Below are 72,089 nucleotides of genomic sequence, written 5' to 3'. Positions count from 1 at the left end.
ACTAGCATCCAACCAGCAGAAAGAATATTAACATTTATCATCCATGTGCCTGTTTATTTTTTAAACAGCTTACCTCTTGCACTTCTTATCACTCAGGCCATTGTCCATTTATTTATTTTGAACTGTTGAACCATATTAAAGTGAGTTAAGTCATTATTACATTTGTTCATGCATGTATGTCAGTCCCCTTGGTAACACTAATTGTTAGTGGTAACACTAACAATGCTGATATTTCCCTCTTCCCCCATTCCAGGATCCTAATGCCGTTTGTGAAGACCTGCCTAATGGTCCTGCCTTCCGTGCAGACAATATGGAAAAGTGTGACAGATGTTGTCATTGGCCCATTGTGTGCAAGTGTAGGACGCTGTTTCTCATCTGTCAGCATGCAACTGAGCCACGACTGACAACTTAGACTCCAGGCCCAGATAATTGGATACTGTACTACTTGTTGATGTAACACTGAAGCACTACTGTTCTATTCATGCCCCAATTGTTATAATCAAGAAGACTGTTAAGATGGGACCCACGTTCATAAATGTTCACTGACAGATCTTAACAAATAATGATTTCTCCACTAAAAGACAAGGATTTCATATCTAATTTTATAACAAGTATTGGCAACATTCAATGTAGGAACAGACAGTTTTTGCTTTAGTAGAAAACATCCATTTGTAGTGATGACTTGGTAATGGTCGAGGGGCAATTTCCTCAAATACTTCAGTAATTCTGTGCATAACTGCTCATAAAAGTATGGGATTTCCTATTCCTTTTACTCTAGGAGTAATACTTTTAAAATTACTTTTACAGATATCGTCATGAGGCTAGCTAGAGATAATATATACAAACATTCTAGAAACTCCATGCAGTAACAAACGCATATACCTATGATAATAACTATCAAATACAAGACAAATAAATGTGAAAACGTGTTCCTCTGAGATATTATTAGTCTGCAAGCCTATTTAACAAGATGTTTCATTTTGCTGTATATTTTGTACCTAATGCAAGTGTTACTCTAACCCATTTGCTTTAGAATGTTTTTAATATATTTGCCATCTTATTGATCTCATATGTAAGGTAAGCAGAGCTACCACAGGGTGACTTTCTTTGTAAGATCGTCTGTCACATATGAGAATTTTTGTAGCTTCTTTGGATTGCAGTGTAAAATAGGCTGTCTAGATTTCCTCTCTGACTTTCCCAGCAAATGTTTTGTAACTGGGGTTCATCTGGCTGTGACCATAAGACATGGAGTTACTTTTGTCTACTAGACTGTTTTTCTCCCATGTAGTCAGAAGCTTAATCTGTATCCTACATTCCTGTGAATGCTTCGATTACTTTCCAGTAATTCTGCTGCTAGTTAATGTTATTTTTATCTATCTCTAACATCTAAGTACAATTTTTACTACCGTGGCTCATGTAGAGAAACTTACAGGAGAATTAACAATTGTGAGGGTTTATAATAATGAAGTACTTGTGTAAATTAAAAGCTTATAGTTACCATTTTCAAGATGTTTTCTGGTATGAATTTTGTGACCTATAAACATTATCCTATGCTTTTTCATTTCTAGAGCCCTAATTCAGCAGATGCTCACCATGGCCTTTAAAAAATTGGCGTGTAAAAATTTCTACATTATAATTACTATAATTTTTCAAATTCCAGAATTATTATCAAAACCTGAATTAGCATTTTCTTAAATATCCTTATGGGTGTCAAATCATCATTCAGTGAAAATTAATAAAACCTTTCCAATTTTCCAAGTCTGGTCAGTATTATGTATGGGTTACTAAATTGGAATTCTATTGCAAACCAGATCAAAAGATTATGTCAAGAAACTAAGTTGTAAAGCTCAAACTTTTTTTAATGTACTCACAAAAGAAACATTTCAAATCATGCTGAGAAGAGAGGCCATAGCCTGGTAATAGCCATAAAGCGTTGCCACTAACATGAATATAGAGACTGTATTATGTTAGTTTCTAAGGTCAGTCTCATGACTTTATATTATTTTTTTATAATTTAAGCTTTAAACACTTGGATATATTGATTAACCAAAAAATTTAATAACAAAATACCAACTGAATAAATTATAAGCTTCAACCTTTTAAAATAGTTTTGACAGATTTTTAAAGAGAATTATGTATAATTATATATATAAACCTTTAATTTCTAATATATATTATTTCCTTTTTCTGAATATTATTATTTTCAAATGATTTTTATTGAAACTTATCATGAATCATTTTGTACTAAAAAACTATAATTATGGATAAAGCAAATCAAAGTTAAATATGCAGATATATTGGTTCTTTTATCTGGGGCAGTTGGAATTCGGAGGCAAAGAAATTCCCTCATAATCTAAAATAAAATCTAAAAATCAGTAAATGAGTCCATTGATTTTTTGCTGCTTACTTCATACATCTGGAACTGAAGGATAAGAGCCTTTTCAAATTCACCAAGACCTCCAACAGCAAGCACATGAGTTATTGTTCCTTGCTGTGTCTCCTGGGAGGAGGAGATGGGTAAATGGCCAACGTGCTTGCTCTGCAAGCATAGGACTAGAGTTGGGATCCCCAGAACCCACATAAAAGCCAGGTAAGCTTGGCAGTCCTCTTTAGCTCCATCTCTACAAAGACAGAGATGGGAGCCTCGGGGCCGGCTGGCAGACTAGTCATATCCACAAGCTCTGAGGTCAATAGAGAAACCCTGCTTTGGTGAACGAGGTGGAAATAGAAAACTTCCAACATCACACCTTGGGCCTCTGTACATATGCATGCACACCCACACGTGCAAGTGTGTGCACACATGAGACAATGTGTACACACCCACCACAATGCATATAAGAAAAAAAGAACATTTTCCTTAAAAATTACGAGACTGCTCATTAGTTCTCAATTCTTCTAACACTTAAAGACATTCTACGAAACATTTCTGTCACTTGATGAATAATGAGCAGTGGCTCATAATCAACCACTCTTAATCTTTGTAAAATCTCATCTTACTAATCCTAAATAAACTCCTGCCTCTATTTCTAAGTCTTAAATACAAAAGTAATAGTAATATAAATCACATGTTAAAATACCTTGTATTCCAAAGCCAGATTTTTCCAAAATTATTTTTGGAAAGTAAGTATGTGAAGAACAATTGCTGTTATTGGCATAGACTTTCTTGTGGTCAATTAATCTGACAATAAATCAAATGTTTGGCTTTTTAAAATGTTCTTTAGAGATTGAAAGAACTTTAAAAGTCCCTCTTTAATGGTCATCTAAATCCCACTCACTTATTTCCAAGTCTTCCTTGGAAATCTGTTCCCTGTAGGAAAAAGATCCCTGCCCTAGATATCAGACATCTTGGTTCCACCCTCAGCACTACCATGACTCCTATGGTTCACATCCTGCAAACAGCTTAGCCTCTGTGTCTTGGATTTCTTATCTGTAATGAAAAGACTGAGTTAAATGGTCTCCCAAGAGCTCCACATTCCACTGTTTTCTATAATAGCAAAATTTGGGTATGTCTCTTCTTACAAATCTAACTGTTTAGGGACTATAATAATGATGATGATGACATAATATAGTTCCTGTCAGTTATTCAAATGGGATACTAAGTATACACCCACAGATATACTTTGACTCTCCCACTGATTATAGGACTCCTTTTGTAACTTTGACTCTTTAGGACAGAAATTCCTAGATTTGTATGAGCTTTAATATTATTATTCTATTCCTAAATTAACATATTACCATATATTTTCATCAATTAATTTTAAATTAATTTCTATTTTAGATTAATTTGAAGATTTACCAACAAAATCAATGTTTTACCAATGTTATGGTTTGTATTTTTAAATGGTCCCCAAAAGGTTCGTGTCCAAAAGGCTTGGTTATCTGCCTGTGGTACTATTGTAAGCCAATAGAACCTTTAGGAGTCTGGATCCAGACAAAACAAGCCATGTCCTTGGAAGTGTGGCATGGAAGAAGATACTGGGATCTGAGCCCCTTCCTGTCTCTTTCCTTTCACGTCCTGGTTACCATGAAGTAATCAGTTTACTCTACCACATGTGTTATCTCTCAATACAGCCCGAATGCAGCAGGGCCCAGCAACTGAAACACCTAAAAGAAAATACGAGTCCCAAATAACCCTCTCCGTCTCCAAGTTACCCCAGCTGTTTGCCACAGCAGTAGAAAGCTGACTGAGAACCACCCACCCCCATTGTCATTGCCACCATCAGCTCAGATGTCCCAACTGGCCTCACCCTCTGCCTTCAGTCGGTTCTCCGCACTGTGGAGATCCTGGAATGGTGGCAGCACCAAATGTATCCAGGCAGTGTTTTCTGAATGAATAACCAGATGAATAAATAAAAGCAAGGACAATCCGGGTGCTTGTAGAATTAGGAGAAAGAGTCCCATTTCAACCTCCTTTTTTGTTTACAAAAGGAGTATGAAACAGACTGATTTTGGTAAAAGTTTCCTGCTTGGATTTTCATGCTCATAAACCCCCAAGAGAAAACTAAACCTCACATAAGGCATGCGAGAGCTGCAGTCCTTCCTCTGGGGCAACACCAGTTTTGCTGGTCACTCTGCTCATTGCTGTGACTAGATCCTGGGCAAATACAACTTCAGGAAGGGTTTATTTTGACTTGTGCTTTAAGAAGGGAAACACTGGGTCATGGTAGGAAAGGCGTGGAAGAGGAGTACGAGGTACTTGGTCCTACTAGCAGTCAGGAAGCAGAGAGCACACAGGAAGGCCCAGAGAGACTCTCTAGACCCGCCCCCATAGACCCTACTTCCTCCAGCCAGACCCCACCCCCTACAGGTCTGTGGCTTCCTGCAGCTCTATCGACAGGGGACCAAATTTCGAATGTGTGGCGCGTCTCACTCAAGCCATGCCTGTCTTAGTCTTCATTGTCTTACCAGAAACCTATTTTCAAATCTTCAGAACAGGAGTCTCTACAGCTTGGAAACCTGCCTGTAGGCAAGCTTATGCACGCCTGAGATGGTAGTGTCTTTTGACACCCCATTTCCCACTGAAATAAACTGAAACATGGTTTCTGTAAACTTTGACGTGTCAGAAAAGACAGCCTATACATTGTGTCATTGGAGTTCTGTCCAAATTTAATGGCAGTGAAGAGCCCACACAAATGGCTCCATTTCTGTGGTTGCAACTGCACCCCTGCAGCGTGTCTGTGTAAGATAATAAGGGCTGCCAGCAGTTCCTTGGGCTTGCACAGAGCAGGCGGGAGAAGAAAAGTCGGTAGAGCGGCAATGAGAACTTACCACAGCTGATGCAATTCATCACAAATCAGGATATAGGACATTTCCTCTGAAAAGCGAAGAGGAGGAGGCGAAGGATGTCAGTGACTGGAAATTCAGGATACAGACTTAAGGAATAAGAATAATTTGGGTTTGATGCACCCAGTGTCTTGTCTCTTCACTTCGAAGTAGTAAAATGAGCCAAAGAAGTCTCCCCTCGTCATAGTTTAAAATCATTTTGTACCCTCTAGCCTTTCTCTGGCTAGCATCTGAAATGCTACCCCAGGGATCTTACCTCTGATGCTTTTTAAGTGGAAAATAGCCTTGAGTGGGGTCACATTTCAATTGATTGCAGCCTTGTATTTTAAACTCCAGTATGAATGGGTAGTCTAAAGGGGACATTGAACGCTGCAGAAGGGATCCCAGGAAGAGCCCTGAGTACCGCATGGAGCACATACACAGACCAAGAAGAAAGCCAGGTTAGACGCACAAAGGCAGGCGGCTGCAATGGCACTGACCTTAACCCTTCCCAGCTCTGTTTTGGGGACCTCGCCTTCACATTCCTAAGCATGGCTCAGTGGAAACTGAATAGGAGTGGAGAGAGTTCAGTCCACAAAAGGGACTTCTTTTTCTCCGTAAAGAAGAATTGCTTTTGTCTTATTGAATGAAAATGGGCCTGGGAGGGAGCCTGGGGTCTCTGCAGGAACCGCGTCCCCTAAAGACCATCCAGGGAGCACCCGCGAAGATGAAAATGGAAGTGTAGCTGTGACCACTTGTGTCTCTTTCACCTTGCCCTGCTCCACTGTTGATCCCAGCTATGGTGTCTGTGACAGAGAAAGGAGACCACAGAGCAGCCAGAGAAATCAGAGGACACCACTTCAACAATTACCCCAAAATAGGACAAGGACACCTATCTGCCTGCACTTGGACGTGTTATGTTACGCAGCTTGGCTGCACGGCTGGAGAAGTCATTCTGCCATTATAAGAAAAGGTAGAGGTGGAGAGGGATGAGAGACAGGAAGAGGCGAGACCCAGCGGGAAACAGCAGGTCGCCAAGGGCAAATGCTTCTCCCCGATATAAATGGAACAGGAAGAGATGAGAGCAACAGGTCACCTCTAGAGCGTTCTTTTCTTTCCCTGCCTCCCAGCCACTTGTCACTGAGCACCATCCAGTCACAAAAGGGGAGAAGGGGGCAGAAGGCAGGTCCCGCTTCCGCTGAATGGCAGATCAGTTCCAGGCAGCTGCTGTCTCGGCTATCTGGGACAGTGAAACAAGGACTTGTTTGGGAAGTTGCAGGGCAGAACCAGGCTGTTTTTCAGGGAGGAGAGTGGCAAGGATTAGCATGCTTACTGTAATCCTTCATGCATATAAACCTGAGAGCTGCGCTCTCAGTTCCAGCAACGGCAGGAAGGTGCACATTGGTTAAGTACTTCGGAGCTGGGAACCTCATCTGAACCTTATGAGGTGGAGTCTACTGTCCCCATCTTCTAGATGATGAAAATGATGCCGGGAGTTGAAGGATTTGCTCCCGATCACCCCTGAAATTAGGATTTGAGCCACGAAAATCTGACACGAAATTTTGCATGTGGTCTCCACGGAGACATCTGCTTTCCCTAGGATTCTGTCCATGGTTTCTCCTGTCCGATCTATTAGTATTCAATCATATAACCTTCTAGAAGCATGTGCTTTCATTCACCCATCTGAGTCAGTCCCATGACCTCAGAGGCAGGTCCTCTCCCAACCTGAAAGCTGTCCCCCAGCTCTGTCTCCTCCTAATATAGCTCGATGCCCTGCTTCACTAGGCACAGCCTTTCTTTCTTTTTAGTCTTACTTCTAGCTCGTACATTCTGTCCAATGTCAGAAAATTATTTTTCCAATGCTATTATTCAAGGTAGAAGTTCAAGTCCCCCACAAGTCTCTACAATGTGTCTCAGCACAGTGATTTATCTAAACACTAGGCACATTGGCACATATTAACAGTGACATCAATTTCTGCTTAGGCTAATCAGTTCTCTAAGCAGGACTTATTTGGTGTCTTTATTTGTTCAAAATTTCCTTTTCAGTGTGTCCAACCCTTCATTTTATTCAACTTTGTCTGTCATTCTATTTTTGAAACCCAAGGAAAACATATATACATTTGTTTATTTTCTTATCATTGAAGATTTTATGATAATTTTCAAAAGTGGGGCTTCATTGAAGTAGAAGATCATATTAACAGTTTAGTTCTATATTGCCATACAGATGTTCAATAGATGTATATAATGTGCAATTGCAACAGTAGTGTATCAGTAGTGTATCATGATTTTTTTTTTTTAAGACAGAGTCTTACTATGTAGTCCTGGCTGTCCTGGAACTCACTATGTAGACCAGGCTGGGTTTGAACTCACAGACACCTACTTGCCTTTCTCTCTCTCATGAGTGCTGGGATTAAAGATGTGTGCTGGGATTAAAGATGTGTGCCACTATCGTAGGCTGTGTATTATGATCTTGCTATCAGTGTTGGTATTATGAAAAATTTGTTTATTCTATCAAAAGTGATTAGCCCTCCAAAGACCAATAAATCTTATAAAAACTTTTATGCAAGTCTTTTAATCTCCTCTACCTTGTAAAACATTTATGTAGATGTGTTTAAATTACATTTTTAATATTTACTTATTTTTTACTTTTTATGTGCCTGAGTGGTTTTGCTTACATGTATGTATGTACACTGCAGGCACACTTGGTGCACAGAAAGACCTGAAGAGTGTGATAGACCCCCCAAACTGGAGAAATGGACAGCTGTAAGCCATCATATGGGTGCTGGAAACCAAGCCCAGGTCTTTCAGTAAGCCATCTCTATAGTCCCCTATGCAAATCTTTTCATCTCCATGCAAAAGCCCTGCTGAATGCCAGGAACTTAATGACCCTTAGGACCTTTCTTTCAGGCCACTTTTCCAATTAGCCAATCGGGAGTAGTCTGTGAGCTTGAACCTCAGCCAACAAGGAGGAACAACCAAGATTCCCGTTGAATTAAGAATAAAAGGCAGAGGCCATCTTGGCCCTGGGTGCTGCTTCCTAATTCAGTTTTATTACAGTGCACCTTTTTGCCATAGACGTTGTCTTCTCAAAGTACTTCCACCATTTTAGGTATTTCTCTGTGCAACACTGCAATTTTATATATATAATTTGTGTAATATATATATGTAAGTCAACATGACTTTTTAATTTTTCTTTTCCTTCTTTACTTGTGTGCGTTTGCATGAGTGTGGAGGGTAGATATGACGTGATGCACATGGGTATGGTGGCCTAAGGTTGATCTTGAGAATCTTCCTATACACTCTTTCTACCTTAGTCTTAGGCAAGGTCTCTCAAATAAACTCAGAGTTCATCATCATGGTTAGTCTTGCTAGCCAGGTTCTCCAGGGGCACACATCTACCTTCTGAAGCTGAAATTAGGGTGAGCCTCCACCTGCACCCAACATTTATGCTAGTTCTGGAGACATGAACTCTAGTCCTGTTGCTTGTGTGGCCATATGTAGGAAATAGATGAATTGAAATTAGTACTCCATGACATAGTTTCCATGAGGTCATCATCCATGATGGAGTGATGTAGCAAGCACACAATTAGAACATTTGCTGCCATTTGGGGTGGGGGGAAGGTACTAAAATGTAAAGGGGAACTAGAGGAGGGTAAGGCAATATTACAGGGTGCTCAGGGTTCAGCTTTTAGATGTGAATCCATTTAGCCTGTGGCAGCACAAATAAATGTACTTCTTGGCACAAAACCTTGGTGTCCTATCTCTCTGTTTGAGCATGTACCAACAGTGGAACTTTGAGGTGATGTAGCTCTTTTTGAGTATCCCATACTCGGCCAGAAAGCCCATTAAACTCATTGGTCTCGCCATGGTGTGATATTACTTTGGTCTGTCATTTTAGTGCTCATCTGGAGTGATTGGACATTCCTTCACATTTCCTCAAGAAAAGTTCAACATTGCCATTTTGCAAGTATAAAAAGCAAATGAGTATTTTCTAGTGGCCATGAGCATGGTGATTCCTATGTTCATCTTTTACTCTAATTTTTCAATGGCTGTAATAAAACAGTGCAGTACTTTGCAATAATGGTTATACCAGGGGCTGGGAAGGTAGTTCAATGGTTAAGAGAGCACACTGCTCTTGCAGAGAACCCTAGTTAGGTTCCCAGCAGTCACATTAAGCAGCTCAAAATTGCCTGTAACTCCAGCTCTGGTAGATCCAAAGTATAGGGCAAGACACGTGCATATGCATAGGGCAAGGAGACTGTGTTGCTCAGTCTTAGCTATGACTAGTTCATATCTGTTCGATCTTCTCTTCCTTTACTTCATCCCTCCCCACCTCCTTCTCATTCAGTCCTGTGAATATTTAAATGGCTCTAAAGGATGAAGAGTTTCATCATTTTGCCGTGAGACAAAAATTAATTGTACTACACAACATGGTTTTGGTTTATTTATAACTTTGTCTTAACTTGCCTAACAAAATTTAATGTTCTTTCTGATTCAACTGTATAAGATATAATACACCAAAATAAGTAAATCACCAAGTGAATGTGTTTCAAATACCAAGTAGTCCTACATACATATATGTTCCTACAAAGCAGTAGTTGTAGACCCAACAATATCAGAGATGGGAGTGACAGTGGACATAGGAAACTTTGACTCAGTGGTGTCTGAAGAGAAGCTGAAGACACAGCCACACTGTCTTCCTCGATGCCGATGCAGGCTTGCAGAGTATCACAAAAATAGCACACGTTTAGGACTCGATGACAGGAACAAGATGAAGGTTCTCCAGAGACCCAGAGCAAAGTGGATCGGTATCAACACTAATGCTCTGTAATTAGACTGTGCAGACGTGCATAGGATTCAGGAGTTAGGGCTGTGATCAAAGCATTAAAAATAATAATAAAAAAGAGAAAATCATTTGGATCAGCTAGAAGATACAAGTGAGCAACCAACTGAATCACCTATATACACTCTGTTTAGTCAAAGGTAAGATCCTGGGATGATCACATTTTTAAAAATTAGATCCTTAAAAAAGCATGGAAGTCTTTTGGTTTGATTTGCCCCAGAGGTTGATTGGAAGGTCACTAACAGCATGATAACTAAAAATAATAATGATAATAAAGTCATCTTTGTTTAAAAGGACACAAGACACATACATGTACATACTTGCATGCCCACCCACACTGAATACTATAGCTGTAAAGATATTCAAATAAGAGCAAAGACAAAAAGATTATGAAATAATTTGTCTGGAAGAACTTTGGCAATGATTAATGCCTTCTACCAGGGGCAGGTACAAAGGAGACAATGCTTTATGCTGCATGGTGAACCAGGGATTTCTTGAAAAACTTCCACAAGGAAACATTCAGAAAAGAAACTATCTCAGCCTAAAGTCTACAGTTGAAGTCTCCTAAACAGATACCCTCTGGCAAAATCACTAGGCTGGTGTGCCTCAATTGCAGCTCACTGGCACCAGGTGTATTTAATGCAATCCCGTCCCTTCTTAGAGGAAAACAAAATAAAACAAAGACAAAAAGAAAACAACAACTACAAAAAACAGTCATGCTGGTTACTGCCCAGTACATCATTTCTAATTTCACACCAATGAGACCAATTTCTAGGGGAAAAAAATGCCATTTCCCTGCAAGCAATTTAGCCGAGGTAACCTGTGGGATTCCCTTTAGATGATGCTCTCTGTCATTACTTACCAACATTTCTTTAACAGTACATTACTTCCTTTTGTTGAGTTGGGATTCCCTCTCAGTCACCCTGCTACATTTCCAAGAATCTTTTTTTATTGCAAAGTGTTTTAGTGTTTGTGTTTTCTGTTTGTTTGTTTCTTTCTTTCTTTGTGTTATCTATGGTTTCTGTACAGGTGAGTAGCATTTACTAACATGGATCCTGCTTTTTAAATGTCTTAAAGTCTAAAGTTTTCAAGTTTCCTCTCCATCAGTACTTCTTAAAGACACTACAGCTTGCATTGCCTGGGGATTTTGATAAAATGCAATTCTGAGTCAGTGTGTCTGTGACCCGACCTGGGACTCTGCATTTCTAGACATCGCTACTGTAATACTGAGTCTCTAAGTCACCCTCTAAGGGGCATGGCTCTAAAAAGCACTTTTAATAAAATGTGGAAAGAGAGATATATGAAAGAGCTACAGAGAAAACTGTGATGACATTCATGTATTTGGCCCTATGAAAATGTACACCAGGTAATTTAAATATTAGAATTTTCTCTATCCACTTTAAAACACATTCACATGCCCTCATCTTCTCTGAAGTAAGCAGAGTCAACTAAAGCTAAACTGTAAAATTTGCAATAAAATCTAAACCCAGTCACCAGCCATACAAAAGCAAGGTTGCAGTGTTATATTTTCTCTGGGAAAAAAAAGAAACTTTATAGGATTGTGGAAAAGTTAAGTTCTCTGTGGAAACCAAACCATTCAATAGCTAATGTAAAACTACACATATATACACACACATGTATACACCCCAACACTTTTGTTAAGACTTACATATTTATCATTGTATCATTGCCTTGAAGGAAGTGGTATGGAGACACATTTTCCCCAGGTAAAAGCAATTTCTGGTAAATAGTTTATTTACTAGGGAACTCACCAAAGGAAGGAGAGTTTCCTTTGTTAAATAATGACTTAAATCCAGATGTGTCTGTAAACAAAGGACTATTGTGGAAGACTCCTCCCAGAGACTTACATTTGCTCAAGGATAATACAAGAGTTTCATATCTCCACTCTATAAGTTGATATCAAAACTAATGCCATTTTTTATTCTTTATCATTTCATCATGATCAAAATATACATTTTGACCCAATATTATTAAAAATAAAAGAAGGTGTATAGTATTGCAATATAATACAAAAAAAAAAAACTCTGTGGATAGTCTTCAAAACAGTATATATCTTAGCTTTGTTTTATTACTTCAAAGTACACTAGGCTACATTATATTATGTATTACAGCATGATTTGTAGTCAGTTCTGGATAGTATTTATGAGACACTTATATGTCCAAGGAGTCACTATTTATTTAGCTTGGGTAGGAGGAAATGTAGTCATTATTGAGCTACTGAAAATCTCTCAACTAGATAAAATGCAGTAATTTGCTTCACCACTTGCCTTCATATTTTCTGAACACTTCTACACCTAAGACTTATTTATGGTAAATATTTTCAAGTTTATATTACATAAAAATGCATTTGTATTTTCATTATTAATACACATCTACTCAGATGAAAGAATAAACCAAATATTTATTTATTTTTAACTTTCTGCTTTCAGAATATATAATCCTTTGATCGTGTTACAATTGGCTATAAGTTTGGATTAAGATTTCTTGTCCTGAATAATGGTAACACAGTTATGATCCAGTTATGAACATAAAGTAAATAGATCACTCAATTTCATGGCAGCCGATTTGATTTGGTATATGTCATCATGATAAAATAATTACTTGAACCTACAATTTACATGGGCTTGAAGCACATCTCCCTACTTTGGAATATTGTTAATACACTGCATAATGCTTTCTAAGAATGAGATAAAGGATAGGAATAGAGTATATATCAAAACAGATAAAAACTTGGAAAATCAGTAAACAGTCCTAACACTACTCTGGCTTCCCTTTATTCACACCCTTACTATGGCTTTCTCATTGGTAACATTTAGTTTCTCCTCCCTTGACCTGAGTTTGGCCACATCATTTTCCTTAGGTCAGGGGACAAAGTAAAAGTCATAATTCGCCATTCCAGTTTTAGGCTTTGGAAGCACTATCCTCTTGGGCCTCAGCTACTTCTTGGAGCATGAGAAGAACATGACCCGTTCAGCTAGCTGGTACAAGGAAGGAGAGAAGCATCCAGACCAGCCTCTGCAGACCAAATCATCCAACTGCAATCAACTAGCCAGTGAATCGTACAGAAGAAATGGTGGCTGTTTAAAACCACTGGCGTTTATATAAAGTGGCTTATTTATATAGCCATTTATATGAAACAATAACTGTTTAGTACACCCTAAAGTGCAGTTTTTAGATATGTATCATAGTAAAATCATGCTGGCTCCCTCTAACTTTCACTTTCAGTTAGCTGTTGTACCATATAGACAGAGCCGTAAAGCCATGATTGACTGCCAGTCTGTCACAAGTCTTTCAGCAATTGTTGATGGGACTCAAAAATGAATTCCCTTTTTTTTGTTTGTCTGTTTGGTTGGTTGGTTGGTTGGCTGGTTTGGTTTGGTTTGGTTTGGTTTGGTTTGGTTTTGGAGACAGAGTTTCTCTGTGTGGTCCTGAATGTCCTGAAACTCTCTCTGTAGACCAGGCTGGCTTCACACTCAGCGAACTACCTGCCTCTGCCTCCGGAGTACTGAGATCTAAAGGTGTGCCCAACTAAAAACAAATTCACTTTCAATACAGGACTTGGTGCTCGAAAGTTTTCTGGAGATTTTATTCACAGTGAATAACCAGTCAGATTGACTTTGAATTGAGTAGTACAAGGTTTACTGATTCCAGAGTGAACTGATGTAGTGAAAGCTACATGGAGATAATATTGTTCCACTGTTACTATTTTCAGATTAGATAGAAGAAAAGCTTTACTACGATGCTGTCCATGAAATAGAAGTGTTGTTTGCAACTTGAGTCTGCTGGTTTGTCACAGTTCAGACATAGTAAATAGAGTCCAGAGATGTTACTGAGCATGATGATACTTCTTCCCAAAGTCTTCTGATGCCCTTTTCTGATGCCCCCAAAGTTTTCCTTCCCTTCCCAAAGCAAGACTATGATGGGGAAAAAAAAGCAGAGTAGAGGCTCTTCATCCCCAAAGTCTTGCTGCTTGTGGATTCAGAGCATAGAAACAGAAATATTACTGGGTGAGTCAGAGCTAGGCTGCCTGCTCAAGGCAAACAAAGTTAAGAGAATGAAACAGCAATATATTCTAGGTATGCATTCAATAAGCAGATCATTTAAGAGGTTCAGAGAGCAAAGATAATGCTTCTTGTTTCTGGACAGGGCTCGTGCTGGTAGCAACACCCTGGTGTTTCTCTGAGCCAAGGCAAGCCTAGGGAGCGACTCTGTGTGATTTGGGATGGGACTCTATGCTCCCGGCACATCATTCCTGTCTTCCCAGTTCATCATCTTCGCTCAGAGCCCTAGGGACAGGACAGAAATAGTAAGAAAGCATCACTGGTCGTAGGCTAGTCAGCTTCCCCTCACTGGAACGAATACTTGAGTTAGGCAACTTGTAAGGAAGAAAGGGTTGTTCTGACTCCCAGTTTGTCTCCAATCCACGGTCAGTTGTTCCTGTGGCTCAGGGGACAGATTTAAAGCAGCCCAGAGTGGGGGCATTGAGAAGGACAAAACTGACTGCTTTACGGTAGGGATGTAAAAGAGAGGAAGCGGAAGGAGCTGGAGTCCTACAGCACTCTTTGTGAGTTTGCCGACAGTGACCTAAAAGTCTCACCTCATAATGTTTCCACCACCTCCCAATAGCACAACCCAGGGGACTCGGGACAGTCAAGATACAGACTAGAGTCTCTCCTAAGAGGTACATTGAAGGACCATGAAGACTGGTGTAAGGACATCCACTGCCTGAGGACAGACAGGTGATATACCTTTCAACAGCTGTCAGGCTATAAAGCAAATGAAGGAACTCCTCCACATACATGCCTGGAAATTGCTCAGCAATTCATAAGCTCGCCTTTCGATACACCACTGAGAAAATGGAGGGAAGTAGGAATTGCACTCAGTGAAGTTTCTGCCACACCTAAAGGAATGGGAGTTCCCAAGAGAAATCGAGTTCAGCCGTAGTAAAGGGTTGTTATGGTTCACAAGCGTATTTAACCGTGTCTATAATGTTTTCTATTTAAATCCCAAAGCAAATATGAAACAAGGCAAAATGATTATACCATCAAGCTTGATGAGGCCTGGTCATATTATTTTTTCACTTAGGACAGTTGGATTATTTTATGGTAAAAATATTGTGTGGTGGTTTAAAAAGGAGCGGCCACATAGGCTCATAGATTTGAATGCTGGGTCATTAAGAGTGGTGCTACATGACAGGGATTAGGAGGTGTAGCCTTGTTGGCAGAACTGGGGCTGGGATTTGGGGGTTCAAATGACTATGCCAGGCCCAGTGTCTCTTTCTGTCTTTTTTCCTGCTCCCTGCGGACACAGATGTGGAACTCTCAGCCACTTCTCCAGAACCTTGTGGGTCTGCTTGCAGCCATCTACCCGCCATGAGGATAACAGACTAAACTTCTAAAAACTCTAAGCCCCAATTAAAAGTTTTGTTTTGTAAGAGATGCTGGGGTCATGGTGTCTCTTCAGAGCAATAGAACATAGATTAAGACATATTGTGAAGTAAAATGTATCCATTCCATTATTGAATTTGTGGTCTAAACTCTGTCCCCAAAGTTAGTAGCATCCATCACGATTTAGGTAGCTTCACCAATACTTCATTTTTTTAGTTAGTTAATTTATTTTACATCCCAACCTCAGTTTCCCTTTCTTCCTCTCCTTCCCACCTCTGCCTGGCCACCCCTCTGCCCCTCCCCAATCCACTCCTCTGTTTCTGTTCAGAAAAGGGGAGGCCTCCCATGGATATCAACTGAACATGGCATATCAATCAACTTGCAGTGAGACTAAGCACCTCCCCTTGTATTAAGGCTGGACAAGGCAAACCAGTATGAGAAGTAGTGTTCTAGTATGAGGAGTATGGTCCCAGTATGAGGAGTATGGTCCCAGTATGAGGAGTATGGTCCCAGTATGAGGAGTATGGTCCCAGCAGGCAGCCAAAGAGTCAGAGACAGCCCCTGCTCCCACTGTTAGGAGTCCCATAAAAGGAACAAGTTAAACAACTGTCCCATATATGCAGAGGGCCTAGGTCAGTCCCATGCAGGCTCCCTGGTTGTTGGTTCAGACTCTATGAGCTCCTATGAGCCCCGTAGTTGATTCTGTGGGTTTTCTTGGCTGCACCCATACTTTAACTGTGTCATCTCATGGAATGGTCACAGCATTCCTGATGGGTATGCATCAACTATACTTTCCCTTTTTTGTCTTTTTTTTCTAATTTATTCTCTCATGTATTGATATTGTATCCCAACCACAGTTTCTCCTCCCTCCTCCCTGCCCAGCCCCTCCTACATCCCCTCTCCCCAGATCTGCTTCTCCCCATTTCCATTCAGAAAAGGGCAGGCCTCTCAGGGATATCAACCAAACCAAACATGACATGTCATTACAATAAAAATAATAATATATTAGTTAAAATAAAAATAATAATAAAGAATGTAAAACTAATAAAAACAAGATTAAAATAGTACTCTACAGGAATCTTGATCAGAAAAACATAGAAACAGGGTTTTTTTAAAAATAAATTAAGTAGGAAAAATACCTTCAAAATACAGAAAGAAAAGCCAGGCACGCCGGGTGGTGGTGACACACGCCTTTAATCCCAGCACTTGGGAGGCAGAGGCAGGCAGATCTCTGTGAGTTCGAGGCCAACCTGGGCTACCGAGTGAGTTCCAGGAAAGGCGCAAAGCTACATAGAAAAACCCTGTCTTGAAAAACCAAAAAACAAAAAAAACAAAACAAACAAACAAACAAACAAACAAACAAACAAAAAAAGCCAGGCACGACATGCTTATAAATTCCAGTATTTGATAGGTAGACGCAGAGAGATAAGGAGTTCAAGGTCAGCATCCTCTGATACAGGGAGTTTGACTTTGGATGATGATGATGACAATCAATATTAAACCATAGAAGGTCCCAGGTAGGCTTCAAGTCAGACAGGCTAGGAAAGGAATTATCAAAACATAGCAAGTGTTCATTCAGAATGCTGTTACTTTCCAAGTAAAAACCAGAAAATACAGAAGGAAGGCCTCCATGGAGTCTGGGAGACAAGTTGAGCAGGGAAAGTGATGTGAGGTGGCAATGATGATAAACTAGTGACTGTTCAGCTAGACAGAGCAATTGCTAAAATGTTGGCATGTGTAACTAGCAACGCCCTTGACATGTACTCTTTATCCAAAGGGTCATCAGCTAATTATCAGTGCCCTGAGGAAAGCCCCAGTGTCACAGCTCAAGTCTGGAATGAGTGGTTAATGACTTTGTCATACTTACACACACACACACACACACACACACACACACACACAAACACACACACACACACATGCACACGCACACACACACACATTGAAAAGATTTTGCATCCTGTTTGAAGATGTATTCAGTTTATTTTACCTGTATGAACATTTTGCCTGCATGCATGTATGAGCACCATGTGTGTGTCAGTACAGAAGAGGGCAGAGGGTCCTCTAGAACTGGGGTTACAGACAGTGTGACCTACCATTTGGAAACTCAACCCAGGTCCTCTGAAAGAGCAGCAAGTTCTCATAACTCTCCTTAGCTCTGAGCCATTGTTCCAGCCCCAGGTTTTGCTTCTTAAGACCACAGATATTGTATGTGATCAAACCTTAGCCTTCTAACCACAGAGTAGAAAGAAGATAAAACCAGATGAGAAGATGAAGAGGAATCAGGCTGATGAGAATGGGAAAAGGGATGCATGACAGGATGAGGAGGCTGGAAGAAAGGAGAGAATACAAAAAACACCTAATTCATTATTTAGCCATGAGCAGACCCCAGATGCAGTTGTTTGTCAACTTAAAAATGGCCTATCATTCAACAAAATTTCCTCAGAAGGACTTTTAGAGTGTGGAAACTTCAGTTTCTTCATCTCTAAAGTAGTGGGAATTAAGATTATCCATGTCCTATTTAGTTCAGTATCTCTGCTAACACATAACCCACAAGCTGACCTTTAACGTTGCTTCTAACATGAAAACAAAGCAATTAAACTGCAATTTCCACTCATTTCTGGTCAATGATTTAGAGAAAGTTATTAACTTGCCTTTGAGCCTAAAGTTATCTGTGTAGCTATCAAAGGAAAGAATTGTTTACGTCATCTAGTCACTGAAATCTTATACCTAAGTTAGCAAGTTCTGCATCTTTACTTTCCACGGAATTGGAGTTGTTTCTCCCAGCCAGCTGTAACAACCAGCATAAGACTAGCTTGTCTTTGGTACCTGCTTCTTCTTCTTTTTTTTTTTTTTAAAGATTTATTTATTTATTTATTATGTATACAGTGTTCTGTCTGCATGTATACCTGCAGGCCAGAAGAGGGTGCCAGATCTCATTACAGATGGTTGTGAGCCACCATGTGGGTGCTGGGAATTGAACTCAGGACCTCTGGAAGAGCAGTCAGTGCTCTTAACCTCTGAGCCATCTCACCAGCCCCAGGTATCTGCTTCTTGTTGAGGCAGGTTACCTAAACAGTTTGTGGGTTTTCCACTCATTAAGAATTCATCTTGGCATTGACAACACTTCACTGATCATTATGATGCCAAGTGCCACAGCTGATTTGACTTGACTATGTATCCTGTCCCCTGACAGGGTGTCCCATTTCCCCACCCCCTGCGGGCCCACTCCCCGCCCCCCCGCCCCCCCTACCCACCCACCCCCACCCCCCGCCCCAGAGGTGGCTTTCCCTCTGCTGAAAACTAGTTAGGCATTTGTGGAGGACCTCTCCTGAAGCTCCTTTCCTGCCTGGAATGCAAAACAAGCTCTCCCCACTCCTGTGGACTTCTAAGACAAGCTCTCCTGACCCCTGTGGACTTCTTCTAAGACAAGCTCTCCTGACTCCTGTGGACTTCTTCTAAGACAAGTTCTCCTGACTCCTATGGACTTCTTCTAAGACAAACTCTCCCAACTCGTGTGGATTTCTTAACAGTCAGAATTACTCACCAGCAGCTGCAAATTGAGTAACAATAGGTGGGAACCAGTTACTACATTTTCTCTAGAACAGAACCAGAAATGCCTTGCACCAAATATTGATGAAAGAAAATGTATATTGATGAAGGAAAGGACACTCTAAGAGATCATCTGAAGCGGCCAATGCAGGATATGTGAAACCAGAAAGCATCCTTTTTCTGGTCATCTATCATGTGCGTTGGCACACAAGTTGATAGAAGACTTCAGAAAAGGTAACAGCAGAAATAAAACCAAGGGAACTTGTCTTTTGGAATATCTTTAATCTCACAGTGAATAATAGCCAGCATAAGTCATCTCATGTTTATCACACTGATTTTTCCCCTGCCATTCCTAGTTTAAATTGATCCTTTTATTTTTACAATGCACAGTTAATCATCCTTATTTGATCGGTATAATATATGCAGATGTTGAAATATCACATCATTAGCAGTATGGTTATCATATGCTAATCAAAATAATTAATTACAAAACGGATTGCCTTTTTTTCCCCATGAGCAGGGGCCGAGTCTGCTTAGGTCATTGGTCTTTTCCTGTCCTTCCAGCTAGATGATCAGTTCGTCCAGGGTTCTACTCTCTACTCTCATGCCGGTGTTTCCTCTTCATCTTCCCCCTGAGCCCATGTTCTAGTCTCCTGGTAGCCACTCTTAAAATTTATCCTTTGTCCCTTCTAGTGTGCTATGGAAGTGTTTGCTTGTGGATGCTTAAGTAAAAACATGGTTTTCAGTTTGTAGGGGGTGAATTTCTTAGCTGCTGCCTTTAGTTAGTTACTTGATTCTTTAGTTTAAAAGTTTATTTTATTTTTCTTTACAATAAAATAAAAGGAGGTTGGCCAGATTTTGAAACTGATATATTATTTGTCAACTTAAAAAAAAATGTCTCGTCAGTTTGTCAGAGACTGTCTCTTCTCAGTCTCACAGCCAAGCATATCTTTCTGGGCAGGGATCCTCTAGGGCTGAGGGTGTAGTTCAATAGTAGAGTGTTTACTGCCAGGTAGAATGCACAAACCCTTGCTTTGATCTCAAGCCAGGAAGAAAAATCCTCTTGGGTAACAAACAAACCTCTAACTAAAGTTTTCTACAGTTGAAAATATTCAAAGTGCCTATAATTACGGCGTGACCTGTTGTTAGAAATTTCATTTTTACAGAGATCAATAATGACATTACAGGTACCCACGCAGATTCCTTCCTTGTGTTTATGTGTAAAGCGCTCCTTCAGTTTCCTAGTCATCTTGCATCCCTTCCTCTGTGAAACTGGGAGACAGATCAGCCCTGGGAGGTAATGGAATGTGGGCGAAGCCGGGAAGCAGCTTAGGACAGGGCAGGATTCCTTCTGCTCCGGATGCCCATACTGGGCATCTCTGCAAACTCTTGTGTTCCCTCCACCCCTGCTGAGATGATGCACTGGGAAAACATTCGCTCTCCCTGGGATGTCTCTCTGTTGGTTTATAGCTGGGAAAACGTTGCCCCGGGTCGAAAATATCTGCCCAAACAGCCAGCGCTGATGAAGGCTTTCTCACAGGCTCTCAGCTCCCCGCGGGCGCTCCCCGCCCTCTGCTGCCAGAACCTTGGGGATGTGCCTAGACCCGGCGCAGAGCACGTCCCAGCCAACTGAGAGCAGAACAAACCACTGGCCGACAGCCAAGAGGCTCCCTCCCAGCCACCGCCCCCCGCCAGCGCCTTTTCCCCCCTATACAATACAAGATCTTCCTTCCTCAGTTCTCTTAAATCACAGCCCAGGGAAACCTCCTCAGAGCCTGCAGCCAGCCACGCGCCAGCATGTCTGGGGGCAAATACGTAGACTCCGAGGTAGGAATGGGTGAGGGCGCGCCGGCTCCAAAGTACCTGCTTTTGCTATCTCCCACTCCAAATGCTCGGGCTGCTTTCCTAAGCCCGAGTCCTCTCTCCACCTTCAGAGCACTCCCCTAGTGCTGGCACCGCCGAGGAATGGGCCTGGGTGGGGAGGTGAAGGAAAGCCAGGAACGTTTTAGGGCTCCCTTTTGGAGAGCCGACCAACAGAGCCCACCGGGAAGAGAATCGGGGTCCTGCGTTGGTAGTCTGCCGGACTTAGGAAAGTTTCCCAGGTGGCACTGTTCACAAGACCCCCAGGGACAACTACTGGGAGGCTGAGAGCTGGTAGTGTGTGTGTGTGTGTGTGTGTGTGTGTGTGTGTGTGTGTGTGTGTGTGTGGTGTTTGCTGGGGGGGGGGTCATTTGCCCACAGTCCTGAGGACAATCCCCATCAGGAGCCTAAAGTGGCTGGCTGGGGCGGTGGCGCGCGTGTAGTGCACTTAGCAAAGTTCTTGAGCACTTCAACAATTTCTGTCCCTGGGCGACGGCCGGGCCGGGGGAGTTCCGAGGTGGGGGAGCCTCCTTCCTCACAAGTACCACCACCACTGGCAACTACTTCTTGGCACTCAGGTGGCCTAAACGTGGAGACCTCAGTTCCCAAACGTGACTACCGCTCTGCCTCGGGCAGACAGCCTAGGGGTGATCTAAGTAAGGGTGGGTCAGGGAGTCCTTCAGGTGACGTCCTAGAACATTGGGGGCTGGGGGTGGGGGCTGGCACATGCCTCTGCTCGGAGATGAAAGTATGTTAGATTTTGACCCACCTAATCCACCCCACGGCCTAAAGAAAACCACGAAGCAAAAGGGGCTAGAAGGGTAGGGGACGCGGCAGGTGCGAGGGAGACGCACCGAGGAACAGAGAGGATGGGACCACTGAGTCTGTCAGTATGATCCAGTTGGATCTTAAAGATAATGGTGGAAGGGATCGTGGGACAGGATTAACAGGGTCAGGGTGGGACAGTGGAGCAGGTGAGGTTGTGGTGGGGACGCTGGTGGCCTGGCAGAGAGAAGGGATACAGAGCAGGCGGAACGCGGACCCCTAGGCTGGGGAGTCGCGGCCGGGAGCGGCGGGGTGCAGGAGGGCGCGCACGGGGCTTCGCCCTGACCCCTGGCGGCGGGCGCGGGAGGCAGGCGCTCCCTGCCTGGTACCGAGGGGTGTGGTGTCCTCTCCTCCGTCCTCTTAAAAAGCTTGCGGCGCTGGAGTTTTCTGTGCGCAACGCCTTCGAGGCTGAAGCTAGCGAGCCTCGGAGCTCCGGGTTCCCCGACAGCCAGGCTGACTCCTGACGCTTGTTTTTCTTTCTGAACTTTTCTTCCCACCGCCGTTGCCGCCCTCCCCTGGCTTGGCCGGCTGCCCTCACAGGGACATCTCTACACTGTTCCCATCCGGGAACAGGGCAACATCTACAAGCCCAACAACAAGGCCATGGCAGACGAGGTGAATGAGAAACAAGTGTACGACGCGCACACCAAGGAGATCGACCTGGTCAACCGGGACCCCAAGCATCTCAACGATGACGTGGTCAAGGTAAGCCTTGGTGGCTGTCTGGGTCCCACGACCCTACTCTCGCAAGTAATTGTGCATCTTTTCATAGCTTCGTCACACAAGCACTGTTTCCTAGGCTTGGCTGTATGTGAACCCCTGCGGTCCGTTGTCAGAAATATCTCGTCTGCCTTCCTCCTCCTACTGGCTAGTTCAGCAGGAATTTAGCTAAAGGGAGCCTTGCGCGAGTTCATAGAACCTCAGCCACAGGTGGGCCCCACACTCCCTGGGAAAGGAAGGTGATTGTGGTTCATTGCCGTGTTATAAGTCCAGTGACAGGTCGTTTATGTGTTGGCAAAATAATTGGGTGAGACTTTGTACCACCGGTAAGATCAGAATACAGAATGAGCATATTCCTTCAGCTAAAATAATCTAAAGTGATTAGGTTAAAAATATTAAATGAGTGGAAATGTTTAACACTAATAACATATGCAGATAATGTACTTATTTGTATGCATATTACATGTATATGAATAGTGTTTTAACTATAAAAACACAGCACATGTGCAAGGCTAAGCCAATTTACCAAACTGAAATAATTTCCACCTCAACTTCTGGATCCCTCTAGCTAAATGTGGAAAGATGCATCTGTGGTGACAGCCAAGGTCAGCCTGCCCTGGGCTAACAGAACGTTCAGGTTGGAGTTCTGTTTTACACTTTCACGATATACTTGTTGAGATTACAAATACGTTACTTTCCTGGGTGGTTGGCCGAATGCAGATTTGACACAGTGGTCTGATTATCATTGTCATTTTGTTATTCAACTTTGACCCTCCCAGCAATTCTAGCTCAAGGAATTTATTGTCTGAATCCGTGTGGGTTGAGAAATCCTGGACTTGAGCTGTCCTTGGCAGAGGGTTTCCTCCGAGTAGCCTGGAGGGCCAAGGAAAATCCTGGCCTCAAGGGTTCCAGTGGGAAGCGCTGTCCTGCCCCGCCCCTAAAACACCACGGAGCAGCTCACGGGGTTTCCTCCCACAGCCTCCTATCTATGGATGGGAGGCGCTCCAGCCCGGTTTCACCTTTATGAATAATATATTTCAGAAAGAGGAGCGGTTTAATCTACAACCGGAGGGAAAGTGTACCTGTCAGAATTTACTCTCTTGGTTTGCTGGTAGAGAGAAAGGGAAAATTGGACCGTTTTCTGCTGGCCAGATTGTGGAATATTTAAAACCAGCAATGAAGGCAACTCATAAACTGGAAGTTAAGATTGCTAAAATCTGTTTATTAGCCACATTTCCTTAAAGGGGAAAGGACGCGTTGCTTCTCAGCCATCTTGTGCTGGCTGCTTTGGTCGGGGGGGGGGGGGAGGCTGGAAGGACTTCAGATGGGCTCCCTTCGCTGGACCCTCCCTGTTGCTGCCCTGTGCTGGGAGAGGGATTCCCTGGAGCCAAGGAGCCTCCTGGGATGAGTCAGAAAGGCCAGCAGTGTGGATGTGGGTCTCCACATAGCATGACTAAGTGGAGAAAGAAGGCCCCACTGGGAAAAAAAAGACTTCAACACAGATGGAAAAAAGGCATGACAGGCTTGGAGGAAATAGCAGTTTACAAAATATCATTTCAAGGGCGAGTGTGGGGATCCTCACATTAGAGAAATTAGAAAGCTACGGCCACGCCTGCCTACTCGCTCTCAGAAACAGGAGCAAATCCAGACAGTCAGGCAGACAAGAAAAACTCACCTTGAGAAAAGAATTTGGCGAGATTTAGGCAGAAGTCCCACCTAGGAGGATGTCTTCAGAGAACACTGGCTCTGCAGAGAGATACCCAGGCTACCCCTGCACATTCTGCACCTTCCCTCCCCCACCGTACTAGCTAGAAATTTTCCATCATCATAGACATCTCTGCTGGACAATGTCTGGCTAGAGTGTCCCCTGCTCTTCACGAATAACTTCGTATCAAGATGAAAAACACAACTAAACAAGCCCTCTCTGTAGAGAAGAAATGAGGCCCAAATTTAAAGTGTGAACAGCATAGTGTGCTGTGCACATCCTTCTAGTCCTGCACGTCAAGTATGGAGGCGTGGCTGGCCTCCAAAGCCTTGTGCGCTCTACACTTGCTCTTCAGTAACACAGGGCATAATTACCCAGGCCACTGGTGGCAAGATTATCAATTTAAATGTAGAATTGATTGCCAACAAAATCGTTTTCTTACAGAGGTTCGCCATCCCACATAATGATTTATCTGCATATACACATTTACCCCAAAATATTGCAATTTGAATGTTTTCTTAACTTTCTTCTACTGAGTGGTTAAAACTCAGATCCACCATTCTTCCTCTAACATTTCTAAGTTTTCTTATTATATTAAGTATATTGTGTTCATCATATACTTATTACATGTGATTAGAACTTGGAAGTAAATAAAATGCTTTAAAATACATGATTCTTATATCTTATTAACTACCCATCAGTTTGTTACATTGTTATGATGTGTTAGACTAGATGCTTGCTATTTAATTCTTAAAATAAATCCAGCAAATAAGAATATCACTGCTAATGAGACAAGAGATGCACATATTATTAAAATCTTAAACACACACACAAGCTCCACGGGTCCTCTAGCTTTGCTTAACTGCCTTGACACATGTAGCTAGATTATTTTTTATTTTATTAGCACATTTTATTTACTCTCTCACATGTGGTTTTATGTTTTTACTTCCTTTTTTATTGGCATGCAGTTTTATGAAGCTTTATTGTAAACTTGTCATTTTAGAAATAGACAAAATTATGATATAAGTCAAAGTAAATAGTATCACATATTGCAGGATGAAAATGTTTTTAAAATAGTGATTGCCATTGGCTAACTGTCAGGAAGATGCTGCTATGGAAAGAGCAACAGGTGAATAGAAGATTCATTACAAACACTTTAATGGAGAGGGTCATAAAGGGCATGCTATCTGACCAGTGGAGGACCACAGTCTGCATGCAATGCTTAGGGGGTGCAGGAGGATTCAAGGAAGAGAGACAGGACTGTCTCACACAGATACTTTTAAAAAATATTTTCATACACATATTTCATATATTATATTTTGAGAGATATATTGTTATATATTATATAATATATCATATATTATCATATTAAATTTATATACATATAGTACATATTATAATATAATAATATATTATATTTTAACATATATTTCATATATATTATATTTATAATATACATTGTATTTTGAGCATATTCTCTTCTATATTTCCCTACCATTTCCCTTCCATTTTCACCCTTCTTCCCATTTGTCTTCTTTGTTCCCCTAGACAGTTCTTCATTTTTTTCTAGTTTTTGAGATTATAAATGCATCACCCTCCCCCTCCATTCACTTTTCTCTTTCCAGCCTCTCCCATTGTAACCCCTGGCTCTTTCTCAGATTCGTAGCTACTTTTTCTTTCATTGTTGTTACATACCTATGTGTACACATATTTCTAAATATATAGATCCGGCCTGTTCAGCCCATATAGTGTGACTTGTGTGTGTATATTTTCAGGGCTGACCATTTGGTGTCGGATGGATAACTAGTTGGTGTGCTCTTCCCTGAGGAGGACAATTTCTCCCACTCCCAGCCGTTACTTGTGATTCTTTGTCTAGGCTTGAGGCCTCATGATCTTTCCCCCTTCCTTAACACATCTATTGATGCCATCCTCGCTCAGGTCTTGTTCAGTCAGCCATGTTGGTGAGGATTCATGGATGTTGCTACTCTGACGTTCCTAGGAGACAGAACGTCACAGTAAACTTCCTGTTCCTCTGACTCTTAGAATCAATCCTTCCGGCCCCTCTTCCACAACAACCCCTGGGTATTAGGTATGATTGTACCATACAAGTCTTACCATCTCACTCCAACTGGAATCTAGAGATTCATATGGCACAGCAGAAGCCAATAAAAATGGAATGAGTGATTCTGACCAAACAGCAGAGGCCTGAATCTCACACTCACTTGAAGGGTGTAGGCTCCCCAGCCAGCCATGCAAAGCTGTGGAAGAATTCAAGTACGGGCTTGGTGTGAGAAGCTGGAGTTTTGGAAAAGACTGGGGTCAAGTGCAGGTGTGATGCAGCCATGTTGGGGAAGCAGGGAAGAAATACAAGTGGCCCACAATGCACAACGGTTCAACCTGATTATTCAGTTTTACAAAGCTACAACAACATAACAAATTCAGTAGGAACTATTCTTCAAAAATGTGAATCTTGACCTTTCCCTAGTCTAGTGACTTGTAGTACAATGGTCTCTTGTGATGCTGGGCAGTGGCAGGGAGCCATAGCTGAGAGTTAGCCACAAGATTACAAGAAGAAACACCAACCAGTACTACAGTGTACCGTGTGGCTAAACTATGGTGTCCAGCATGTTAGGCCCATTAAATGCATCCTTGACGTGAAATATTTTCAACTTAAAATGAACATAATCAAATGTAATCCCTAGTAATTTGAGGAGTATCTTTATTTAATCCACGATCCAGATGTGAAAATGAAAAGGATGGTACACACACTCTGGGAATAGAATCATCTGAGCACAAAACAACATAATTTGTGGGAATGTAATAACTACCATTCTAGCTTCTAGTTCCCCCTTTTGATATTAATAGAAATTAAGTGTTAATAAAGTTTAAAATGTTTTCCCATAGTTTCAAGGAGTGTTCAGAACAGATATTTTGAAATGTATGACTAAGGAAGAATAGACAAGATTACATGATTCATCATGGATTATTGTTGTGGGGAAGAAATGAGTTTAGTGATTCTGAGATTAGCATTGAGACAAATCAGAACATCTGGGAAGAGGTCTTTGTTCAAAAGTAAAAATGTATGCTTTCTCTCCTAAAACATAAATGTAATGATTCTTAAATACATACACAATTTTCTTTAATCATGGAGTGAAGGCATGTGTGTGGTGTGTAGACCAATATCAGTGGAGTTTCCTGATGCATCTATAACCCTTTTATGTGAGAAAATAAATAGTCTAGAAAAATTGTGATTAATGTCAGATAAGCATCACATAAAATTAAGGCACTTTAATATACATGTAATCAAAGCACAGTTCCCAGGCCATGGTGCCATCCTTTTCTGTTGAAATTGATAGCAGTTTTACTTGTTTTTTTTTTCCTTAAGATTCTTTATAAGATGATAATTAATATTCTGCCACACCTGAAATCATACCTGGAATTCAAGCATTCCAGTTTATAAAACCACATTGCAGTCATCTTTGATTGGAAGTCTTTACACATTACTGAGCAAAGAAAGATACTAAAATGAGAAACATTACTTATTTCTAAGCATATGAAGTGATTTTAAGTTCAGCAGAAATGATGTGTGTGTGTGTATGTGTGTGTGTGTGTGTGTGTGTGTGTGTGTGTGATGCTTTTTAAAAATTTGCCCTTTTTATCTCTATCTCTTAACTAAGGTTAGAAAGCAGTGAGAAATTACCCAAACTTTGACTTTAACTGTATAAAATTGTATATTATTATTATTATTATTACTTACCAAGTATACTATATATCATTGAATTATGCAGAGTTCATGATGTGGGATATTTTTCCAATAACAGTGAGCAGTGCTGGCTACATTTTAAGAGGGTCGAGTTATGAACAGGATCTAAAAAGTCCAGAAATTTCAAAAGTCCCTGCTTATGCATCCTGTCCACTCAAGTGTATACAACAGCAGGCATGTATTGCCCCACTTTGAAATAGCAGTTCACTATGATGAAATGCCTAGAGAGAGCCGATAGCTAGGAAGAGGGGCTGTGTATACTGATTCACCTGTGGGGCTCTGGATCCTTCTATAATGCCATGTTTGTAGTGGGGAAAGGGTAGGGAGGATGAATTCCTATGAAGATGGCTTGTTCCAGGATGCATACATTCTTTTTTCTGCTCTGGAGAACTTGTATGTATTTGCATATATGTATACAAATGCACTCTGTGGAACTGTTTATTATATGATACGCATTGTACTAAGATTTTATATACATATATGTATATGTATATGTATATATGTATATATATATAACTTATATGATGCCAGTGAATTATCTTTGCAAAGATATTTTGTCTTTGAAAGATATATATGTCTTTGAAAAGAATGTAGTAAAAGAGCCCTCCTCTCTCTCAAAGCTGCCTAATAGGGAGGAATTCAGTGATGTCCTGGAGTAGTGGGAAGAGTACTGTGCTAAGAAAATACTTATAAACAGTGTTCTCCTTTGGAGTTCTGTAAACTGTGATTAGATTGTATAAAATATTACAGTTAATATTTAATATTCTTTCCTCCCATATTGGTTTTCGAATTTTCCTATTGAAAATGTGAAATCTGAAGCCTTAAGAAAATGTGTAGCTTCTTTACAAACCCTAGAGGTTTCACAAATTTAGTCAAAACATCAGAGTCAAGAGAGGAATTCTTAAAAATCCAGATGCCTGGGAATACCAAGATCTGTTAAATCAGAACATATAGACAGCAGGCCTGAGTACCTACATCTTCAGGCCTTCAAATGATCATTCTCCACATGATTACATCATGAAGTCAGCTTTAGAAAAAGTTGTGCCCAAGTTGGCTTAAGGATATATACTCAGGTTTCTTCTACCCCAAGAGAACAGATGAGTCACATGGTAGAGGCTTTGTATTGGGGGTTTTGTTTTGTTTTATTTTGTTTGTCGGTTAGCTTTTTTATTTGTTTGTTTTTTGTTTGTTTGGTTTTTTGACATTTTCTGTGATGGAACACTATTTGAGGGTCTGGAATTTTAAACCTCACCAGAGAATTTTGAAACAACATGGAGTACTCCCAAGTCAGCCTTGCTCAATGGCTTTCCATCTCTTGAGGCCATTTGAGTTTAGAGCCAACTGGAATCCCAAAGCCCCAGGGAAGCCTGAGTGAGGCAACTATATATTCCATGTTGCCCCATACCAGACAATACTGATCAGTCTTGAGCAACCAGGTTTTTTTAAACCTTGAGCAACTATCAATTCATAACCAGAAGTGCCTCAATTTGGAAGAAAAAAATGTTCAAAAACATGATCAAAAATGCATTAGCAATCACCTGTCACTGATTCTTACGCCTGGGACATACTCAAAATCTCTCTACTCACTTGTCTAACAGATGGTACAAAATTTTCACATCCCAAGTGTACGCTGCCTTTCCACATTCTCCAGCATCACACTTTTCCTGCCCTTCACCACACCCAGCAAGTTGCCCCGTTATCTGGATGTGCAGTTTCTAAACGCAACCTACCCTATACTACCCCGTTGGATTCTTTCCATAAATCACAGGGTTAAATAAACTGACATGCCTCCATCACATGCTTGTCAGTGACTCAATCCAAAGTCTAAAATCTTTAACTATTTTTCAGTTAGTCCAGGAAACATAAAACAGCATATTTTCACATGAGCCATTGTTTAGGGAGGGGGAAATGTTTTTGAATTCTGTTTTAAAGGAAATCTGCGAGATCCATGTACTGGGCAACTACCAAGGGATTTAGTTGGTAGAACAGTGGTACACCTGCAGAGAATACATATTTCCTGCCTCTCCCGGAAACTGTGTTGATGGTTCAGATATAAAACACATCTTGCTTTCTTTATTGAACCTGATGAAGATGTCTCTTGTTGGTCATTACTTCATGGAAAGGGAAGTTCAAGCTTCCTTTTAGCCATTGCTGCCTGTTTTGGTGATTAAACACCAGGCATTTTTAATTTTGAGGATACTTAAATATGTTTTGGTGGAGTATATCTCACAATAATTTAAAAGTTAAAATTTTAAAGCTGCATTAAGTATACAAACCTTTACTGAGCCCAATAACAGCATTATATGATAGCTAGACCATGACAGATTCAATGCTAGATATTTGTGTCTAGAAATCAACCTGGGTCATGTGTGTTGCAGATATTAAACACAGTTTGATTCTCATTTACAGTGAATATTGAAAGACACTGAACCCAAATAGTGAACAAGTAGGAGACGGAATGCAAACAAACAAAAATTTAAAAAGTTTTATAAAATCTTTGTCCCTGGCTAGCCACCTGCTCTGTGCTAGGCTAGGCTACACACAAATATCAACTCCAGCTCCAACTTCCCCCATATTCACTTCTTTTTACACAGTGCTAGCATGTATTCATACATGGCAGGCTTAGGTATAAATTCAAACATTCATACATACGGCCAGGCTCAGGCATTACCTGAGTAGTTGAATCGTGTTCCATCACCAAGGGTATAGGATTTAGGGGAGAGATATGCACATAGGTAATCGTGAGTAAGATCATATAACTAAAGCAGTCAGGCACAAAGCAGAGAATTCTTCCTAGTCTTCAAAACCAAGTGCATATTTGTGCAGAAAAGGTTCCCACCAAGAGCAGCCAGGGAGGTGAGGGTGCCTGGCGCCAGCAGCAGCTTAGTGTGCAAACCAGTTCAGCACAGCCTTCTTCACCCAACCAGAGTATTTGCATCTTTATAGGTATCAGTGACCCACAAACAGGCTTTGGGGCCCCACGGTCAGCTGACGGTACAAGCCCTTTCAAGGGCTGTTTCCAGCATCCTGGTGCTAAATGTGTGCGTAGGAGGGAGAGCGGAATGGGAAGCCCCCTCCAGCACTTCCTACAGCATGGCTCAATGGAACTTACTCCCCCAGCAGTCCTGTGAGCTATATACTGTTGTTGCTATCAACAGCACATTCATTTTGCAAAAAGAAAACACAGATTGCTCAGAGCTGCACAAATAGAAAGTAGAAGAGTCGAGATTAGAACCCAAACAGTAGAACATAAAAGCCTGGGCTCTTCACCACTGTAATCCTATATCCTTCTGCAAACAGGTCACACTCCAGGGAAACAACGGTGCTGTGAAATAGCTGAAATACATGATGGCAGCCTCACCTTGACCAAACAGGCATTTTTGCTGAGGTCTATGTTGGGAGTGACAGGAATCACTGTAGGCCCTGACTCCAGATCCTGATGGGCTGGTAGGAAAGAAGAAAAATTGATGTACAAACCTATGTAAATTCCCAGGGAGGCAAAGGACACTATGTTGAAAAGACCTGAAATAAGCACAAACTCCAGGCGCTTCTCAGTGAGTGGAAGTAACATTGATGGGAGAGCTTTTAAAGTGCCTGGATTATCCAGGCTCATGAAAGTACCTGGGGCGGGGCTGATCTTGCTGGATGTGAAGGGTGTGGTAACCACCAGCGAACAACGAAGCCAGTCCCAACAAGTACAAAACAACTGTTCTGCAGGCCCTTGGTTGCCTGCTCAGTCTCTATAGACATACGTGCCATGGAGCCATACATTGTGAAAACAGGAAGCTATTGAAATACGTAGATGCTGGTGGGAGAAAGGTCTATTGAGTTCTGCAGGGAGTTTCTCTGAGACTTCCTCCCTAGGCATTACATGTTTGTTCTAAAAAACAAATGCCAGGAACAAAAACAGACTTAACTAGTGCATTTTACAAGGCAGCATTAGTCTCTTAGAAGAACTGAAGTGTTACATCAGTCATGCCTCACTGCTTGCCTTCCTGAGGCTGTCAGCAATAGAACACGGCCAGAAATGGGCATACCTGGACCTAGCAAGGAAAGGGCACTGCATTTGTTAGAATCATCACTGATTCTTTTTGTTACTTCAGTAAATCCTTCTTTCTTGCTTGTTCCTCAAAAAGCTAGACTTTTTGTCTGTTTGTTTCATTGCTTTGTTTTTTGGAAATGGCATCATTGAGAGGAAGAAGAAGAAGAAGAAGAAGAAGAAGAAGAAGAAGAAGAAGAAGAAGAAGAAGAAGAAGAAGAAGAAGAAGAAGAAGAAGATCCAACCAATTCCCAAAACTATTTTTTGATAAATCCCTTCCATTTTCTGTAGTTAAATAGATCTGAGAATGAATCGTTCCAATAAAACATGCTCAAGAAATACCTAGGAAGACCAACTCCCCACCAGACCCAGAGTACATGGAGTCCCAGAAGACTACCCCACACCCCAGCACTCAGGCAGGGCTCCAGCCATCCTGCAGCAGCAGCCTGGGATGCCTGTGAGTCGGTAAAGTCTGTTCTTTCCTCTAGCAGTTATGTTCTCACTGTTAGAGCATTGTATAGCTTTCCAGACATGGTCTCATGGCTCACTAAGAGCAAAGTGGTTTCCTCCCTTTCTTTTGAAGAGAGTGGTCTATCTCTTTCTAGCCTCATTTCATGTCTGAGTTCCGCAGACCCAGGCAATGGCCCTCACTTCTATAGCTACCCCAAACCTCCAGGTAGACCCCACAGCCCAGCACTGAGTCAGCCACCAGAAAATAGAGGCTCAATTGAATCAACACTCTGAACTTCTTTGACTGATTTAGTCTTTTTGAATGAAAACACAGTTGGATTACAATATCACCTGGCTTCATTTGTGCCCTTTTGATTGACTACAGCTTAAAACTTTGTAAGAAAACAAAAAACTGATGCAGTGATAAAAATGTCCAAATTATCAGTCAAAGGAAAATGTGTTCTACATGTATATATGCCTAAAGATACACATATTTGTCTGTATTTATAATACTTCTATGTGTAGTTTTAAGATGTATTTTTCAATGTTATTTTGAATTTTTTAAACTCCAGTATCAGATGAACACAATATCATACATCTTCCTTGGGCCTTCCAGTGTTGACCTCCTGGGGTGCCACAGATCAAATCCAAGCACCAGGGTATCCCAAGCACATTCCAAGGGTGCCACTGGCTGCTGCCTGGCTTCCCCACTTCTTCCTTCACTCTGCTTTATCACTCTGAGATGATGAGCATGCACAACCTGAGGTTTACTTGCTTAGAGGATCTGAATTGTCATCCACTATTCCAACAGCAGAGACATTTCCTCTTATCCCAGAGCTGATCTCTTGCAGATCACAGATATTTTCTCACAGAGAAAGAGAAAAATAAAACCAGAACAGAGACAAAATGGAACTCTGGGGTCAGCAGGTACTACTTCATTACTGCGTCTGTGCATTGAAAAACGAAAGGTCAGTGTTTATCTCAGATATGCAACCTATTCTTTCTCCTAGAATAGCAGATAGATTTACTAGAATACGTCTAAGAATCATCAGCTCGACTTCCAATAGGAGTCCCAGCAACAGGAAGAGTGTAAAATACGTGCATTATTATTCAGTTAAAAATGTGTAGGAAGAGGAAGTGCCATCAAGAAAGAGTGTAGAAGTGCAATGAGAATGTTAGAGGTGATGTGTGACCTGGTTCCAAACGTGCAGGCCAGAACCACAATCTTAGTACATACAATGCCTTGTCAGAGACTGGAGTGGGCAAGGTAAGAGGTCTTTCATCTCACAAACGACACCAGTTATTAATATCCTTGATTAAAACAAAATCAAAGTGACTTTGACAAATTACAGATAGCCTATAAACATACTGACCGTTACAAAGCACAATTTTGTTAAAGGACTAGAAATAAAATATATAATGAGAAGCAGATAATTAAACATGAGAAACAGGGAAAGATGTTCTTTTTCAAGGGAACATGTGATGTGGAAAGCCAATATGCCCATTGAACATAGTGGAATAGAACTCTCTGTCATAATGATCCCACAGTGCTCTGGGATCACCCCCTCCTTTGAGGACCAGGGCCTGTTTTGAGAATCACTAGTGTAAATATGCCCTTAATGGATGCACACACAAAATCCCTTGGGCAATGGGAGATGCCAATTAAGTCTGTCCGTTGCTCCAGAACATTAAGCATCTCCATAATCAAACGATGCTTTAAAGTAAGTGTGATTTGATGTCTCAAAAGGAATATCACCTTCAAGATTCTTTACCTTACCAGGCTACAGACTGCTTGGTCTTGAAAAGGGGTGGAGACTCTGGATGACATTTTGAAAAATAATTTTGAAAAATGGTATTTTGGAAGAGACCAAGGAATGACAGCCCTTTACTTATTATCAGATTACTGGGAGATTTATAATAGAAATATTATTCAGATAGAGCCATCATTCAAGAAAAGAGAAGGCTAACATGATTTGCTTTAAAAAAAAAAAGTATAAAGTATTATCAAGTAGTAACAGTAGTTAATCCCAGGAATGTATCACAAGAAGCAGCTCCCTGATAGTTGTGTATTTATTTCCTTGTCTATACAACTTCTCAAATCTTCCCTTCTTTCCTCTTCAATTAAGGTTTTGTGTATGACAGCACATACACGCAGCCTGACATAGAATATATGAACACCTTCCTCTGTTGCAGCAGAGTACCTGATTTGCTTGGGTAAAGAGTTGAGTAGCTTTGCTTTAATCAGCAAGGGAGAATGAAAGGGGTAAACATCCAAAAGCAGAACACTGAAAAATGCATGCATTGTAGAGACCAAAAGGTCAGCACGAAGCATTATCTGTGTGGCAAGCCCGTCCTCCACTCCCTCCTACACAGCACATATTCACAGAGCTGGCTGCTTGTATAAACCCCATTGTGGTAGAACCTTGAGATGTAACTTCATGAGAACATGTGGCTTCCACAGAGAAGCTCTTCGTTCAGCCTCAAATCATCTGGAGAGCATTTTAAAAACACTGTACATCTGCACATGGATGCAGAAAACCTGATGTAATTGATCTATGGTAGGGCCCAAGCCCCATGGAATCTTCCTTTGTAGCTCCTAGATACAGCTGATATATAGTCAGAATTAGATTCACATTGGGTTAGACTCTTGAGATTTATTAATAAAAAACCATGTGTCACAGTAAGATTTTTCACAACCATAAAGGCAGTAAGGTATTACTTCACTAGCTCCTTAATGGTGTGCAGGAGGGTCTTAGCCATTTTGCCAGAATATAATGTTTTCTGCTGCAGCAGCTCTATGAGATACAGTTTCCATGCAGAGTGAAGGTCATGGTACTTGCAAAATCCGGCTATGGCCTGCCTTCCATCCATTTGATTATTCTTCTCCATTCTCCCCCAAGAGGACAGTCAGCTGTTTGGAGCACCAAAATGTCACCTCCAGTCCTTTTTTCTTACCTACCCTGGAGCTATCAACTCATACTGGTTTTTCTCCTAAAAATGCTGTAGAACACCTTTATACCAGTAGCCAAGGGGTCTTCAGAGAATCCACACCAGGCAGGTGTTCCAAAGTTCTCCAGTGCCTCACAGAGAAGAGAATCCAAGAGAATCAGTGACATTTACTGATGCCAGTTACTCTTCAGAGCAGAAGGGGAAACTAAGTCCAAAGGCATAATTTTCTAGTCTTCTCTTGGACATGTATCTCCAGTGTTATTTAGGGCCTTGGAAAAGTCCTATCTACTTCCTGTGTCTATAATAATCAAAACGAAGAACCAAGACAATCCCTAAGTAACTTTCATTTCTAAAGATTATTGTATACTTGTATATTGTATACTTGTAATTCAAGTATACAAACATTCATACAACAGCAGAAACCCAGAAATATACCTGACAAAGAGGAAGATTTTGCATCAATAAAGTGTGTGTGTGTGTGTGTGTGTGTGTGTGTGTGTGTGTGTGTGTGTGTGTGTGTGTGTAGACAGGGTCTTACTAAGTAACTATGGCTGCTCTGGGACCATCTGTGTAGATGAGGCTGGCCTTGAATTCACAGACATCCACCTGCCTCTGCCTCCAAAGTACTAGGACTAAAAGCTTATGCCACCGAGGCCAGCTAATCATCAATAGTATTTTTATCATGAATTTCCTAAATTTTTACCAGTTGGCATCTTTGCTCTTAGTACTGCAACTATGACAATTAATGAAATCATCTTTGAAAGACTAAACTTGAAGGTGGCCTGCTGAACTCATGTGTTCCACAATATGCGCTTAGTTCTGAGGACGATCTGGAGCTGAGGCTCACGTCATGCATCCGGACTCTGTACTTCGCACTCTTCTCTTTTACTGCCTCCAGATTGGTCGCTTGTGTTCCAAGATGAACCAGAAGTCAGTTCCAAAGTTGGCTACAAACCTTCAAGTTTTCCTTCCCCTTTTTTGCAGCTAGTCAATTCATCCAAGTTCAGAAAGCAGAGAAGTCATAGCTGAAGCTTTGGTTAGAGCTGGGGTCTAATAAAGACCTAGCTAAATAGAAAATTCCTGTGAAGCCAACAGTTGTCAAGTTCACCACGTTCGTGTGGCCCTGTTTCTGGAGTTCCTTTAAGGCCCATCTGTGAGCAATAGGATCAGATGACTAACAGGCAAAAAAGGCAGCATTACTTTGAGTCATATTTTCCTGTCAGGGAGCTGTAAAATTTGTTTCTTTCCAACTGACATAAAGTTTAGCATTTAAAGGCCCACATGATTTTAATCCCATCACTTAGCACCCCAGCTGTGAGGCTCTGAAGGTAAACATGAAGTCACTTGAGTTCTAGGCCACCTGAGCACTCTTAGGACTCATCAGCTCTCACAAGCAAAGCTACACCCAAACCTGTAGGTTGGAATCTGAATTTTCATTATACACAAAACTAAATCAAGCCATCTTCCTTGCCATTAGTCAGTCTCTGTGCATGCTTTTACCAAAATTATTATACCTGGATTGAAAAAAAAATGACTATACCAGTGAATTCAGTTTCTAATCCATGAGCAAGATAATAACATATTCAGAACTCTGTTTCTTAAAGGGGATGTAAGGAAGACAGTGATTGCTCTTGTAAGGAGGAGGAGGTGCGACTCAAACACCCAGTGTGGTACTTTGAAGGAGAAAGGCCCCTATAGGCTCATATATTCAAATGTTTGCTTCCAAAATATGACTCAAAGTAATGCTGCCTTTTTTGCCTGTTAGTCATCTTATCCTATTGCTCACAGATGGGCCTTAAAGGAACTCCAGAAACAGAGCCACACGAACGTGGTGAACTTGACAAACATTGTTGGTGGCGCTTCAGGAGGAATTAAGTAGTGTGTCCTTGTTGGAGGAGGTAGTCACTGGGGGTGGGCTTCAAGGTTCCAGAAGCCCATGCCAGGCCCAGTCTCACTTTCTCTGCCTTCTACCTTTGGATCAGGTTGTAAGGTCAGCTGATGCTCTATCACCATGCCTGCCTGCCATATGCTTCCCCCACCCTCATGATGGTCATGGACTAACCCTTGAAACCATAAGCAAGGCCCCAATGAAATGCTTCCTCTTATAAGCTGCCTTGGTCTTGGTGTTTTTTTCACGGCAATAGAAGAGTAATCAAGACAGCAAGTTTCACTAATTCATTCATATATTTAACAAATACTGATTTACGAACCACTGTATTTCATAAACTTAGAGTCTAGGAGCAGAAACAATACACACACACACAGAGTAGGGAGAGGGAGGGAGAGAGGTAGAAAGAGAAAAGGAGAGAGAGAGAGAGAGAGAGAGAGAGAGAGAGAGAGAGAGAGAGAGGCATACCATTAAATATAGTGATGAAGTGATAACCTGGGTAGAAAAAAGCGTTCAAGTGAGAAACCAGTGTGAAGCTAGAAGGAAATCTTCGAGGCAGGATAGAGAAGTAGCCAGGTAGACAGTGGTGGGGGTAGCAAGCCAAGCACACCCCACAGCCAGTGAGAGGCTCAGTAGCGGAATGGACTTGGGCATGGGCCTGGGTCTAGGCCTGTGCCTGGGACATGTCATCCTTGATTCCTCGAAATTCTAGTAGCTAGTGATCTGGAGTCATGAGGGATAATGACTTCCTCTCTTACCTAAAAGCAAATGAGTCCATCCCAGAATAACAACACCCATCCCTGGCAATGATTCCTAAGTGAGTCTGCAAAGCCAAAGTTCGTGTCTATTTAATTATACTGTCCCCTTTTCTATGACCCACAGCCAGCCTTATGACCTTGACCTAGCCCTGTCTCCTCGTTTCATTTATTCCATCCTCAAAAAGCAAATGCTTCCCAAATGTTAGATGAATAAATAAAGGGCTCCACCAGGCCATGGCCATGCAAAGCAAACATCCCTGCAATAAACAGAGGCATTCCAGGCTGCAGCTACTTCTAAACTGAAGGTATCACCTTATCCTAGCATATTATGATGTTTTTAGCGCAGGATTCTTAACTAGGTGCAATGTTTCCTCCCTTCCAAGGGAATATCTGGCAATGTCTGGAGACAGCGCTACTTGTCACAATTTAGAGGATGTTACCGGCATCTAGTGAGTAGGCTTCAGGGACACAGATAATCATCCCACAGCGCACCCTCACAACGGGAGCTTATATAAACATAAATATCAAGCTGCCAATCATGTCCGTGTGGAAAACCCCATTGTAAAGGTCAGGGGCTGTGTCTGGATAGTTACTTTGCTTAAAGCGTCAATTCTGTACAATGGGCTGTGAGCCTCCTTGTGAGGATACTCAGATGTATCTTTCCCCCTGTTTGCCAAGTCGCGTCCAGGCTTACAGTGATTTATTTGATTCATTTTCTATTTGTTTAATAAACAGACTAAAAGCACTGGAGGGAAAAACATTCCAGCCGTGAGGTAGAGTGAATGCTGTTCATAATGCTCCTTTGAGTGGGATGGTAGGATGCTGCCTCTGCCACCAGGAAGGACACTGTGACCACTGCAAGAGGAGTCCGTGCTGTTTAAAGGGCTCAAGCAAACACGTTTAGAAACTATGGGAGTAGCCTGCAAATGGCGAAGACATGTCTGCTTGTTGTATCTTCAATAAGATATAAAGAGTCTTTTTTTTTAGTATGGTAATCATTCATATCTATTCCATGGCATGTCCAGAAGCTTAAAGTATAGTAAACACCAGCGCATAAACACAGAACTCAATGAGCAAGCCAGACCTTCCGATGAGCCCTCTAATTGGGTGTTAGCACAAAATAAGATTTCCATGCATTTAGTGAGGCAGGCCTTTTCTGTTGGAGACAGCATTTACCATGCTCTGGATGGCTACAGTTATTCCTTCTCCTGCATGGCAAATATAAGTGGACCCGAATAGTCATTCTTCTCTGTCCAAGTTCACTAACACTCAGTCTCCTGCTTCCTATCTCTGGTCCTTTCTTGGTCTATTTTTATACTGTTGTCTGTTCTCTGTCGCCTGTTTGGTGACACTCAACATCAACAAGTGGCACCAAATGGACACCAGAAGTCTGTGGAGAATAAAAGGAATCAGGAGGTACTCAGCCTCCTTTGTAGAGACACATCTGCAACTAGACACTTTGTGATGAGGAAAATGTGAAGGTGTATGAACAAAGTATATTAGATTCCCTAAGGAGACTCCTGGCCAATGGCCTCAATTACACGATCTGGTTTTAGGTTCCTGCCCAGATCACCCTAAAAGAGTGCACACTGTATATGAAGAGGTGTGGAAACACTCAGGAATCCCTAAACCCTGCCATTGAAAACAGGGATGTGTATGCATTTCCTACGAGTTCCCACCACCCAACTGTTACAAGCTGGGTTACATTAAAGCAGCAGATATCCACTGTCTCCTGGACTGAAGACAGGGGGTCCGAAATCAAGGCACTGGGAAGGCCATGCTCCCTGTGAAACCTCTGGTGGATATGTCTTTTCCTTGTTTCTGGTGGTTTGTTGAGCATCTCGGCAGATTGTAGATAGCAGCTACTTAACACAATTCCCTGACTCCATAATCACTTGCCTTCTCCCTGTGTTTATTGGAAATCAGGGTTCTAATTTAGCTTGTAATGGGGACATAATTCAGTGCACGGCAAAATATAATCTAGGAATGTACACCTGTGTTATCAGACCGGGGATATTCAGTCTACAATGGGGAAATGTAATGTGACTCCTTCCTGACCAAGACCACTGGACTAGTGCTCCTGGTACATCGGGCACTATCCTAGACAAATTCCATAAGTTAACCATAAAATACTTAGAATATCCCTATGGCATTGGCACCACCATACCTGCATGTTCTAAATAAGAAACCAAGGCAAGGAGCAGATTAGCTGTTTGTGTGATGTGATACCACCACGAAAGAAGGCAAATCCAGCTTCTATGGTGTTGACCTGGACAATGTATTGCATTTCAAAAACAATACACTCATATGCTATTACATTAATTCAGATCTACAGATTGAGGTTTGTAGAACTCTCTATTAGTAGCTTTGTTTTTCTTTCCTAGACCTCCTGCATCAAACTCTGAGTGGGAGGGAAAGATGCCCAGATACCACACACAGACCACTGGTTCTGATTCAAGACCCAGAAACTTGGGTTTTCACAATATCTCCAGGAAACTCTGAAGCATTTTAGTGTTTGAGAAACTGTCCATCAGGGATAAGGAAGAAATAAAATGTTATGTTTAAAGAGAGAGAGAGAGAGAGAGAGAGAGAGAGAGAGAGAGAGAGAGAGAGAGAGAGAGAGAGAGAGCACCAGGCGGTGGTGGCACACGCCTTTAATCCCAGCACTCGGGAGGCAGAGGCAGGCGGATCTCTGTGAGTTCGAGGCCAGCCTGGGCTACCAAGTGAGTTCCAGGAAAGGAGTAAAGCTACACAGAGAAACCCTGTCTCAAAAAACAAAAGAGAGAGAGAGAGAGAGAGAGAGAGAGAGAGAGAGAGAGAGAGAGAGAGAGAGAGAGAGAGAGAGAGAGAGAGAACAGAAAGGAATAGCAAGGCAAGGGTCCCAGAGGTTGAGAAGAGTGAGGTTGCTGAGGACTGGACGTGAGGGAGAGAGTTCAAGGCCAAGTTAAATCCTGGCTTCTCACTGCAGACCTTTTCCTGCCCTGTAATCCATACCCCAAACTCTTCACTTGCTCACGCTTGTCAACTTGCACTGACACTCTGGTAATGGATGCATCCTTCCCCCTTGCTCCTCAAAAGACAGTCCTGGGAACTTTTGAAAGATGAGGTTACTTCCCATCTCCCACTACAAAGCAGCAGGCCTTCAAGCCAAGAGCATTCATCAATGTTCCTACCCCAGATTTACATTCCTCTAAAGTTACGGGTGGGTCACAGTGGGGTTCATGTGACTGTAGGTGTTTCTAACATAGTCCAGACCCTCTGCCTTCAGAACTGGCTGCAAGAACGCCACAGCTTCTTGCCCAGTGGTGCCAGTTTTGCCAGTAAAGTCTGCCTCTGAGAAAACACATGGGAATTATGGCAATGCTGCTGTGTTCTGGTAACATTTAATTGCGTTCTTTCTCATCCTCGTCCATACCCACATGCTCATACACAATATTATTCCATCAGCTTCAAAGGCCTCTCAAGATGTTGGAAATCTGTGTGGGAACAGAGAAGGGGTTTGGAATACACTCTCTGCATGTGACTAGATTTGGTGTACACATTAGAATTTTAGAAATATGTATTTAATTTTGAAAAAAAAACATACACTTGTTTTTATTGAATATAGGGTGGTAGAAGTACACCAGGATTTCTACTGAGTGGTTTTTCATAATAATCATCGTAAATTTTAACCAATTCATATTTTTAGATTAAAATTAGGAAAACCTGCTCTGAGGGTGTTTCCATTTGTTTATTCATTAGATCCTGATGTCATCCAGTATATCAGGACCCCAGAGATAGAAGAAGGAAGGAAGCCAGGGCTGCAAGGCCAGAGGATACAGCATAAAGGCAACAGGGCTGCCATTAACTACAGGAGCCATGGCAGGCTCCAGTCCTGTTTATCACTGAAATAAGAAAAGAAATCTTGTTTAACATGAAAGCCTTGGAGGCTAGAGAAACAGCTCAGTGGTTCAGAGAGGGAAAAGCTTTTTCTGAGGATACAAGTTCAGTTCCCAGCAGCCTTATCAGGTGTCTCACAATCACTTGTAACTCCAACTCCAGGGCATGCTACACACTTTTCTACAATCTGCAGGTACCTATGCTCATGTGCTTCTACTGACCCACAAGCAGACAGATTCACACACAAATGATTTTGAAGTGAACTAAAAGTAAAATGAAAGCCTCAGAACCGGGCTTGTAGTCTTAGTACGCAGAAGGCTGAGGCAGGAAGATAGTTCAAGACTAGCCTGGGCTACATAAGGAGATCTTGTCTGAAATAATGAAAGTGCAGACCCCAGATCCCACCCCAGAGAGTCTAATGAGTGTGTCAACTGAGAATATGCATTTTAGCACTTTTTCCTTAGAAAAATCTTCTTGCCATGCAGCTCATGCTGAGAACTTCTGAAAACCAAGAACCATTACTATTGCATTTTGAAGTAGTAAATTTAAAAGTCTAGATTTGCTTGTCTAGGTGTGTTTTCTAGATCAAAATGTCTCTTGGTCTTTGGAGCACATCTGACATTCTGGCAGGGTTCTCCTGAAAAATAGAACCAGTGGAATGTATGTCTTATAGAAGAGGAGTTATTAGAGCAACTTACACACGGGGGCTGCATAGTCTAACAATAACCAACTGCACACTGGACAGGCTGGGAATCCAGTAGCTTCTTCAGTCAGGAAACTGGATGTCTCAGTAGACCCAAACAGGTCCTGTATGCCAGGAAGATTCCTGGAGAGCTGCTAGTATCCAGTCCACAGTGGAAGGCCAAAGAAACTGGAATTGGATGCCCTCAGAAAGAAACAAATGCAAGCAGACAATATTGCTTTTCCTTCAGACCTCTTCAAATATCAGCCACCGATGGAAGGCACCACCCATCTTAAGGCAGTTGATCCACTCTGGAAATGCCATGGTATGGGTTGGATTGTAAATACTAGATTGATTTTAGATCCTGTTAAGGCGACAACTAAGACCAGCTATCATGTGCTGTGGGATGTTCTGTATGGCAAATGTGTTAATAAATAAAACACTGATTGGCCAATAGCCAGACAGGAAGGATAGGCAGGACTAACAGAGAGGAGAAGTGAGGGAACAGGAAGAGAAGGGAGAGACTGCCTGCAGCCACTGCCAAAGGAAGATGTAAGGTACCGGTAAGCCACGAGCCACGTGGCAAAGTATAGATTAATAGAAATGGGCTGAATATAAGAGTAAGAGCTAGACAATGATAGGCCTGAGCTAATGGCCAAGCAGTTTAAATAATAAAAGCGTCTTTTTGTTTATTTTAAAAGTGGGCTAAGGAACTGCCGGGGTTTGGTGGGACCCAGAGAGAAAACTCTCCAGCTACAATCACATTTGGTTATAAGCTCGAGCCATTTGAGGCATATGGGTGGATAGTCTTATACAAACACTGTAAATGGTCTAATTATTTTTCTAAGATTCTGTGGATTATAGAAAGTTTAAGATGTTATATTTCCTTTTCATATACTTATGAATTTTTGCCTCAGCATCAAAATTCTAAGAAATTAGGTATACATTCACTGTGAATGTTTATATGTAAGTATGAAAGTTAAATTGTCTAATATAAAAGATAAAATTAAAATGAACCATAAGAGTGACTTGCTTTAGAATTGGATTCATTAGCTACACCTTCATAACCAATTATCCTCAAATTTAGTAATGTAGAGCAACAAACATCTATCACTTTACCCATTCTGTGTAGTGGGAATGAAACTGTGACCTCTCTGAGTGGTTGTTCAGGGTCTCTCACAAGGTGCAAGGCAGTTGTCAGGACTGGATCCTTCCAAACCCAAGGTCAGGGAGGTAACATATCCAGACTCATCTACATGGTGGTGACTAACTCTTTCCTTTCAAGCTGTTGGGATGAGGACTTCAGTGTCTCAGTATTTGATAGCCAGATGCTGCCTTTAGTTCTTACCCATGCCCTTCTCTTTCAAGGAAATCCAATCATGGCAGCTAACTTCCAGCAGAGCAAGCCAGAGAGCAAGAAAGGCACACAGTCAGCTGTTACAGTGTTTTGTAAACTCATCTTCAAAACGACACCCTTCACTTTTGAAGGACAATCACGACTTCTAGCCACCAACTCAAGCAGAGGGCATTGAAAGATGTGAATAGCTGGAGAGGGATCCTTGAGACCCATTGTAGATACTATTACATTTAAATTTCATTTTTATAGATGAAAAACACGTTGTACTGCTTCCTTCAAAGTTAATTTATCATTCTGATATTAATGTAAACATTTCCTAAATTAAGTTTGGCTGCATTCTGTGGGAATTTCTTGCAATGTGGGGAGGTTAAAGCCAGATATGGAACATGTTTCTAAATGTGTACACAGTATACCTACCAACAGAGGGGTGTGTTCTGGGAATTAAACCTAGAGCTGTGGTTTAAAATAATGTTATGGACATAGCACATAGAAAAAGCCACATGGTCAACATTGCTGGCCCTGTTTCCATAACTGGTAAATGGCGGAAGAGCATCCTTTCCATCCCCTGTCCTTTTGTTCTTTCATGTCACCTCGTGGTCATGAGATGACATCACTTTACTGTTGTAAGCAGGATGAGAGCGGTCTTCCCATAAGAACCAGTCTTTTTTATTAAGGAAGATAAAGTTTTCCTGGAGGTTGGAAATATGACTTAGCAGCTGAGAATGCTTAGTGCTCCCCCAGAGGACCAGAGTTACATTCCTGACACCCACATTGGGTATCTCAAGACTGCCTTTAATTTCAGCTTCAGGGAATCTGATGCCCTATCCTGGCTTCTGCCAGCTCATCTACACATGTGCACACACTAACACACACACACACACACACACACACACTAAATGAATACCTAGCAGACTAACTTAAATTTTATTGGTCAGAACTGAGTCACATGTATATTCTCAACAAACCACAAGCCATTTACCAAGAAGACTAACATGATAATCCCAGGTATAAATTAACCATGGCATAACTCTGAGATCAGAAGACCTTTCCAATTACCTAAGTGGTTAGGACTCTGTTGGGACAGCAGTGTGACTGTTGAACAGACAACAGATGGGTCTTCAGCAAACATCTTGGTAGCTGCTTTGTGATATGTCCTACATTTTAAACATGCTAATAATGTTTTAATAGATATTTCTTATATTCTAATACAATTAGTTTCCACTAACAGTATAAAAATATATCTTCCCCACAGAAACCAAATGTGAAAACATTGTGCATAAAACCACAAAGGTACCTAAATTTTCCTTGACTACTTCTTATTCAGAAAAAAAAAATCCGTATTTTGAGACAGAAAAAAAAACTTGACCGTGTTTCTTTAATCCTGTGTACATGTAAACTGCCTTTAAAATATTATCTTAAGATATATTTAACAGGATGGGCCTTCCGAGATTTATTGCATTAGCTAAACATTATCAAAACATAATAAGACAGATTGCGTTTCTTGACATCTGTTGCTAGACTTTGTTATGTTTCAGAAACAGCCACTGCTTTGCAAAGGTATTTTAGCATCATTTATAAAAATCTAGTAATATAAACTGTTGACTCCTGAGAAAGCATCCATTGGGACATGGAAATACTGCTGAAGCACATCCGTACTTTTGATCTGTAGGTCTGCGGAAGGATTATTAGCAAAATGGCAACATGTTCTTTAGATTACAGGACAGAAAATCATTTCTTCGGTGGGCTAATTGAGCATCATTAGAGGTATCTCATTCTAACCCACAGGTGCTTACACCACGGGTTGTTCTTGTCTCATCTTTGAAGAACCTGCTAGAAGAGAAAGTAGGAAGAAAAGCCAATTTCTAACTCATATGCCATTCCAAATCTGAGTGAGCACATGTTCTAGGTGAGGCCAGCAACACTGAACAGAACATGGTTCACAAACAGTCACCTAGTCAATGCCAGGGCAAAATTCCACACCAACCAAGGTACAGGCACATTGGAGAGGGACAAGTGGAGTAAGTCCCCTGTGAAACAGGACTCAAGAGTGGCTGTTTTGATGGAAGGTTAATCAGTCTGATGCTTTATGTAAACAGTGAGAGCCCAGGCGATGGGCAGAAAAGGGGCCGACACTTGTCTACAAACGGACCTGTGGGGCCTCTGGCGATCAGGACAACGTTTCAATTCAAGTACAAGACCAGAAGTTGTTCTTGTTGGTCAGAGAACACAGCCACCAGACTGACTGGGAACATGTGGTGATGGCAGGCAGTGGTGGCAGAAGCCAGGAGTGTTGCTGAGCCTGAGTTCCAATCCTGTGTCTATCATTTGGTGAATAGATAGCCTTGTTCTAGCCAAGACAGTGGTGGTCATTGGTTCCTGTCTTTTAAATGGGACTCCGGTCCTTTATGAAGCCTTTGCTTTAAATTTCTATCAATCTACTACATAACTGTCCTTTGGTTGGTATGGAATTTTGCCCTGCCATTGACTAGATGACTGTTCACTTAAAGGAACTATCCTCAGTTCAATGTACTTTGAATGCAAGTCAAAATATACACTAAAGATAGTTTTTTGTTGTTGTTGTTGTTGTTTTTGTTTTTTAAGTATTCCTCATGGCTTAGTGATTAAAAGTGCTTGTTATACAATTATGGACGTCAGAGTTTAGGCCCCAGCACCTCCCCACAGACAGGCACACCCAGCTGAGCAGACACACACACACACACACACACACACACACACACACACACACACACACACACACTTTAAAAAAAAAGGTGTCCATTTCCAGTTTTCTTCATCCTGGCTGAAGTATGAAAATGTCATGAGCACAGTATTAAGGAGACATCTCTCTAAGACATATGCAGAGATACTTCCAAGCCAAAATCTTAGATGACAGGGGAGATTTGTGGGTACCTAGAGATAGAATAGGTACATGGGAAAAGGGAGGCGGGGTAGGGGCAGAGCTCTGGCTGTTTGTGCATTTGGGAATTGTGAAATTAGCATTCTAATTTTAGCTTTTCTACCAATTCACTTGGGACCATGATATTCTCTGCCTCGGTTTAATCATTTTGTGCCTCAGTTTCCATATCTACCATTTAGCTTGACAGTCCCTGGCTGAATTCCCAGGATAGTAAGAACATACTGTTCCAAGCAACATAAATATAATCAGTTCACACAACTCAAAATATCCCTGTTACCAGATGTCCTGACTTAAAGTGGTAATGCTAGCAAGAGCCATTCCTTCAACAACTGGAGAGTGCTTCTGGGTGCCAGTCTACCCGGCAAAAATTACGCACCAAGCCTAGTGTAAGCGTTTGGAGTCCCAGCAATGCAGAAGCCAAAGGAAGGTTGACCTGCAATGTGGCACATGCCCGCTTTGCTCTCTAGCATCTGGGTGACCTGGAGCAAATTATTAACGTCCCTTAACGTCCTCATCTGCGAAAAGGAGTGAGAATGGGCATCTCAGAGGCTTGCAAGAAAGGCGATCACAAGCACAGGTTAGCCCTTTTGAGGCTGGGGTAGGCACTGAATTTGCATCTTTTCTGGGCTGTGTCAATCATCCTTGCTTATCTATTAAAACCCCAGTCAGCAGAGCAAGGAGCTTGTCAATGCTGTTGCTTGTTGAGAAGTTGCCGCGTTCCAGGGCTTTGTACTCACAGGAAGCACTCACTCAGTACCTGGATGTCGCTGTAGAAATGGAGGTGGGGAGGAGGAAGCAGCCCTCTGGCTTTAGTGCTTCATAAGTCCTCCTTGCCTCTACCCCCAGCTACACCCGATTTGGCTGTACTGTTCCATCCTTTTAAGCCACTGTCAATTCTTAAGACTAAATTAGCAACATAACTATATTTATGTAATTTTTCATTGTTTTTTTTTCCAGAAAACATGCACAAAATTCTCTGGGATACTTGAATATTGTGCTCACTTCCTGTTTTTGGAAGGCATTTAAAATGTTTCAAAAGTACCTAAAAATGAGAAAAAAAAGGATTTCCAATATGCTTACTTAGATGTACAGTTAAGGAAATTGTTATCAAGAAAGTTTACGTATAAACACATGTTCCTAGATATCTTCCCTAACAGAATATACTTTGACAATATAGCCAATTACATATATTCACATATATGTAGACACCCAGACATGCACACATATGTTGTACCGCCCCTAAAGCCATGCTAAGGAAAGGTTAAATGTGGCAAGCTTCTAAAGCTACTAGCATGCCTATTCATTACTGGGAAATACTTTCATATTCAAATGTTTTGTAAAGTGGCTCAGTATTTAAGAAAGCATCAACTTCCTTTAGAAGAGATTTGAGTCTCAAACCAACCTCTTATTCACCTTGACAATTCATTGTCATTTCTGGGGTAATAAGAAATAGATGTTCCCTGTAATAAAAACAATGGGCCATTGTCCTTTGTGCACTCAAGCAGGTGTGCACTCCTAGGACATTTGTAAACCACCATGGTTTATACTTTGTTCCCAGATTTAAATTTTCCTGAAAATTTTGACATCTTCAGTTTCACTTACAAAATAATGGCATCTTTAAACAGTTTTAAAAAAAAAGAAATATATTTCAGTTGAATCGAAGGAAAATCAATCATCAGTTCTCATTTTTTATTTTTTTGGAAGAATTTATTATCATAATTTATTATCATAACCTTGAAAACAGACAATTATAAATATTATAATACATTATAATTATAAATAAATATATTACATTATTCAAGCATTGATATGATTTGCCTTATATTTCCTGTATGGTGTACATGTACATGTGTATGTGTACATTTACGTGTGTGTGTATTAAAGGACATATCAGGTATTGTTTCCTCCAAAGGCACCCATCTTTTTTTATTAAGGACAAAGTCTCTCACATTAGACTAGGCTGGGTGGCCTGCGGAGCCCTATGTCTGTTGTTTTGGTTTTTGGTTTTTATTTTTTTTGTGGGTTCTGGGAGCTAAACTCAAGCCCTTGTGATTGTAACTGAGCTATCTTCCTGACTTCTTGCAAGCTGTGAAAAAAACACAAGTGGATGTTTACCTCTGAGTCTAGGTCTAAATGTGCTGAGGAAAAAAATACAATGACTATTTACAAAATTATAGCTGAACTATTTTTGCATATTATACTGTTAGGACACTGGGCAATAGAGCAAGAAACAGAATGTTCTGGAAAATAAACTTTAAAAACTGGTAAGCATCATGTACTTTTTCCAAAAGACATTTTGGTGTGTTAAATCAAAGGTGACTCTTTGGCACCAAGCAGCGGCCAGAAGTTCTAGCCTTGACTCTGAGCTCTGGTGGCTGCAGAAACAGCTACAGAAATAGTCATCAGTTTGTGCGGGTTTCAGACTATGCTAGAACCCTCCACATAGCAGCCACCAGGAAGCAGTAGCCCAGAACTATCCAGCCTTCCTGATGATAATTTGTTTTCAGTCCTGTGCTTCATTTAGTTTATATAAAGTCTAAGAATTAACTATGTCGGTGAACAGGTACCTAGAAGTGGATGCTAATGCAAAAGGGATGCATTTACACTAGCAGAGTTTACACTAGCATCCCCCTATTGCTGGGAATCTGTCTTTAGAAAGTCACCTTGAGTCTCTTCTTCTGCAAAGTGACAGGAACCTGCTATTCCAGGGAGCTTTGAAATCCCAGATCACCAACCCACAGAAGCGTTTGGTGGGTGAAGTGATGTGACTGCAAAATTGGTTGGTTGGTTCCCAGGAGCCATTTCTAAAGTATTCATGATTCCCGGACCGCTGGTATTTATCTTGATCGCTACCAAAAACTACATTCTCAACTTGCCTAATCTAAAGTGAGGTTCTCTTCTCCTAATTTAATTTTTTTTCTTTCTAATTTTCTCCTTGCTCAAATGTTGCCTGTGTCCTCTCCAACAGTTAGATCAGGAGTTCAAAGGTCACCCTTTGCTCCTCTCTTTGAGGTAAACAAATTTTCCAGTAATATCCAGAAATTCTTTTCTCTTTTCTCTTGCTCCTTTTCCTTCCACTATTTCCCTCCTCCTTTCTCCCCTACTTCTTTCTTCCTTTTATTTTCTTTTTATGACCACTTTCCCACCTTGACTGTGCTGTCTTCACTTGGGTGTGCCACAGGCTCCCTGCTGGTCTCCTGTAGCTAGAAATTTTCCTGTGTCCTGACTGGCTGGCGGTTGGAACAAATCTCTCCCACTTGCATCCCCCAAGTAAACACGTAGAGGCTTATATTAATTAAAACTGCTTGGTCATTAGCTCAGGCTTACTACTGACTAGCTCTTACACTTAAACTCAGCCCATTTTTGTTAATCTATATGTTGCCACATGTTCCATGGCTTTACCTGTGTGCCATTACATGCTGCTCCTTGAACGAAAGGCAGGCATCTCCTCACTCAGCCTTCCTCTTTCCAGAATTCTCTTTGTCTGCTTATCCTGCCTATACTTCCTGCCTGGCTACTGGTCAATCAACATTTTATTTATCAACCAATCAGAGCAACACATTCACAGCATACAGGGTGATATCACCCATCAGTCTCCTTTCCCCTTTGTCCAGCATACATACATACACACTCACACACATAAACACACACACACACACACACACACACACACACTTGCGCATGTACATGTACTCATATTACATTGTCAAATTCATTGATGAAATTCTACATGGTTGTGCCTGAACTTGCCTGCTCTAACATCCTCATAGACCCTCACCATTTGGATAACAATATTTTGGTCTCAACCTCTTTCCACCTGGTCATTCTAGTCTCCTCTGCCTGTGACACTCCCCATCCTCATTCTCACTTGCTTCTGAGGCTTGGCTCCCAACATTTCCAATTTCCTTCTTTCCTTTCCCTGTCACACACATTTCCAAAGCTCTGCTAGAGTCTTGCCTGTCATCTCAATGTCTCAGCTCACCCAGGACCTCATTTCCTGAAATGATTCTGCTAATTCTGTTTGGAAAGTCATTCATGGATTCTAAGCTAACTAGTCCTCAGTACTGTATGTATGATTGTCTTTGAAAGCAGTTAAATTATGTCACATTCTTTACATTTTACCGTGTTTTGTGTATCCTTAGCCATGTTTCTGAGTTTTACTTTGAAGCAAGAAGTTTAAACGTACTCATTTGTTCTAAAAGTAGTAGTTCTCAACTGTTGACACAGTAAAGAAACACCTGGAGAATATGTTAAAATTCTTTTGGGCTCCACCCTAGAACACTCAGATCTGAGAGGAACTCACATATTCGTTTTCCAAGTGAGTTCCAAGGAGGCAGATGCCTGATAATTGTCTGGCACAGGGCTGGCAAACAAATCTTAGATATTTGCATAAATCTCCAGTCCTATCTCCCCTTTCCTTCTGTTCACACTCACATTCTGCAACCTCTTTCTTTCAGATCGACTTTGAAGATGTGATTGCAGAACCAGAAGGGACACACAGTTTTGACGGCATCTGGAAGGCCAGCTTTACCACCTTCACTGTGACAAAATATTGGTTCTACCGCTTGTTGTCTACCATCTTTGGCATCCCTATGGCGCTCATCTGGGGCATTTACTTTGCCATTCTCTCTTTCCTGCACATCTGGGCAGTTGTACCGTGCATCAAGAGCTTCCTGATTGAGATTCAGTGCATCAGCCGCGTTTATTCCATCTATGTCCACACCTTCTGTGACCCACTCTTTGAAGCTATTGGCAAGATATTCAGTAATATCCGTATCAACATGCAGAAAGAAATATGAGTGACATTTCAGGGATGGAAGTATTCTCAATTCTTTTTTTTTTTCTTTATTATTTCCTTGGTGCCAATTTCAAGTTTCAAGTTGCTATCACAGCAGCAATTTATGAATGGTTTGTCTTGGTCCAGAACAAAGAAGTCATTCACTCAGTTTTCCTATGTACTACTTATCTCTTGAGCTACTGCGTCTATTTTTGACAGTCTGAAATGTTTAAACCCACTCCCACCCTCTCTTTGCATGTGGATAATTGTTTGATTGGCTAAAATACAAACATATCGTTGAAAGAGAAAAACGGTTAGAATTGGGGCGGGGTGGGGTGGGGATGGAAAAAGAGGACCACCAACCTCAACTACCCATTCTGAAATGATGATGTCATAGAAAGGGAAGATTTCCAGGCTAAGGCCTCATGTCTAGGGACATGAGGGCAGGTTTCAAACAGATACTTCCTCAGCCATCTGAGGAGTTAGCTGTTGCCATTACTCTTAACAATCACAATCTAGTGGGATCTAGGGACCACTGTCAACTTAGAGACAATAACCTTCATGCTCATGGTAGCAGTAATGTCTTATTCATCTTGACATTTTAACCCATTATCTTGTGTACCTGAATATTTGTTATTACCTATAATAAGACCTGGGTGCCTTCTAATTTTCCATGTTTCCTTTTCAAAGAGGGTCTAACTCATCAGCTCTCATTATGCCAGCGGCTTTCCTAAAAAAACAAAACACAGAAAATCTACTTGCTAGTTTTCTATACATGTTTCTGACTCTGCGATACAGAACCTGTTGAAATTGATATCTGTGCTTGGTCATGTAACATCTTTCTCTATGTTAAGCCTGGTCAACATTAACCCAACAAGATGATTTAAAGCAGACAAGTGAGGCTGAGCTCTCTCTCTGGGCCGGCAGGAGTGGAAGCCAGCTTTTCCTGCCTCTCAGCAATGGAATGAGGTCAGCATGTCTATTCAACCTCACTTATTTTCAAGAACAACCACACTTGACTGAATGGAAGCTAATTCCTCACTGGGATGGTTTAGTGGCTCAACACTGTGCTCCCTTTCCAGCTGATCAGTGGGCCTCCAGGGAGGGCTGCCAAAAAGGAGGCCACCAAAATGAGAGCGCCAAAGCTGTTGCAAGCATGACCCCTTCTGCGCATAGCGCTTGCAACAGTCTATAATGCTGTGACACATGACCCCTCCCCCAGCCAGGAGCCTTTGGACTAATCCAAGCATCACTTTGCTCAGAGAGAAGATGGGGGAGGAGGCAGCAATAAAAGCTTGAGGTGACGTTCTTGCTGGAATAAGTTCTAGTTCTTCTGAACCCAAACTGAGGAATTTTACCTGTGTACCTGAGTCCCTCCTGAAAGCTGCCTACCTGAGACACCCAGAAGCTCTTTAGTCCCCCACTCACATTTCAGCTCTGCCCTGGGGGGTATTTTTTTAATTCCAGGTAGGCTTTTCTTTTAATTCATACATTTATTGGAATTCTGCTTGACTTTTGTTTCCTCCCTCAGTTCCGCTGACACTTTAACTACCAACCTGCTACCTGCTTTGATTGTTTGCATTGAAAACAGACACTGGCATGGGCACAGTTTGACTTTTCAACTGTGTACATAACTGAAAATGTGCTATACTGCATACTTGTTTAAATGGAAAGATAATCTTATCTTTATATAAGGAGAATCACTTGGGAAATGGTTCTGCGATTCAGTCTATAAACTGTGTGTCCTAAGACATGTCTGTTCTTCTTGATTCTTGATCTCATGTAAGTCAGTTGCTGGTTCAAAAAGTTACTGAAATTTTATATGCTTACTGATATATTTTACACTTTTTTATGCTGCATGTCCTATAAAGATTTCAAACCTGCACAATAAAAATGTTTAACAGTTAAACAGGTATGTGTATATATGTACGTGTGTGTGTGTGTGTATGTGTGTGTGTGTGTGTGTAGTAAGCATGTGTATAATGTGTATTTGCATGTTTGTATTGTGTTTGGGGGGTAGCAAACTTCTCAAATATTAAAAGTTCATTTAAGTAAGATATTTCTGCTAAAATTCATTGCTATTCATGGATTACTTAAAACAATTTAGCTATAATTCATAACCAAAAACAAAGGGGTTTTCAGCAATTTACACAATGATTTATTACCTATTAACCTGAAACCAAATAACCTTATATTATGGATAATAATATTGTCATCTAATTCTACCTAAATTTATATTTGGACTTCTGTATTAAAGTTTTCCAAAGAAACAAAAATGATAACAATGGAGACTGAGACAGAAACCAGGATAAGAATAGAGAATAAGAGATTTATCAGAAGAACTTGGTTTCATGATTTTGGATACTGGCTAGTTCTAGAAGGTGAGCCAGGGTCCTGGGGATCCAGCTAAAGGCCTATGAGCTCAAGACTCCAGAAAAACTAATATTCCACTTCTCCAATAATAACAGTGGGAGAAACTAATATACCAGTTGGCAGCATCCAAGCAGAAGGACCTCTCTCTGTCTTGAGGGAAGATCAGACTCTTATTGTGCTTAGATCTCCAACTGATGGAATGAGGTCTCCCCATGCAAATGAAGGCAACAATTAAAACATAACATCATTCAAACCACTCTTGAAGGAACCCCAGCATAATGACTAACCAGAAATCTAGACAGCCCAAGATCCAGTTAATGTAACAAATAAAATTAGCCAGCAGAAGCTTCCAAATTCAACTTAGTTGTTTTTTTTTTAATTCCTAAATTCTTTCAGCTGAGAAAATTTCATGTGCATTACAAGGTTCGTCTCTTTGCTGAGAAAACATGGAAGGTGTTTAGCTGACTATTCTGCATGGAAGATGAATTTATCCATCCTTTTGTTTCCACTACACACACTCTGATTATCATCACATGATCCAGGCGGAAATGGGACTTCCACTTAAAGGAGAATGAGTGAGGTGTCCATAGACAGGAATAAATTATCCTTCTATCCTGTGATGTGAATGTCTGACTATCTAGATTTGAACAAAAATCACACTGTAGTATGGTTCATCCACACACATGAAACAGGTCCAGCACTGTATACACTAACAGCCACATGGTTTGGGGAGACTTTAATTCCATATTGACAATAAACAGCTTCATGTGTCACACATTTATATAGTTCCAGGTACATAAAAAGGACATGTCAACCCAGGGGACTAGGGCTCAGTCTGAATAACCTACGTATGTCTTCTTCAACATGAGTACTGATTTTCCAACATTTTACCTTTCAAATTTTCCACATTTTGAGGAGATATAAATTGACGAAAGACACCCTTACTACTAAAAATGAGTAAAGCCACAAAAGCAAAGATTTGCTTTATGAATACATAAATGTCTAAACATCAAAAGTATATAAAATAAATGGCAAAGAGAACCAGAAACCATTTGCATTGTATATAAATTATGTAGCACACAGCATTATAATATACTTGAAATATAAATTCATTATAATTTTGTAAATTAAGATAATAAATATAAAAATAAAAGGCATAAATAATTTATACACACATGATAACAATAAAACATTTTACTAGGCAAATTAAATTATTTGTGGGGTTTGCTGATAATTTTGCTTTAAAAAATAGAAAAGGGACATTTGATTAAAATATCTCATTATTTCTGATTCTCGGATACTTACCATTGTATACATAAAATATTTAAAACTAGTTGTGTTTGTAAAACTGGCCCCATGTTACAATAAGATTTGCAGGGTGTACTGAGTCTCTAGTCCCATAACTAATGTACTGTACTATTGCTCCATCCCTGTGTGTCACCCACCAAACCTCTTTTCTTAATTTGTTGCTTAGTTATCATTAACACCTAAGAAATCATCACCAAACCAAAGACTAGAATGGTGACTATATTACATACGCATTTCATGTCAAATATTGAAGAACATACTTATTTAGAAATATGGTGTTTTGCCCTGCATGGGGTCACAGACCCTAGGCCTCAGGAGGCTGAAACTGGAAGATCCGGAATACAGGACCAACCTGGGAAGTGTAGTGAGGCTCCATCTCAAGTAACCAAGGTGTGGGGATTGCAAGTGCAAGGCCTGGGATCTACCCTCTGCACCACAGACCCAACTTGCATCTATTTTTTTGTTTTCACTCTCTTTTGAGATTATAATATAATTACATTTTCTCCTTCACTCTCCTCTTTCTAAACCCTCCCATAGACAACCCCTCCTTGATCTCTATCAAATTGATGGCCTCTTTTTCATTCATTGTATTCATATGCATACATATATGCAAACATATATATATATGTCTATATATATTTCTAAATGTAAGCTGATCTTTTTTTTAATTTATGTGGATTGGTATTTTGTCTACATGTATATCTAAATGTGGGGGTCAGATCTTGGAGTTACAGTCATGAGCTGCCATATGGGTGCTGGAAATTGAACCTGGGTCCTCCAGAAGAGCAGTCATTGTTCTTAAACACTGAGCCATCTCTCCAGCCCCACTGATCATTTTTTAATATTACTTGTATATTTTATTTTCATGGCTGACCATGTGGTATTGGTTAACCAATTGATGTGCTCTTCTCCAGGGAAGACTATTTCTCCCACTCAGAGCATTCTTTAACTGCATGTAGTTCTTTGTATAGGGTTTTATAGCACTCTAGCAAAATAAACTTTAAGATGAAACAGTTCATTCAATATAGGAAGACTCACTACATAACTGTGGAAGATTCTATAGCTTGATTAGATGGATGGATGGATAGATAGATAGATAGATAGATACATAGATACATAGATAGATACATAGATAGACAGATAGATAGTTAGATAGACAGACAGATAGAACTTGGTGACTTACCTGCATGTGATAAAGTTTATTTTGCTAGATATTTATGTGACTTTACCATTCTTGCCTGATGTGTTCATTTCCAGTCTTTCCCTTCTGGGCTGCTATGCAAGGCCGCACTGGTAGTACAGTATACAAAGCTACACTATACACATTGCAGTGTCTTTCAGAGAGACTGCTATACAGATAACACCCCTTGGGTTGTACACAGTTGAGCATTCTATGGACCTATGCATTATGTCTTTTAGAAAACTCAGAGTTGGAGCTGACAGTATGTTGTTTGACTAACAAGTTAAGTTTACTTGTATATGTTGGAAATATTCTGGTTTTGAGGGTTGCTTTTAAAGAAACACACACACACACCACAGCTTATACCTCTCATAGGGTTTCTCATTGTATTCGGTATAAAATTACCTAGACTTGCATAGTCTTCTATAGTCCCATTTCTCTGGCCTCATCTTGTCCCACATCCTCACTGCCTGTGCTCGGGACACACCTATGCTCCCCCATCTCTAGGAGTGGGCTGTGCCCTCCTGGCCACAAGACCATGTTGCTTCCTCTGCCTCTGCTGCCCACTCTGACCCTTTAGCTCCCAGTCTGAATGCCAGCAGAGATCGTCCATGTCTTCCTTAACTGAGTTAAGTCCTTTCCTCTCAATTCCTACCTTGACCTCTTCCCCTTCTTTTTCTCAGCATATTTCAATCATTTTCTCTGACTGTTCAGAAGACGGGCATTTTATCATAATAGTTAATTTTACAGGGTATATTCTTTCTCACACTGTCCAGAAGCCTATGAAGGCATGAACTATCAAGTTCACTCCCTTATCACTAGTAAGGTCATGAAGTCTCCTAACCAATTCTGAAAAGCATTACATTTGCAACAAGACCTTTGTCATTTCTGTTCTTTTATTTCATTTATTTCATTCATTCTTCCCCATCAGAACTTCTATAGTCCTCGTTCAAACATTCTGTGTCAAAATGTGAACTTCAAGGCTGGAGAGATGGCTCAGTGGTTAAAAGCACTCTCTGCTTTTCCAGAAGACTCAAGTTTGATTACCACCATAAGCGTAGTGACTCACAACCATCTGTAACTCCAGTTCCAGGAGATCCAACATCCTTTGCTAGCTGCTATGGGCACCAGGCATGCAAATGGTGCACAGATACACATGCAGGAGAAACAACTGTACACATAAAATTAAATTAAAATCAAAACTGAGATTATTTTGGAAGCATGAATTCCTGTAGTGAAAATTTTAGTGAAGGCTAGCATGGAGGTTTGATGCATCTATTTTTTTCTTACTGAGATAATAGCAAACACATGTTGATAGGGCTATTAAGGAGAAATAATTTCCAGCAGCTGTTGACTTCATCAATTCCACTATGCAATGAGTCATTCTAAGCTACACAGTTACAACTGAGGAAGTGTGGGGTTTCTTTTCAATCATGATGAGAAGAGTGGGAAGTGTTAGACATAGAGAAAATGAAAAATAGTAGCCAACTGAAGGAGGGATTGCATACTATAGAAGCCGAGTAATCCACATGCTAAAAAGGGGGGAGGGGATGCATCTACCCAGTGCTTTAATGGAACAACTGGAGAGCAGGGAACTGGAAACTGCAGAAGGAGTAGGATTTTTACAACAGAAAGAAGATATCTTCTTTTTTGTGCTAAGAGTGGCAGCAGCTGCCAGTGAGAGCCGTTCTATGAACTTCCAATAAAGAAGCCTGCTCCTTGCCTTCAGCTATATTAATTATGCCAACTATTAATGAGTTAATAGCTATTCTGGACATTAGTCAGCACTCCTTTCAAGGATATTTTTCTTAAATCCCATATCATATTACCCAACATCTTGGAAAAAGTGGCATCAATTACCTACCAACTCTAAGTCAGGAGGCTGGACTGACCATGTAATACAAGTGTGCATTTTGCGGTGTGCATAGCCAGTCTATTCATTGATGTGTGTCATTTGGGGCTGGGCAGAGACTTTACTTTTACCTTGTTGCCTTTCCTATTATTCTCAATAATAGATTATATTTATTGAGCACATATTGAGCTATATTCTAGGCAATATCCTAAACATTTTATAAATATCCCAATAGCCTTGACTTTTGTATTACCGAAGTCAAGTGAATATCATTGATCTGTTTTAAAGATTAGGAAACCAAAGCTTAGAGGAGGTCAATAACTCAATCTGGGTCAGCTAATGAATTTAAGACCCATGACTGTTAGCTTTAAAGTTTTTCTGTGTGGAAAAGCTCATATTATTCTTGGACGAATGTTCCAAAGTGTAGTTCCATTTTAAAGCACTCCGACAGCATTGCATGTCATCAGCCAGAAAAATAAAACAATAGCAAATGGTTAAAAGAGATTGAAACAATGTATTTTTTATTTAGTATATGGTTCTGTTAACAACGTTATTAAATTTATTTTCTCCACAGGCATTAGTGGAACAAAGATTTAGCATTATGGGGAATAGGAAGGTCAATAAAACAAAGGTCTGTCTCCATGGTGTTAATGAAGCCCCAGTGGCAGCAACTGCAAGATCAGATAGATTCGTATTTTGTTGTCTTCTGCTGGGGAAAACAAAAACAAAAACAAAAACAAACCCAACTTTTTGTAAAACAAAAAATTTTTGTAATAAATTGTATAGCTTAATACAATGACCTTAAAACTATGCCCTGTAGGATCCCTGAGAACCTTGGGGTACAGTGGGGATTGATGCAGAAGGATGGTCTCTGGCACTTCTCGGCAGACAAGTTCTGGTTGAATTTCTTTTTGTATTGATTCTCACTCTCACACTTTCTTTGACTACCATGCTCCATCACAGAGAAAAATCTAAAACCTACTGTGTGAGTTGATACAATAAGTGCATATTTTATACTGACTTAGACATTAAGGAAATATTGATACTTGCTTTCATAATTAACACTTAAATATATGGGGAGTAATATTTAAATTTTTTATTTTTTAATTATGTATGTGTGTGTGTCACATGAGTGTAACAGCCTACTGAGCACAGAAAAGAGTTTTGGGTCCCTTGGAGTGAGAGTTACCAGCAATTTTGAGATGCCTGATATGGGCTGAGAACCAAACAGGACCCTCTCCATGGGGCATTGTAAGTTCTTTACTGCTGAGCCATTACTGTTAATGGATTGCAACTCTATCCTGGAGCTGTAATATTCTTAAAAAGCAATTTTAACAGAGATGACCAAACACAGGAAACATGTATCAGAGCCATGAATAAATACCAATTAAAATGTATGATGGCCTTGCAAACTCTCACACCCTGGCTCTAATAGAAGTCAATGACTTGAGTGGGACAAATAGGAAAAATGTGGTAGTGTCTTTCATATTCCAGTGGAGGAAATAAACTTAACAGTGAGGTTATCAAGGCTCAGCTGAATGTCTGAAAGGCTGTAAAATATTGCTCAAATAAATTACATGTATCAGCCTTTCTCTGGCTTGTACGTTGGACTAGAGCAATCTCTTTAGCTCTTATTTGACTGTCAATTCCAACCTTAAAGAGTGATTAAAGAAAATAAGCAGGAGATGATTTGAAATTAGAGACAGAAACCTACAGTCAAACCTAAGCTAATTTCAGAACCAAGTGGGACTTTGGATGAGTCATGCAACTCTCCTTTAGAAACCATACTACCTCATTAGGTTGTGATGTGCGTGCCGGGGGGTGGGGTGGGGGGGGAGTACTGAAAATTCCTAAACAGACTCAGACCTCTTTGGAATAAGGAAGATTCAGGCTGTCTCTTGCTACCTGAACCTTAAGTAAGTACTCTTTCTAGAATCCCAGAGTTACTTACCTGATTTTCTTAACATAGTCAAGCCTTTCTCTGGCTTTCTTTTATAGAATACATTCTCTTTGTGTGCCCTTCAATATGATCCAAGTCAACAATTCCCCAAATATACCTGACCTTTCAACCTTAAGGTCTCACCAGTTGTGTTACCCTTACTGTCCCTGCATTCAGTGGGTGACATCTTATTTGTTCAAGCTAGATCATAGGGTCAGCTCATCTTAGATTTGTAGTCCATCCTGGCTCCAGTTATGGGAGCACAATGCTCAGATTTGAGGCAACTACAAAGTTGATTGGAAATTGGGATATAACAGGAAAACTGGCAGATACCTCTCTTCACAATCTATATATCCATAAAACACTAATCTTTCAAACCCTCCCCCAGTACGCATCCTCGTAATCCCGTGAGATAGGAAGGGAGGCTTACAACCCCATTTTACAGAGAGGAAGCCAGAACTACTAGGATTAAAGTTCCTTCCCAGTGCAAGTGATGGCTGAAAGAAAGTTAAGGGCTTGGGCTGGCTGCTGTCTCCTTATTAACTGATGCTGCAAAATTTCAAAACATTTACAAGTACAATAATGTAGTATCTATATCAACAGCAGCAATGGACTCAGGCCCACAGAGAATGAAGAGCATGAAAACAGCTAAGGTTAGAAAACATCTTAAAATAGGTTGTATCTCAGTAGCAACATTTTCACTTCTGGGGAGCGTCCTCCCTGGCAATGACATTGATGTAAGTCAGAAATGAACCTGAAGGCTAAATCCTTGAGCAGGACTGAGTGGCAATGAAGAGCACCTTTTGCCCTCACAACTCAATAGATAAAGAGGTTTCTCTTTTATACAAGTCTCAAAAACACAGTGCCCAGAAGCCACTGCCTACAAATGAAGTGAGTTATCTCACTGTGAAGCACACAACTGTTCCATTATCTGTACAATTAAAATGAAAATACTAGAGAGAGAAGAGATCCAACAGAAGAAGTTTCAGTAAAAAGCCACTGCTCTGTACCCTTAAAACTGTGGGACCATTAGGAAGCCTAATGTACCCTCCACCTGACCTCTCAGGAGGGTGTGAGCGGGAAGGGAGATTGTCTCAGCTTTACTCAGCAGAGCACAGTGAGAGACATCCTTGGCATGTGGTCTGATTGCCTGTCCTACGATTAATGTTGCTAAGCAAATTTGTGTGTTGCCACAGTTCCCACCCTGTGGTCCACGCTCATTTAGAAAATGGAGCAAAGGGAGCCCAAAGCTTTGAGAATGTCAATGCAAAATTATAATAATTGCTCATTACATAATACAGTTATTAAAGTATTTTCTGTTGTTCAAGGAACAGGCATGCACATTGATTGAGAAGACAAAAGAAATCGACGTAATTATGTTTTTCCCTGATAGCTTTCCCAAGCACAGAAAGTTTGTTCTTATCTCTATTGACCTGTAAACTACTGGGGAGGGTGGAGTGGTAGAATCCAATTTAGCTACAGAACTTAGCACACTAAATGCCTACCAAAATAATGTCTTAAACTCTGCCCTGTTAAAGAATGTACGAGTGCTCCTTACCACATGGCACAGGTTTGCTGTGCGTGTAGCACAACTACCAAGCCTTCTAAGTGGCATTACACCTAGTCTCTTCACAGCTTTGGGAGTCTTATCCCTGTTGTCCAGTAAACATCTCATGATGGTGGAAATGGTCTACACTCGTTTTTTTTTAAAATGAAGACTCTTACAGTTTCTTCCTTTATGAGTCATTAATCATTATGGCCATTGTACACTTGAAATATAACTAGTGTGAAAAAAATTAACTTCATTTATCTCTATTAATTTATGTTTGGCTCAACCATTGTGGTTTATGATTGTCATTCTAGACAGAGAAGAAATAGATTATAGGATGATGATTGGCACATAGTAGTTATTATTTGAATGTTTCTGAATGAGTGAATTCATTCCCTCTGTAAACCCGCACCCTGCACACAGCTCAGCTATAGAGCTGAAGCATTTCCTGTGCACTGACTCCCTGGGTTGTGTCAACACAAGTTGATTACAGTGTAGAGATGGTATCTGTAGTTAGTGCAGATTTGTTTTTCCCAACCACTCCTCCAACGTAAGTGTTTGTGAAGGATCTTAGAAAAATCAATATACAGGATCTTCTGAGACACAGAAGGAAACGCAAGACAAGAGAGAAATCTGGGGAGTGTCTTCCAAGATTGAGAAGACAACAAGAATGCATAGGCATCATAGGCACAGGCAGCATGTACCCTGCTCCCTGGTAGCACCCCACAATGTGATATGTCCCCAATGGGAAATATCCAGCTGGTGCTCCTAAGGACCCTGTGCGGTGACTTCCATGCTGTTGAAAAGCAGCCCAGTCCACATCCTTAAGGAAGACCCTCTCTCTGTAGACCTGTGGTTAATGAGAAATCAAATAGGACCTTCACATGACACACTGAAGGACACTGTCATGATAAAGTGTGACCTTCCCACCAGATGGGCAGAATAATGGCTTGGACCACATTCAGTTTGTACAGAGAAAGGAAAGCAATGTAACATTACTCACATCCTGTGTTTTAAAATAAAATCATATTGCTAACCACTTTATGACTATGATTCAGAGCAGGGCTATCTTCCATTCTTCCTTTGTAGAGACCACGGTGGAGTGGAATTTTTAACTCCTCCTTTCCACACACCACACACATCCTCCAAGAGAGCTGAGTACAGTGTGAAGTCAGTTACAGTATGCTCAGGGCTGTGTTCACCGCTGCTTCTTTGGTCCATGAACTGTTTCTTAGACCAAGTGAGTGTAATTAGGGAACTGAATTGGATCATTCACGAGTGCTATGCTCCTCTGGTAAGCAGTGACCATCTCCTGTAGCTACGAACAGGTAATTCTTCTCCCCCAGAAGTTCTTTACTGGGTGACAAATCATATTAATGCCACATCTGAGATGAAAACTGTCACATGTTTAAATACTAAAAATAGGCTTTGAAATGATAATGTTATTTAATGCATAAATGCAACAAAGTGCCAGGTGATACCATATGAAAGTTTTGGTGCATCAATACCTCAATGAGGAATTCAGATAAACTGGTCAGAGCTTGGTGGGTCCCAGGCTGTTGACTGTGTGTGGACTTGGGTGAAGCTATGGTTGAAAAATGGTGCTGAGAAGGAAGCAGTCAGTGGTGCTTTTTCCAGATTTTCCCTTCCTTCCTGTTATTTTCACAAGGGCAGACATGCTTACACAGAATTTCCTGTTACTCCACATATCTTGATCACTGCTCATTCCATCAATTGCTGTTTATTTCTGGTATTCCTGTGTACTTAGCAAACCTTACTGTGCTCATTGGAAATAACATTAGAATAGGACAGTTAGCTAGGGTCTTTCCAACATTGGCTGAAGACTCTTGGATCATGGATGTCTTGTCTCACAATTATGAAAATTAACTGCCCACTACTAAGCTGTTCTGTAACACACCACATACACACACAAACACACACAGAGAGACACACACATGCACAAACATACACACACATGTACAAGCACACCACCCACATACACACACACACACACACACAAGCACAAACACACCACCACCACCACCACCCCCGCAACACACACCCCTCTGCTAGCACTACAGGATTATAACAGTTCACAAAGAGTGTAATGATCTGTTTTCCCTCAAGAAGAGTTCGAGAGCTCTCACTCTACCCAGCTGGATGCCTTAAGCTCTTCTTGCCAGGTGGTATCTGTCCCTCTAGAACTCTAAGTTAAATCCAACTCTCTCTTCCATCAATTGCTTTTGGTCATGGAATTTTATGGTAGACATAGAAAAGTAACAAATAACACAGCATCCATGAGAGTTCTGTTGGCACAACCTGGCCAACCCCAAAGTCCTCATCTCCCAATACCATTGCCTTGAGAGTCAAAATTTCAACATAGGAGTTTGGAATGGACCCAAACACTTAAACAGGTCTGAGCTTCGTGCATTACATGGAGGAGGGAAGTGGTGTATGCAATGCTGTACTTCTCAACTGTGAACAGTTGAAGGAGCTAGCGACTCCGACCTCACCCAGCTTCTTAGCTAAGTCTATGGAATCTCATGGGGTAGAGCAACCCTTGCTATCAGATGATAGCCTAGAACCCAGCCTACAGCTCCTTCCAATTGGCTGAGTTGTCCAAGGGCTGAAAACTAAGCTGAGCTTCCACCAAACTGTTCTTGAGACCATTATGCCTTTCCTCTGTTTAAACCCACTCAGGTCCTTTGGCCCTGACCATTGCTGTCTGGATTTCCCAACTCATTTCCAGACTTCAGGACTCCCCACTGCTTGGGGACCAGCACCTATGATGGGCCTACTATCAATACCTGCCAAGCTGGGGAATGGACTTTGGCTACTATGCCAGAAACTGGCTAACTAGCTCCTGTATGGAGATCTTCTGCTTCTCCTTCTGGGCACACAATAGCTTCCCTCCAGCATTTCTTCTGTTGGCCATCTATCTCAGATCACACTAGCCTCCCTGTGCCAACATTTCTTCTGTAGCCATGCACTCAGATCTGGTGCTAGAACTTAAGGAGAAACCATGTGTTCTGTTCTAGACTTGAACCATAGCTCTTTCATCTATGACCTATCAATCATCTCTGGATATTAGCTGGAGATCTAAATCAAGAGAATCTGAGAAATTTCAGTGTTGAAATGCCAAAGGCTGCCTTAGCTCAGGCCCTCAGAAGACTGTGTAGAGGTCTATGCCAGGCTCATCTATTTCCACCCAGCATGAATATCTCCTGTATGAGTAAGAATTTCCACTAAACTGGTCCACAGAATTTCAGGGTTTATCTGTTACAGCAGCTGGCCTTGCATTGTTGAGCGATCACTCATGACATAGGCAATGCTGGCGATGCCCAAGTGGGTTACCCCAGCTGTGTGCCGCTTGCCTCCCCACTGCAGTCACGGACGTCCCTGCTTTCCTTCCTGCAGAAGCCGTTCTGGACATACAGGGTGAGCAGATGGATGGGAGGCACTCTCAGGAGAGGCTTCTTCAGGGAAAATCTGACTTTTCCACGCTTTATAACTAGAATTTTCCATGGCCACACAATGAGTCACTGCTATGCCAGCATTTTTTTTCTCCCTCCACTAGGACATCCGTCCTCTTGCAGGATGGGGATCTGTGTCCACGACTGGAGTTATGGTGGAACGATGAATAACAAGAATAGACCTGAGCTTGGGGTCCTACCTTCTGATGGAGACCTTTGGAAAGGCAAATCACAGAAGCTTCAGACAAGTGGGGAAATGTAAAAGCAGCTGGACAGTTTCCTCCTGGTTTAAATATAGCATTGTTTCCATCTTTTTCCAGATGACTTTAGGCCATTATTATTTTCATGTCATCAGAGATGCACATTGCCACGATTTAGTGTCTAAGCCACATCGCCCAACTGATGCCTACACGGAATTAAATGGAAAAGTCCTTTCCTGTGGAATCAGCACTTAGCAGCAAAGCTGATGCCACCCAGATCCATAGCAAATTACTTTAAGACCTGGGGAAAGGGAAGACACTCTAGCAAGGTGTCTTGGGGACCCCTGGTCTTCTCCAGAAAAGATGCTAACTCTCCTTACCCTCAGGGAACTCAGGAATGCTTCATCAGCCCTATGCACAGGGGATGGATTCCTCAGAACAGTGTAAAGGGCACGGGGCAGAGAGAGAGGAGCAGGCTCATGAGGCATAAAAAGCCTCTCTACAGAGAAGTGCCTGGGCCTGAAGTAAATCCACCACTGGGTCTGCAGTTAGTATAACATGGGCAGTACCAACTCTGCTCCTTGGCACGTCACTAGCCTTGGCAAGGCCCTGTGAGGCCAAACGTTTTTCTCATTGTAGCAGTGTTATGACTCACTAGCTTTAAAAAAAAAAAAATACATGGGAACAATAAGACTCATGGGGATAGCAGAGTTCCCAAAAAAAAATATTAAAAGAAAGCGGTGGGGGTGGGGCAGTGAGCATTCCTGCAGGCTGAATAAAGACAAAAGTCCTGGAAAAGTTTCCAGGGAGGTCTCCAGCAAGCTCTCTTTTCCTAGTGGACAAGCCCACATGGCACCCAGTCCTACTCTGTAATTTCCATGGAGTTCTATAAACTGTAATCTCGTGGGGTTTGTTGTTGTTGTTTGTTTGTTTAAAATGGGTGTTTGAAAAGATGAGAAACTCTCTAGTGCTAACCAGAGACCAGCTTAATGTCTCGTTGGCAACAGCCTCTACAGAGCTGAGCTGGAATTGTAAGAGACCCCATGCAAGCCAAGTGGCGGCCAGTTTGACTTTAGTCTTGATTCCCAAAAGAGGTTAAAGAGGAATTGGCTAATTTTCAACCAATTCTGTTCCAATTCTATAAATAACTTCCTTCAGGCTTAGGAAGGCTTCAGAGTCAGATAGTCTTTGGGAGTTATACAGGGCCTAGAACCTTTGACACAGATTCTAGATGTTGTCATGTTAGCCCTGAGGCAGCCAGAGACAACAGGTAAGTAAATGGGAATAGCTGTGTATCAATACAACTCTTTCACGGGGACGAAAAATCAGGTGGTAGTCAGCATAGCTTGTGCCCTTATTTGATAGTCCTTGACTTTGTAATGGGAAGGAAGAGCGCCAAGGATGCTGGACTTCACCCAGTCCTATGGCTGAGCTACATCACTTCACATCCTCGAGAGCGCAAATAATCCCTCTCCTAGCCAACCAAGCACGTACAAGAAGAACAGCTAATGTCCTTATGTCTTCCAGCACCAGGAAACTACCACTCAAGTTCTAACTTCACAGAAAATAGTTAGCAGAGATTTGAAAACAGTCAGTTCTTTTCAGTTGCGCACACAGCAGGAGAGAACTTCCTGCATTTGTAGGACTTGGAGTCTTAGTCAAGTTATCTAAAGTCAGGCTGTTGGAAAACTGAGTTTTCGTGACTATAGTAGGCCAGGTTCCAGGAGTATTATGGGAGAGTTGTGTCCCAGGAAGCACGAAACCCAGAGCTCTGAGTGATTGTCCATGGAAGCCTGTTCTCCTCACTAACTCTTCCCTACACATCAGAGTTAATGGAACATTGAGTGACCCACCCAAATGTGGACAGCTTACTTTCACGGTATATGGTCAATGCTCTTTGAGAAAATAGCAAAAGAAATAGCCTACCTGCTGATGGTATGCAGACTTACAAGTAACTCATCCGGGCGGTGGTGGTGGATGCCTTTAATCCCAGCACTTAGGAGGCAGCGCCAGGCGGATCTCTATGAGTTCAAGGCCAGCCTGGGTACAGAGTGTGTTCCAGGACAGGCACCAAAACTACACAGAGAAATGCTGTCTCAAAAAACAAAACAAAAAAACAGACACATATATCAAATATGTATTTCCCCCAAGGAGATGATACACCCTCACCATGCATAAAATCTAAACAAGATTATCACCCTGGCTCTTTTTACAAGGCAGAAAGCATGAGAAAGAAAGGGGGCTTTCCTGTTTTGTTTTGTATGCTTTTCTTTGTTCTGTTCTGTTCTAAGACAAAATGATTTGTACAAGACAAGAATTCTGAAAGTGGCCAGCACTTGATTTTGCTCTAGCCCAGTGCAAAGGACAAACAAGTACAGAGGCAGTCACACCCAGCCTCACATGCACGTGTAAGTCTTGACATTTGGGGAAGATGTCAAAAGTAGTAAATGGACCTATGACCAGATCCCGAGCAACTTTGCCTACACCGGTCTCGTTCACTGGTGGAGAGCAGTTGGTAGGAAGCAAGAGCCTGTTGAACAATGAACGTATGAGGGGAAACTCTCATTGTGTCCATCCTTGCTTTTCAGCCCTACCATCCTTCTCTCTGCCTGTCTTCCCCTCCATAGCAGATGCAATGAAGTCCCTATTAGAAGCCCAAGCTTTAGTGTGGTGGTCCTAAGTCCTGGGTTGGGCCCTGGTCAGAGGCAAAATATAAGTTGTCAGAGGAGGGACTGGGATGGCAAGTCGGGACCCCAGTCTCAGAGGTATCAAGTCAGTGTCCATTACGGAATGCAGGGCTCCCACACACACACCTTTTACCTGCCCCCATGCCATCCTTAACAAAGTGGAGATGGAAGATGGCAATGTCATGAGTTCAAGACCCAGCTAGCATTGGTAGTATGACTAAAACTATATCTGTCCCCTGGATCTAAGCAGAGCTGAACTACAGGTGACTCTCTCAGATCAAGGGATAGAATGATCTGGATGCCAGCTAACGCATTCCCAGCATAATCTGTTCAACATTTTTTCCTCTCATTTTTAATTCTTTCTAATAGGGGTAAAATACACAAAACATAATTTTATCGTCGATGTCATCTTACGTATACAGTTAGTAGTGCTAAATATATTCCCCTTATTGGACGATAAGCGGTAAGTACATTCACACTATTTAATAGCCAGTCTTCAGAATCCCTTACCTTGCAGAACTGAAGCTCTATCTTCATTAAATAGCTCCATTTCTCCCCAGGCCAACCCTGAACAGCCACCATTTCTGTAGGCTTGTCTGTTTAGGTACTTCATGGCAGTGGAATCATCTGGTATTTATTCTCTTGAAAATGGTTTATTCACTAAATATTACATCTTCAAGGTTAGTCATGTTATAATGCCAGAATGCCCTTTCTTAAGGCTAAACATTCTTTTGCATATACACATTGTTTATTATTGAGCCTTTTACCTATCTATCTATCCATCCACCCATCCATGTCATTTTGACCACTTTTGGCTATTATCAATAATGTTGCTATGGTGCATACAAGATCTGAATGGGTTCAAGCTAGACATGGTCCCAGCACTGAGAGGAGGGAGTGAACTTGGAGTGCCCACCCCAAACAAGAAGTTGTCTACAATTGTCACCCATTTGGCAGAGGGGTATCAGTTTTCTCCAATGGAGTCTCACTGCATATATCAACCACACTTGCTTGCTTTGTTTGGGTCTTTCTGTCTTGTTGGTGTTCTCCTTGTGTGCTTCAGTTTTCATCTTTGTGTTTTTGTGGGGGTTGTTTCTTGGGGTTTGGGTTTCTTGTTCCTTGCTTTTATTTGTTTTTGAAAGAGATAAAAATCATAAAATTGGGTGGATAGAGAAGTGGGAGGTTCTGTGAGGAATTGGGAGGGAAACATGATAAAAATAGATTGTATTAATTTTTCAATAAAAAATAATGCTGCTGCGAGCATGGAGATGCAAATATGCTGGTATCGGTTCTTCTGAGTGCACAGCAGGCCCATTGTGCCACCCTCCTCACACCCTCCCCTCCTGACTTCCTTGGCCTTTCCAGTCAGCCCTGACTCTGCAGTACTTTTCAGAGTGATACGGGTTTACTGACCTTGCCACAGAAAAGCTCTTTCCTCTCTATTATCTCCATCGCTGTAGATGCCACTCCCTCCGTATCTGAAAACTCTTAAGCTTGAAATGTTTTTTTCTGCATCATCAGACACTCATTTATCTATTAAAGAAACATTCGCTCTGAGTGTGAGGCACAAAGTCCGAGAAGATAATGGCCTTGTGAAAAGTGGGATGGCAAAGAGCTTTCAGAGTTGAGTAGTAGCATGTGTGAAGAAATGTTCCGTTAATCTCATCTCACCTTCCTGTTTTAATGCTATAGGCTTTTCTACCCCAAGACACATGCTTATCTTCCAGTCAGAGATGTTGCCTGGCAACTCTTTAGCCCTTCTACAAGAAAGGGTTCTTCTTACATACATCCATATGCAATCTCTGGAGAAACACAAGCTCCACCACAAAGGTGAAAAATCGAAAAACCTCCTCTTCCTTAGGGAAAAACTTCCAATCCTCTCTCTGTCTCTGTCTCTGTCTCTCTGTCTCTTTTCTTCCCTTCTTCCCTCCCTCTCTCTCTTTTCCTTTCCTAAATGTTTCACTTGACAAATCATTCTAGATGCTTTTTAGGAGCCACCTCTTAGTATTTCACAATAATAACTTTTTGGCTCACAGTTTGAGAGATTTCAGTGCACGATCAGATGGCCCCCTTGCTTTTGGCTGGCGACAGAAACGCAAGACACAGAAAGCAAAACCACATACACAACAGTCGTAAAGGAAAGGAGGAGCTAAGATCCCATAATCCCCTTCCCGGGCACTCTCCGGGATTTGAAAGTCTCCTGCCACACCTTCCCTCTCAAAGGTTCCCCTACCTCCCAATGTGCCCCCCCTGGAAACCAAGTCCGAAACTCAGACCTTTAGGGGGTCAGATCTCTGGGGGGCATAGTTCATATCTGCCCCTAAGTTGTGCTTTCAATGTAAAAGAAAAGCTTCCAGGAGGTCAAAGAATCACCTAGCACGTCATAGTCTCGTTTAAAGGGCAGCATCTTGGCTGCCAATCATGCCTTCCTGTGTGTAGGTCCCTAACAAATCAAGAAAACTTACAAAGGGGAAAAAAGTTCCTTGTTGCTTTTGTTATTCCAAAATCTGTGGCTATTTTAAGTAAATTATTTCATTTACTTTATTGTATTAAAATCTTTTTCAAAAATAATGACACAAAATAACAAGAGCATGTTTCGTTTTGTGGTTAAGGCTGGATCATGCGTGGAAGATGGTCAATGAAAACCAGTGCGTAGACTGCCATCTACTGGACATCCAGAGAACTAACTGCTGAGCCGCCTTAGACCCCTGGGCAACTGAAAAGGAGGCAATATTGCAAACATCCACTACTTTTATAAGAAAGGCAAGAATATGAATAAATCAGTGGAACAGATAGGAACATGTAGGCACAACAATGTTCCGGTTTTGAAATGATTGTTTGTAAAGGGGTGCACATTTCCACTAAAAATGTTTGTACTCTGGTGAGCACAGAGCCACTGGAGTTATGACAAGAAAATGATTTTCAAATTGTGATTCCGTGATTCACCCAGGGAGCAGAGACGACTATTCATGTGATAGATTAAAAACAAATAGGGAGAATGTTCCCTTTCCCCAAAGTAATAACAGAATGGTATTCTCTGTAATCACATGTTATGAATGTATACATTATAAGCCTGGGTACAATTATACGCAGCAAAGGGAACTCACTACTTTCAGGGACTTGGGCTCCGTCACACACTGAATTTCTAATAAAATTCCCGTCATCAATTCAAGAGGTGCTGTAGGGTTTTTCAGCCTCCTGTGGTCACTTTTAAAATTATTATTTAGAATAACATTGTCAACACTGTCTCAAGTTGACCTTTCCACCCGCTATTCCTCTAGATAACAAGAGGGTGACCATTTGAATGGAAGGAAAATCACAAAGATTTCACACCAAAGTTTACAAAGTGACTAGCTAGGGATATTTCACACCAGAGTGTACAAAGTAACTAGTTAGGGACACATATAGACCTGTCATCCTTTGGGAGACCCACGAAAATTGTATAATAATGTAGAAGTTTGGAGTAGAGCAGGCTTAGCTGTAGAGAGATAATATTAACTACGTATATTATAACCGGCCTTCATAAATTACATTATTTGTTTATTTTGATAAAAATACTCCTGTGCACAGGCATCTTGCTAAGATAGATGCCTTAAAAACCTTTGTAAAAAAAATCACTCCCAGGAACCTCAAATCTTAGAGGAGAGTATGTGCGTACATGTGTGTGTGTGTGTGTGTGTGTGTGTGTGTGTGTGTGTGTGTGTGAACTTGCATGCATATATGTTTGTAATTGTTAGAAAAATGGCAAGGGTTAAATTCTGTTTGGTGAAGCCAACAAAAGAAATCATAACAGGTTACATACTAAGAAAATATTTAGATGAGTAGGTTTAATTTCAGCCACAAGAGCATAAGATAAAATACATCTAATGATAAATAACAAGGAATGGATGAAAA

The 72,089-nt window shown here is 41.3% G+C and overlaps 2 protein-coding genes across 2 annotated transcripts in view; both read left to right on the top strand.

Annotated features, from left to right (window-relative positions):
- The window catches only part of Cav2 (caveolin 2), a 7,260-nt gene extending 4,880 nt beyond the window's left edge, over window positions 1-2,380 (top strand). Inside the window, exon 3 of the mRNA XM_006984279.4 lies at window positions 254-2,380. Within this exon, the coding sequence (XP_006984341.1) occupies window positions 254-404 (151 nt within the window). The 3' untranslated portion in view covers window positions 405-2,380. The remainder of the gene's footprint in view (window positions 1-253) is intronic.
- An 18,355-nt stretch (window positions 2,381-20,735) lies between these two features.
- On the top strand, window positions 20,736-53,543 carry Cav1 (caveolin 1). The gene is made up of 3 exons (XM_006984280.4): window positions 20,736-20,892; window positions 22,291-22,455; window positions 51,315-53,543. The coding sequence occupies exons 1-3, from the start codon at window positions 20,863-20,865 to the stop codon at window positions 51,654-51,656; spliced, it is 537 nt and encodes a 178-aa protein (XP_006984342.1). The 5' UTR covers window positions 20,736-20,862; the 3' UTR covers window positions 51,657-53,543.
- The last annotated feature ends 18,546 nt before the right edge of the window (window positions 53,544-72,089 follow it).

The sequence above is a fragment of the Peromyscus maniculatus genome, chromosome 3 (assembly GCF_049852395.1).
Source record: "Peromyscus maniculatus bairdii isolate BWxNUB_F1_BW_parent chromosome 3, HU_Pman_BW_mat_3.1, whole genome shotgun sequence".
NCBI lineage: Eukaryota > Metazoa > Chordata > Mammalia > Rodentia > Cricetidae > Peromyscus > Peromyscus maniculatus.
This window is presented reverse-complemented; position numbering and strand designations above follow the sequence as displayed.

What these genes read in the sequence shown, in the direction of transcription:
- Cav1 (XM_006984280.4), top strand. Translation starts at nt 20,863, where the DNA reads ATGTCTGGGGGCAAATACGTAGACTCCGAG. An exon ending in GCAAATACGTAGACTCCGAG is followed by an intron (nt 20,893 to 22,290) that starts GTAGGAATGGGT and finishes CTGCCCTCACAG; the next exon opens with GGACATCTCTACACTGTTCC. An exon ending in TCAACGATGACGTGGTCAAG is followed by an intron (nt 22,456 to 51,314) that starts GTAAGCCTTGGT and finishes TCTTTCTTTCAG; the next exon opens with ATCGACTTTGAAGATGTGAT.